This window comes from Glycine soja, chromosome 14, assembly GCF_004193775.1.
Source record: "Glycine soja cultivar W05 chromosome 14, ASM419377v2, whole genome shotgun sequence".
Taxonomy (NCBI): Eukaryota; Viridiplantae; Streptophyta; class Magnoliopsida; order Fabales; family Fabaceae; genus Glycine; species Glycine soja.
In genome coordinates, this window is record NC_041015.1 from 22,657,158 (window position 1) to 22,729,246 (window position 72,089).

The 72,089-nt window shown below is 37.0% G+C and overlaps 2 non-coding genes across 2 annotated transcripts; one reads left to right on the forward strand and one right to left on the reverse strand.

The window, feature by feature from the left end:
* Positions 1–5,513: 5,513 nt before the first annotated feature.
* LOC114385606 lies at positions 5,514–5,620 on the reverse strand. Its single transcript, XR_003660971.1, has one exon. It is a non-coding gene; the product is annotated as a small nucleolar RNA R71 (small nucleolar RNA).
* A 13,088-nt stretch (positions 5,621–18,708) lies between these two features.
* Positions 18,709–18,815, forward strand: LOC114385591. The gene has a single exon (XR_003660958.1). It is a non-coding gene; the product is annotated as a small nucleolar RNA R71 (small nucleolar RNA).
* Positions 18,816–72,089: the final 53,274 nt, after the last annotated feature.

Here is a 72,089-nt window from a genome sequence, read left to right on the forward strand (position 1 = left end):
TTTGTTTTCAATAAAAAAAACTTTTTGCATTTTCATAAAATTTGGTGAGAGCTTCTCTCTGGGTTCCTTGTTGAACCAATCTCAGACTTATCAAGGTAATCCTTGTGGCATCTACCCGACTTATCTTCCTTCACTGAAAATGGCATCATCCAATTTTCTGTAGCCTGTATCAAGCAATCCGCTCCTAGTCAGGATCATATCAAGAGGTCACATTGCCTCTCAATGCCCCACAAAGAAAACAATGATTATGAGGGGTCAAGACATTTATAGTAGTCAAGAGGAGACTAGTTCTTCCTCTTCCTCTAGTGGAAGTGAAGATGAAGTAAGGGGTGAAGAGTCTAGTGAGGAAGTCTACCCCCATAAAGAAGGTGACCTCCTAATGGTTAGAAGGCTCCTTGGAGGTCAATCTTATGATCTATCTCAATCCCAAAGAGAGAACATCTTTCATACAATATGTAAAATTTTAGATAAAACTTGTTCTCTCATTGTGGATAGTGGATCTTGTTGCAATTGTTGTAGCACAAGATTAGTTTCTAAGTTGAATTTCACTCTCATTTCGCACCCAAAACCTTATAAACTTCAATGGATCAATGAACAAGGGGGAATGATAGTTAACTGACAAGTGAAGGTACCTTTCTCCATTGCGACATATAAGGATGAAGTTAATTGTGATATAGTTCCCATGGAGGCAGGGCATATTCTTTTAGGAAGGCCATGACAATTCGACAGGAATATCATTTACAATGGCCTAACTAATGAGGTTACCCTCACCCATCTTGGCACTAAATTTGTATTGCATCCTCAAACACCTTCACAGGTGGCCAAAGATCAACTAACTATGAAAGATAAGAGGGATGAGGAAGAAAAACTAGAAAACCAAAAGAAAAATAAGGATAGTAAGGCCTTGTCTACAAAGGCCAAGGGGAAGGAAAAAGAGGAAAAGGATTCCTCCAAGAAGATTGCAACAAAATGTGATATCAAAAGAGAACTCATTCTTAAACAATCTTTCTATCTTCTCCTATTAAGGGAAACATCCCTTAGCACAACCATACCTCTTGAGCTTGAGATTATTCCTCAAGTAAAGGAGTTGTTTAATGAGGGTTTTGTTCATAAGAGCTTAAATCCTTGCGCTTTGTTGGTGCCCAAAATAGGTATTATGAGGCACTAAATCCCTATGATAGATGGTATGATGAATATGTTGAGTGGTGCAACCCTCTTTTGTAAAATCACTCATGCACCCAACATCTTCATGATTTGTGTACATAGAGACTCATTAGGTAGGTTTGTTCTTATTTTTAGTTTCAATACAAACCTAGGTGCTCATATGGGACACCTTAGGTTTGTCGTAATTTTTTGTAGGAATGATCAACATGAAAATAAAGAAAAAGGTATGTTTTATTCCATTACTTTCCTTAACTTTTTAAATAGTGATCAAGGGCTTCCCATGGACCCTACAAGAATAAAGGTTATTCCTAAGTGGCCTACTCCACCAAGTATAAGGGAAATTTGGGCCTTCAATGACTTAACAAAATTTTACAAAAGGTTTGTCCCATATTTTTCTATACTTGTAGCACCACTCATTGAGTTGGTGAGGAACTATGTTCTCTCATGGGAAGATGGTCAGGAAAGGGATTTTCAGTCCTTACCCTACTCTAACATACCCAACATCACTAATACATATGTTTTAATTCTTGTTATAGGTGTTGAGGAAAGAATCCCTGAGTTTCAAGAACCTCTGGATTTGAGGTCAAATCCTTTTCAAGGGGGAGGGAAACATGATGTAGCTCCATTGGAGCTTGGAGTCCTTGGATCTTCTTCATCAATGGAGTCCTTTGCTTCTTGAATTTTAATGTCAGTGGAATGGAGAAGAAGAAGAGTTGAGAGGAGACACCACTTCACGGAGAAGATGAGTCTAGAAGATATTCACCACGATAGGAAGCCATGGATAAGGGCTTGAAGGTAGGAGAAGATGAATGGAGGGAGAGGGAGAGAAGGAGCACACAATTTTGTGCCTCAAAAGAGGTCTGAAATTTGAAGTTTAATTCTCAAATGATCAATGTTCCCAAAAATGCACACACATGGCCTCTATTTATAGCCTAAGTGTCACACAAAATTGGAGGAAAATTTGAATTTCTATTCAAATTTTACTTGAATTTGAAATTGAATTTATGGAGCCAAAATTTCTCTAATTATGATTAGTGAATTTTAGCTATGGTTTAGCCCACTAATCCAAGATCAAGTCAAAGATTCTCCACTAAGTGTGCTTAGGTGTCATGAGGCATGTAAAGCATGAAGGACATGCACAAAGTGTGACTATATGATGTGACAATGGGGTGTAGCAAGCAAATGCTCACCCCCCCTCTAAAATTTAATTGGATTGGGCTTCTCCCAATTCAATTAAATTTATTTTCCAACGCACACATCAAATATTTACTTAATGCATGCAAAATTACAAAACTACCCCTAATACAAAAACTAGTGTAGGTGCCCTAAAATACAAGGGCTGAAAAATCCTACATTTTTAGGGTACCCTACCTACATTATGGAGCCCTAAATACAAGGTCCAAAAATAATGAAACCTTAATCTAATATGTACAAAGATAAGTGGGCTCATACTTAGTGATCGAGGCCGTACCCGAATAAAATAAACATTAAAATGTAGTAACTAGGAAGAGATCCTAGGTCGTCTCCCAACGAGCAATGATAAACCAAATGTTCATAACAGATAATAGGAAATAGTAACAAATGGGGGGGGGGGGGGGTTGTTTGCTTTTGTAAATTAAACAGCGAGTAAAATTGAATTAGAAAATATCAGAATTAAAATAAGTTACTTCCCCTTGATTCACAAGCAAGTCTCTTATCCTAGGTTGCGAGAATTTATCCTTTATCAGTTTAACCACTTAATCGAACCCTAAATTAAATTACTAAGCGAAATTTAACATAAGGCATTCATTATGTGATTAAGCAACACATACACCAATTTCTTCTATTTTCTAAACCCTTTTTGCACCATTTTAATTACTGATTGGTCTTAATTGTCAATTAATCAGGCAATTTTATTATTTGGGCTCATTTAGCTAATTTGATGTTTTTAATCTAATTTCAGGAATTAATGAAACATTGGGCTTAATCCAGATTTTGGTTATGGACTTGAAGAGGGCAAATAAAGCAACGCTTACCTTAGTTAATTTCTAATTAGGAAATTTCGCAATTTTATTTTATGTTGTTCAGTGTTTATTTCGTTTTGGGCCAGAGTATTGTAAATAGGGCCCAGTGACTTTGAGTGACTCTTTTTAAATAGTAGCCTTGGGATTCGTGCAAGGCATTCTGTTATGGTATTCATTATTCAGAGCTTTGTTTTAGGGTTTTCGTTTTTCTGTTTTGATGCTTCGGAGTTCGTAATGAAATTTTACGTTTTCTGCTTCTAATTACAATTTCGTTCTTGCTTCTTCTTCTACTCTCATTTACGTTTCCATTCATTTACGTTTCTGCTTCATGTTTCAATTGCGTTTTCTGTTTGAATCCATGGAAGGCTAGATTTTCTGGTGTTGTTTCCTTTTGAGGACGAAGCCCAACTCTCTTTGAGGTTTCGCTTGTAATGTGGTTTCCTGGCAGTTCTCCCTTCACCAGTATCCCAAATTCGTGAATATTAATCGGTGCACGCTTCGTGTTCGATTAATTGCCTCTAAGCCTAACTTGCGTTCATGCTTAATGGACGAAGGGCTAACTGGTGTATGTGGTGCCTAATCACGTATTGAAAACCCTAAGTTGATTTTCGCTTAGTAAGTTGAAATAGGGTTGGATTAAGTGGTTGACTGTTAGGGACGAATTCTCCATAACCCAGGATAAGAGAATGGCTTCTGAATCAGAGGAAACAACCTGTTTTTAATATTAGTAGTTTCGTATTCCAGTTTACTTGTTCTGCTCTTTAATCACAAAACAAACAAACCCCCCCAATCGTTACTGTTACTGTTACTGCAAGTATATTATGAACATTTGGTTTGTCACTGCTCGTTGGGAAACGACCTAGGATCACTTCCTAGTTATTGCATTTTCATGTTTATTTGATTCGGGTACGGCCTTGATCAAATTTGGTGCCGTTGCTGGGGAGCAGTGTCCAAAGGTTCATAATAGCTAGCTAGTGTTGTGTGTTTAATCCTTTCGTGTTTTATGTTTAATTGTTAGTATTGTGTTAGTATGTGTGTTAGTGTTGTTTGGTGTCCTGGTATTTTGTTTAATGTGTGTTCTGTTTTAGTTTTCCCATTAAGCGTTTCCCCTGTTTCAGTCTTGGGTGTTTTGCTGTGAAGATTGTGCTTGCGGCAAAAACAGAGTAGTAGTAGAAATCAATTAGAGACGGATTTTAGCGACCACCCATGCTGAATTATTTGAGATTTTTTGTTTTAGTAGCTAGGGTTGTTATTTTTGGCTGAATTTTTTTGTGGTAACTTCTTTTAATCCATATTTTGTGAGAAAAATAGCTAGAGCCTTTAGTTTGGTCAGATTTGAAAGTTCCAAAAAACTAGCAAATTTTGTGTTTGTCAAAACTTCAAACGGCCATAACTTTTGCTCCGGTTATCAGAATCGCAATTATTATATATGCATTTGGTGTAGAAAAAAATTTCCTACACCGTGGCAGCCTGCCGTAGGCTGGCTGAGGTCTCCATCATCCAAAAAAAGCGATTCTGTCAAAAGTTTTTTATTTTTCTAGTTTTATTCACTTATTTTTCTTAACTTACCATTTTTAGCTTTCATAGTTAGACTTTGAATTTTTGTCTGAAATTTTTTGTGCTATCTTCCCATCATTTTATAAGGTTGCTCACAAAATTTCAAGTCATTTGGATATCATTTAAGGGTAGCTGTAGTTCAAACCTACACCTTTATTTACATGATAAGGCAACTAGTTGTGTGCATGCTGAATGTAGTGTATGACTAGAGGCAATCCATCTGACTTACAACCCTTTGATCCTGAGATAGATAGGACATTTCATATATTAGTTAGGCATCATTTTATACCTTTTGATCATTCTGAGCATTCCATTACTGGTGAATATGTGTATTCTGTTATTGGTGATTTTGAACATCCTGATCTTGAGCATTATAATTTTGAGCATTCTGATTTTGCACATTCTAAGAACATGGCACAACCTCCACCCCGTGAGAGGACTCTAAGGGAAATGGCTGCACCTGATTTCACCTACAAAAGCTTGTGCATCCAATACCCCGATGAGGATGTCCCATATGTTCTTAAAACTGGACTGATTCATTTGCTTCCAAAGTTTCATGGCCTTGCAGGTGAAGACCCGCACAAACATTTGAAGGAATTTCATATTGTCTGTTCCACCATAAAACCCCCAGATGTCCAAGAGGATCACATATTTCTGAAGGCTTTTCCTCATTCATTAGAGGGAGTGGCAAATGACTGGTTGTATTACCTTGCTCCAAGGTCCATCACGAGCTGGGATGACCTTAAGAGAGTATTCTTAGAAAAATTTTTCCCTGCTTCCAGGACCACAGCCATCAGGAAGGATATCTCAGGTATTAGACAACTCAGTGGAGAGAGCCTGTATGAGTACTGGGAGAGATTTAAGAAACTATGTGCCAGTTGCCCCCACCATCAGATTTCAGAACAGCTTCTTCTCCAATATTTTTATGAAGGACTCAGTAATATGGAGAGAAGTATGATAGATGCTGCCAGTGGTGGAGCCCTTGGAGACATGACTCCTGTTGAAGCTAGAAATTTAATTGAGAAGATGGCTTCCAACTCCCAGCAGTTTAGCGCTAGAAATGATGCCATAGTCATTAGAGGAGTGCATGAGGTAGCTACAAACCCATCTGCATCATCTGAAACTAAGAAGCTTGAAGGCAAACTGGATGCATTGGTTAACTTGGTAACCCAGCTGGCCTTGAATCAGAAATTTGTACCTGTTGCAAGGGTTTGTGGTTTGTGTTCCTCTGCTGACCACCATACAGACCTTTGCCCCTCCATGCAGCAACCTGGAGCAATTGAGCAGCCTGAAGCTTATGCTGTAAATATTTACAATAGACCTCCTCAACCTCTGCAGCAAAATCAACCACAGCAGAACAATTATGACCTCTCCAGCAACAAATATAACCCTGGATGGAGGAATCACCCTAACCTCAGATGGTCCAGCCCTCAGCAACAACAACAGCAGCCTGCTCCTTCCTTCCAAAATGCTGCTGGCCCAAGCAGACCATACATTCCTCCACCAATCCAACAACAGCAACAACCCCAGAAACAGCCAACAGTTGAGGCCCCTCCACAACCTTCCCTCGAAGAACTTGTGAGGCAAATGACTATGCAGAACATGCAGTTTCAGCAAGAGACCAGAGCCTCCATTCAGAGCTTAACCAATTAGATGGGACAATTGGCTACCCAATTGAATCAACAACAGTCCCAGAATTCTGACAAGCTGCCTTCTCAAGCTGTCCAAAATCCCAAAAATGTCAGTGCCATTTCATTGAGGTCGGGAAAGCAGTGTCAAGGACCTCAACCCGTAGCACCTTCCTCATCTGCAAATGAACCTGCCAAACTTCACTATACTCCAGAAAAAGGTGATGACAAAAATTTACCTAACAATTTCTGTGCAGGTGAATCTTCTTCCACAGGTAATTCTGATTTGCAGAAGCAGCACATTCCCCCTCTTCCATTCCCTCCAAGAGCAATTTCCAACAAAAAAATGGAAGAGGCAGAGAAAGAGATCTTGGAAACGTTTAGAAAAGTAGAGGTAAACATACCTCTGTTGGATGCAATAAAGCAAATTCCAAGATATGCCAAATTCTTGAAGGAGTTGTGCACTAATAAGCGGAAGCTTAAAGGAAGTGAACAAATTAGCATGGGCAGAAATGTCTCCGCACTGATTGGTAAATCTGTTCCTCAAATTCCTGAAAAATGCAAAGATCCAGGTACATTCAGCATACCTTGTATTATAGGGAATAATAAGTTTGACAATGCCATGCTAGATTTAGGAGCCTCTGTGAGTGTTATGCCTCTATCGATTTTAATTCTCTATCTCTAGGTCCCTTGCAGTCAACTGATGTGGTAATTCATTTTGCTAATAGAAGTGTTGCCTATCCTGTTGGTTTCATAGAAGATGTCTTAGTTAGAGTTGGTGAACTGATTTTCCCTGTTGATTTTTATATCTTGAATATGGAAGATGGATTTTCTCAAGGATCAGTTCCCATCATTCTAGGCAGACCCTTTATGAAAACTGCTAGAACTAAGATAGATGTTTATGCAGGCACACTGTCTATGGAATTTGGTGACATAACTGTTCATTTTAATATTCTGGATGCTATGAAATACCCATCTGAAGATCTTTCTGTATTTCGTGCTAAAATAATTGACCATGTTGTTGATGAATACATGACTGATCTTTATTCTAATCTGCATGCCTCTCACTCTTCATGCATTGAGTCTGAAATTGTACTTGATCATATGTCTGAATTTGATGCTGAGAGTGAATCTGAGAGTGATATTGATTGCATGTCTGGTGGTGGTGTTTTACCTCTCGAGATTGATTTTATAGAGTCAGATAGGACTAACCATGTTTCAGGAAGTACACATACCTCTGACTTTCTTTATGAGGTAAAGGCTGAGAAACCATCTCCTTCTACCACTGTCCAGCCGACCACACCAGAATTGAAGCCTCTGCCATCAAATTTAAAATACGCTTACTTGGATGATAGCAAGAGTTTTCCAGTGATTATATCTGCCTCCCTTGCTGATGAGCAAGAGGAAAAGTTGTTGTCAGTTCTCAAGAAGCATAAGAAGGCTATAGGCTGGACCCTGGCGGACATTCCGGGTATTAGCCCATCCACATGTATGCATCGAATAAATTTAGAGGATGGAGCTAAACCAGTAAGACAGCCACAGAGAAGACTCAACCCGGTGATTCTTGATGTAGTGAAGAAGGAAATAACCAAGCTTTTGCAAGCTGGAATCATTTATCCTATCTCCGACAGCCAATGGGTGAGTCCCGTCCAGGTAGTCCCGAAAAAGACTGGCCTCACAGTGATTAGAAATGAGAAGGAGGAGCTGATTCCTACTCGGGTGCAGAACAGTTGGAGAGTCTGCATTGACTATAGGAGGCTGAACCAGGTTACCAAAAAGGACCATTTTCCCCTGCCATTCATTGACCAGATGCTTGAACGCCTAGCAGGTAAATCCCACTACTGTTTCCTTGATGGTTTTTCTGGTTATATGCAAATTACTATTGCTCCTGAGGATCAGGAAAAGACCACATTCACCTGCCCCTTCGGCACTTTTGCCTACAGGAGGATGCCTTTCGGCTTGTGCAATGCCCCTGGTACCTTCCAGCGGTGCATGATTAGTATTTTCAGTGATTTTTTAGAAAATTGCATAGAGGTGTTTATGGATGATTTCACTGTATATGGATCCTCTTTTGATGGTTGTTTGAATAGTTTGGAAAAGGTTTTGAATAGATGCATTGAAACTAACCTTGTTCTAAATTTTGAAAAATGTCATTTTATGGTTGAGCAAGGTATAGTTTTAGGCCACATTATTTTCAATAAGGGTATTGAAGTAGATCCTGCAAAAATTTCTGTTATTTCACAATTGCCTTAACCCCTCTTGTGTGCGAGAGGTGCGATCTTTTCTTGGTCATGCAGGATTCTACAGGCGCTTTATAAGGGATTTTAGCAAAGTAGCCCTTCCACTATCCAACTTGTTGCAAAAGGAGATGGAGTTTGACTTTAATGACAGATGCAAAGAGGCTTTTGATTGCCTCAAAAGAGCGTTGACTACCACCCCCATCATCCAGGCACCCGATTGGACAACCCCTTTTGAGCTTATGTGTGATGCATCAAATTATGCATTGGGGGCTGTCCTTGCTCAGAAAATTGATAAATTGCCCAGGGTGATATATTATGCTTCTAGGACTTTAGATGCTGCCCAAGCGAATTATACTACTACTGAGAAAGAGCTTCTAGCCATAGTTTTTGCTCTTGAAAAATTTCGATCTTATTTGCTTGGTACCCGCATTATTGTTTATACTGACCATGCAGCTCTAAAGTACTTGTTGAAGAAGGCTGATTCTAAGCCTAGGTTGATCCGATGGATGCTCTGGCTCCAAGAGTTTGACTTAGAGATCCGTGATAGGAGCAGAGCACAAAATCTAGTTGTTGATCATTTGAGTCGGATTGAACGTATATCTGATGCAGATTCACCTATTCGGGATGATTTCCCGGATGATCATTTGTATATACTGTACAATATTTCTGACTCCCTTTCTACTCCCTGGTTTGCTAATATTGTCAACTATTTAGTTGCTTCTGTTTTTCCTCCCTTAGCATCTAAGGCCCAAAAAGATAAAATTAAAAGTGATGCTAAGCATTTTATTTTGGATGACCCCTACTTGTGGAAATTATGCAGTGATCAGGTCATTAGACGGTGCATTCCAGATCATGAGACTGACTCAGTCCTGCAGTTCTGTCATTCTTCCGCACCGGGAGGTCATCTGGGTGTTCAAAGGACAGCTCGCAAAGTGCTTGATTGTGGTTTTTATTGGCCCACCATCTTTAAAGATGCGTGGAAGATCTGCAGCACTTGTGAGCAGTGTTAGAGAGCAGGAAATACACTTACATGGCGACAACAAATGCCTCAGCAACCTATGCTATTCTGTGAGGTGTTTGATGTCTGGGGTATAGATTTCATGGGTCCTTTTCCTGTCTCTTTTGGTTATGTTTACATTCTCCTTGCAGTTGACTATGTTTCAAAATGGGTGGAAGCGAAGCCCACTAGAACTAATGATGCTAAAGTTGTCGCAGACTTTGTCAGGTCTAATCTGTTTTGCAGGTTTGGAGTACCTAAAGCAATTGTTAGTGATCAAGGAACCCATTTTTGCAACATGACAATGCATGCCCTGCTTAAAAAGTACGGGGTGGTACACAGGGTATCCACACCATACCACCCCCAGACCAATGGACAGGAAGAAATTTCTAACCGAGAAATCAAGCGAATTTTAGAGAAGATTGTGCAGCCAAGCAGGAAAGATTGGAGTACCAGGCTTGATGATGCTCTCTGGGCACATCGGACTGCCTACAAAGCACCCATAGGAATGTCTCCTTATCGGGTTGTCTTTGGAAAGGCATGTCAACTTCCAGTGGAAATTGAGCACAAAGCTTACTGGGCAGTGAAGACTTGCAACTTCTCTATGGATCAAGCTGGTGAGGAAAGAAAGTTGCAACTGAGTGACTTAGATGAAATCCGCCTAGAAGCCTACGAGAATGCCAAGTTCTACAAAGAAAAGACCAAGAAGTTCCATGATAGCATGATAGTTAAAAAAGACTTCGTGGTTGGGCAAAAAGTGTTATTGTATAATTCTAGGCTTGGACTCATGAGTGGTAAGTTGAGGTCTAAGTGGATTGGTCCTTTTGTTGTTACTAATGTTTTTCCTTATGGTACAGTTGAGATCAAAAGCGACTCCACAAACAAGAGCTTCAAGGTCAACGGACATCGACTTAAGCCATTCCTCACGAACCCTTCTTTAGTGGACGTAGTGGTGGTAGAGACTTCTTTACTCCACCCTACTCTTCCTCCACCATGACTTAGGGAGTTTTTCTTTTCCTATCTCCTTCCTTGCTTTTATTACACTTGTCCGATTCTCTTTGATGATTTAATTGTTTTTAATCTTTTAATTGTGCTACATTGAGGACAATGTGTTGTTTAAGTATGGGGGGGAGTGTTCTTTGGTTTTGCTAGTTTTGTTGGTTTTGTTAATTTGTTAGTCGTGTTAATTTGTTAATGTTGTTAGTTTCGTCGGATTTTTAGTTTAATATTTTGGGTCCATTTTGTGTGCATGTACGACTTTGCATGTTTTTCTTTGAATTATAGGATATGTTCAAGAAATGGGTAATTGTTTTGAAAATAAAAGTTCTTGACATTTTGTGACTTGAAATCCTTGATTCTTCTCTACATGTCATGATAGTTTTGAAAGCTCAATTTGAAAGTGATGAGTTTACCTTTGTGAGAATTTGAGCCATCCATCATCATAATCATTTGGTGTGTTTTGCCCCATTGATTGCTTGCACAATAGCCTTGGCTTGATTCTTGTTGATGCGTCCTAATTCACATGCATATTTGGAAATGATTGAGGCAATTTTGTTCTTATAAGCTTCTAGCCAAATGAACTTACCTTGAATTAATTCCTTTGATAGCCCTTTTGAGCCTTGTTTCCCTTTCCTTGTTTTGAAGCTCACTACAAGCCTTAAGTGAAAAACCATGATATCACCATATCCTTAAGGAATTTTGGAGCTTTGGAATTGTTTTGGGAATAAGTGTGGAGGGGGGGGGGGGGGTTGTTTCATTGGATAACTTGTTTTGTTGGCTATGCTTCATGATGTATTTTGGGCCATACTTGATGTACACTGCATATTGGTTAAATGTTGGACATGCTGAATGAAATGTTGTTTCTCAAAGGCTATAGAGTAAAAAAAAAAAATCGAAAAAAAGAAAAAAAAAAGAGAAAAAGAAAAGCAATAAAGTTGAGTGAATAAGATCTTAAATGGCACAAGAATGATGAAACTCTTGGTTATACTCTTTATGTTCAAATTTTATCTTTACTTCTTTTTATTTTCTTATTTTTCTTAATATGCACTTATTCCCCATTGCTCCTCTATCCCTTTGGGATTTAGCCACTTATTCCATATTTTTCCATACCTTGTCCTTGGCCCCATTACAACCTTAAAAGACCTTTTGATCCTCATGTGCTTGTGTTTATGGGTTGATTGTCAATTTTAGAATCTTGCCAAGTTTATGTGGTGTTTGCTTTCATGGGTGCTTTGAGGGTAAATAGTAGCCTAAACACTTGAGAGATAGAGTGTATATCTTGTGAGGCTTTATCACTTTTCATTCTTGAGCTGATTAACTATTTTGCCATGATTGGGTTGCTTGTAAGATTTTCATGAATGTCTTGACTTTTTGGATCTCCTTATGTTAGATGTTACCCATTCCTTTCATTCCTTGATGTTCATTGAGAAATATGTGAATGTTTTTCTTTGTCTCCCTTTGATATCCTTGGATTTTGTTCTTTGTTTCATTTTGCCCAGGAGTGCAAAAGGCTACGTATGGGGGGTTTTGATGTGCCATCATTTTCTTCTATTTTCTAAACCCTTTTTGCACCATTTTAATTACTGATTGGTCTTAATTGTCAATTAATCAGACAATTTTATTATTTGGGCTCATTTAGCTAATTTGATGTTTTTAATTTAATTTCAGGAATTAATGAAACATTGGGCTTAATCCGGATTTTGGTTATGGACTTGAAGAGGGCAAATAAAGCAACGCTTACCTTAGTTAATTTCTAATTAGGAAATTTCGCAATTTTATTTTATGTTGTTCAGTGTTTATTTCGTTTTGGGCCAGAGTATTGTAAATAGGGCCCAGTGACTTTGAGTGACTCTTTTTAAATAGTAGCCTTGGGATTCGTGCAAGGCATTCTGTTATGCTATTCATTATTCAGAGCTTTGTTTTAGGGTTTTCGTTTTTCTGTTTTGATGCTTCGGAGTTCGTAATGCAATTTTACGTTTTCTGCTTCTAATTACAATTTCGTTCTTGCTTCTTCTTCTACTCTCATTTACGTTTCTGTTCATTTACGTTTCCGTTCATTTACGTTTCTGCTTCATGTTTCAATTGCGTTTTCTGTTTGAATCCATGGAAGGCTAGATTTTCTGGTGTTGTTTCCTTTTGAGGACGAAGCCCAACTCTCTTTGAGGTTTCGCTTGTAATGTGGTTTCCTGGCAGTTCTCCCTTCACCAGTATCCCAAATTCGTGAATATTAATCGGTGCACGCTTCGTGTTCGATTAATTGCCTCTGAGCCTAACTTGCGTTCATGCTTAATGGATGAAGGGCTAACTGGTGTATGTGGTGCCTAATCACGTATTGAAAACCCTAAGTTGATTTTCGCTTAGTAAGTTGAAATAGGGTTGGATTAAGTGGTTGACTGTTAGGGACGAATTCTCCATAACCCAGGATAAGAGAATGGCTTCTGAATCAGAGGAAACAACCCGTTTTTAATATTAGTAGTTTCGTATTCCAGTTTACTTGTTCTGCTCTTTAATCACAAAACAAACAAACCCCCCCAATCGTTACTGTTACTGTTACTGCAAGTATATTATGAACATTTGGTTTGTCACTGCTCGTTGGGAAACGACCTAGGATCACTTCCTAGTTACTGCATTTTCATGTTTATTTGATTCGGGTACGGCCTCGATCACTCATAAACGATCATTAAGCATGAATGTAAATTAAGCGCAGAGACAATTAATCAAGCACTAAGCATGCATGAATTAATAGCAACAAATTCAGAGTAATTAGTGAAGAGGAAAAACTGAACAAAATTTAACAATAATAGTAGAACCTCAAAGAGTATTGTACTTGATCCCCAAGAGAAGACAACGCTGAGGACTTAGCCTTCCATTAATCAATAGAGAACGAAATTATAGATTGAAGAACAAAATTTTATTGCTAAAACGAAAAGTCAGAACCTTGGTGCTGTTATATAGTTTTCCAGCCCCAAAGCTTACAAATCTGTTTTAAATCCAAGCCCATAAATAAATTAAATTCAAATCTAGATAAGATAAGATAAAATCTAGATTAAATAATATCTAGATGAGAACAAATCTGAATAGTATCTAGATAAGATAAAGATAAGATAAGATCTAATTTTGTAGAATAAAATAGTTTGTCCTCTTCAAGTCCAAGCCCAATTATGGATTCAAGCCCAATGCTTCATTAATTCCTGAAATTAGACTAAAAACATCAAATTAGCTAAATGGGCCCAAATAATAAAACTGCCTAATTAATTTGACAATTAAGATTAATCAGTACTTAAAATGGTGCAAAAAGGGTTAAGAAATAGGAGAAAATAATGGCACATCAAAACCCCCCATACTTAGCCTATTGCACTCCTGGGCAAAATGAAATAAAGAACAAAATCCAAGGATATCAAAGAGAGACAAACAAAACATTTACATATTTCTAAATGAACATCAAGGAATGGGTAACATCTAACATGAAGAGATCCAAAGAGTCAAGACATTCGTGAAAATCATCCAAGCAACCCAATCATGGCAAAATAGTTAATTAGCTCAATAATGAAAAGTCATAAAGCCTCACAAGATATACACTCTATCTCTCAAGTGTCTAGGCTACTGTTTACTCACGAAGCACCCATGAAAACAAACACTACATAGACTTGGAAAAATTATAAAATTGACAAACAACTTGACAAACACATGCACATGAGGATCAAAAGGTCTTTAAAGGTTGTAATGGGGACAAGGACAAGGTAGGGAAAAATATGGAATAAGTAGCTAAATCCCAAAGGAATAGAGGAGCAATGGGGAATAAGTGGAAATTAAGCACAAGTAGTAAACCCAAACCCTCTAATATCAACAAAATCAACCAAGGCTCCCAAATCAAGTTCTCATATCAAGACCTTATTTATTCAACTTCACTTCTTTTTTTTTTTTCCTTTTTTTTCTTTTTTTTTTGAATAGTACGAATTTGCAGCAACTTAAATTTTTTTTTGATAATTTTTTTTGATTGAACAGTACGAAATTGAAGATTAAAGCAAGAACCAGACAATATATATATACATCAAGCATGGCCAAAATAAAACATTAAGCATGGCCAAAAAATCATATCTTCCAATGAAACATACCCCCCCCCCCCACACACACACTTATTCCCAAAACAATTCCAAAGCTCCAAAATTCCTTAAGGGTAAGGTGATATCATGGTTTTTCACTTAAGGCTTGTAATGAGCTTCAAAACAAAGAAAGGGGAACATAGGCTCAAAGGGGCTATCAAAGGAATTAATTCAAGGTAAGTCCATTTGGCTACAAGCTTATAAGAACAAAATTGCCTAAATCATTTCCAAATATGCATGTGAATTAGGAAGCATCAACAAGAATCAAGCCAAGGCTATTGTGCAAGCAATCAATGGGGCAAAACACACCAAAAGATTATGATGATGGATGGCTCAAATTCTCACAAAGGTAAACTTATCACTTTCAAATTGAGCTTTCAAAACTATCATGACATGTAGAGGAAAAATAAGGATTTCAAATCACAAAATGTCAAGAGACTTTTATTTTCAGAACAATTACCCATTTCTTGAACATATCCTATAATTCAAAGAAAAATATGCAAAGTTGTACATGCAAACAAAATTGACCTAAAATATTAAATTAGAAACCCAACAAAACTAACAAAACTAATAAATTTAACACAAACAAAACTAACAAAACTAGCGAAACCAAAACCCAAGAACACTTCCCCCCATACTTAAACAACATATTGTCCTCAATGTAGCATAATTAAAAGATTAAAAGCAATTTAAACCATCAAATAGAATCGAACAAATGTAGTAAAAGTAAAGAAGGAGATAGGAAAAGAAAAACTCCCTAAGTCATGGTGAAAAAGAAGTAAGCTGAAGTAAGGAGATCATTTGAGCAAGGACAACCCCCAATGTGTAATTGGATGCATCGCGCATTAGCTCAAATGGGACTATCCAATCAGGTGGCTGAATGATAGACGTGGTAGTCACCGCACACTTGAGGCAATCAAAAGCCTCTTTGCATTTATCATTAAAGTCAAACTCCACCTCCTTTTGCAACAAGTTGGATAGTGGAAGGGCTACTTTGCTAAAATCTCTTATAAAGTGCCTGTAGAATCCTGCATGACCAAGAAAAGATCGCACCTCTCACACGCAAGAGGGGTATGGCAATTGTGAAATAACAGAAATTTTTGCAGGATCTACTTTAATGCCCTTATTGGAAATAATGTGGCCTAAAACTATACCTTGCTTAACCATAGAATGACATTTTTCAAAATTTAGAACAAGGTTAGTTTCAGTGCATCTATTAAAAACTTTTTCCAAACTGTCCAAACAAACATCAAAAGAGGATCCATATACAATGAAATCATCCATAAACACCTCTACGCAATTTTCTAAAAAATCACTGAAAATACTAATCATGCACCGCTGGAAGGTACCAGGGGCATTGCACAGGCCAAAAGGCATCCTTCTATAGGCAAAAGTGCCGAAGGGGCAGGTGAATGTGGTCTTTTCCTGATCCTCAGGAGCAATAGTGATTTGCATATAACCAGGAAAACCATCAAGGAAACAATAGTGAGATTTACCTGCCAGGCGTTCAAGCATCTGGTCAATGAATGGCAGTGGAAAATGGTCCTTTTTGGTAACCTGGTTCAACCTCCTATAGTCGATGCATACTCTCCAACTGTTCTGCACCCGAGTAGGAATCAGCTCCTTCTTCTCATTTTTGATCACGGTGAGGCCGGTTTTCTTTGGAACTACCTGGACGGGACTCACCCATTGGCTATCGGAGATAGGATAAATGATGCCAGCTTGCAAAAGCTTGGTTACCTCTTTCTTCACTACATCAAGAATCACTGGGTTGAGTCTTCTTTGTGGCTGTCTTACTGGTTTAGCCCCATCCTCTAAATTTATTCGATGCATACATGTGGATGGACTAATACCAGGAATGTCCGCCAGGGTCCATCCTATAGCCTTATTATGCTTCTTGAGAACTGATAACAACTTCTCCTCTTGCTCATCAGCAAGGGAGGCAGATATAATTACTGGGAAACTTTTGCTATCATCCAAATAAGCATATTTTAAATTTGATGGCAGAGGCTTCAATTCTGGTGTGGGCAGCTGGATAATGGTAGAAAGAGATGGTTTCTCAGCCTGTACCTCATAAAGAAAGTCAGAGGTATGTGTACTTCCTGAAACATGGTTAGTTCTATCTGACTCTAGAAAATCAATCTCAAGAGGTAAAACATCACCAGACATGTAATCAATATCAAATTCAGATTCATTCTCAGCATCAAATTCAGACATATGATCAAGTACAAATTCAGATTCAATGCATGAAGAGTGACATGCATGCAGATTAGAATGAAGATCAATCATGTATTCATCAACAATATGGTCAATTATTTCAACACGAAATACAGAAAGATCTTCAGATGGGTGTTTCATAGCATCAAGAATATTAAAATGAACAGTTATATCACCAAACTCCATAGATAGTGTGCCTGCATAAACATCTATCTTAGTTCTAGTAGTTTTCATAACAGGTCTGGCTAGAATGATGGGAACTGATCCTTGAGAAAATCCTTCCTCCATATTCAAAATATAAAAATCAACAGGGAAAATCAGCTCACCAACTCTAACTAAGACATCCTCTATGAAACCAGCAGGATAGGCAACACTTCTATTAGCTAAATGAATTACCACATCAGTTGACTGCAAAGGACCTAGAGATAGAGAATTAAAAATAGATAGAGGCATAATGCTAATAGAAGCTCCTAAATCTAGCATGGCATTGTCAAACTTATTGTTCCCTATAATACAAGGTATGCTGAATGTACCTGGATCTTTACATTTTTCAGGGATTTGGGGAACAGATTTACCAATCAATGCGGAGACATTTCTGCCCATACTAATTCTTTCACTTCCTTTAAGCTTCTGCTTATTAGTGCACAAATCCTTCAAGAATTTAGCATATCTTGGAATTTGCTTTATAGCATCCAGTAGAGGTATGTTTACCTCTACTTTCCTAAATGTTTCCAAGATCTCCTTCTCTGCCTCTTCCATTTTTTTGTTGGAAATTGCTCTTGGAGGGAATGGAAGAGGGATATACTGCTTTTCTTTAGATTCACATGCATAGAAATTGTTAGGTAACTTACTCTTTAAATTTTTGTCATCATCTGTTTTTGGAGTAGAGTGAGGTTAGGCAGGTTCATTGGCAGATGAAGAAGATGCTACTGGTTGAGGTCCCTGACACTGCTTTCCTGACCTCAATGTAATGGCACTCACATTTTTGGGATTCTGGATAGATTGAGAAGGTAATCTATCAGAATTCTGGGACTGTTGTTGATTTAACTGAGTAGCCAACTGTCCCATCTGATTAGTTAAGCTCTAAATGGAGGCTCTAGTCTCTTGTTGAAACTGCATGTTTTGCATAGTCATTTGCCTCATAAGTTCTTCATGGGAAGGTTGCCGAGGGGCCTCAACTGTTTGCTATTTCTGGGGCTGTTGTTGCTGCTGTATTGGTGGAGGAACGTATGGTATGCTAGGGCCAGCAACATTTTGAAAATAAGGTTGTTGTTACTGCTGTTGTGAAGGATTCGACCATCTAAGGTTGGGATGATTCCTCCACCCGGGATTGTACTTGTTGTTGGAGAGGTCATAATTATTCTGTTGTGGCTGATTTTGCTGCTGAGGTTGAGGAGGTCTGTTGTAGATGTTTGTAGCATAAGCTTCAGGTTGTTCAATTGCTTCAGATTGTTGCATAGAAGGGCAAAGGTTTGTGTGGTGGTCGGCAGAGGAGCATAAACCACAGAGTCTGGCGAGAGGTGCAGATTTTTGATTCACGGCCAGTTGGGTTACCACGTTAACCAAGGCATCTAGTTTACCTTCAAGCTTCTTAGTCTCAGCTGATGAAGATGAATTCATGGCTACTTCATGCACTCCTCTAATGACAATAGCATCACTTCTGGCACTAAATTGCTGGGAGTTGGAAGCCATCTTCTCAATTAAATTTCTGGCTTCAGCAGGGGTCATGTCTCCAAGTGCTCCACCACTGACAGCATCTATCATACTTCTCTCCAATATTGGAGAAGAAGCTGCTCTGAAATCTGGTGGTGAGGGCAACTGGCACATAATTTTTTAAATCTCTCCCAGTATTCATATAGGCTCTCTCCACTGAGCTGCCTAATGCCTGAAATATCCTTTCTGATGGTCGTGGTCCTGGAAGCAGGGAAAATTTTTTCTAAGAATACTCTCTTGAGGTCATCCCAGCTCGTGATAAACCTTGGAGCAAGGTAATATAGCCAGTCCTTTCCCACTCCCTCTAAAGAATGTGGAAAGGCCTTCAGAAATATATGATCCTCCTGGACATCTGGTGGTTTCATGGTGGAGCAGACAATATGGAATTCTTTCAGATGCTTGTGTGGGTCTTCACCTGCAAGGCCATGAAACTTTGGAAGCAAATGGATCAGTCCAGTTTTAAGAACATATGGGACATCCTCATCAGGGTATTGGATGCACAAGCTTTTGTAGGTGAAATCAGGTGCAGCCATTTCCCTTAGAGTCCTCTCACGGGGTGGAGGTTGTGCCATGTTCTCAGAATGTGCAAAATTTGAATGTTCAAAATTATAATGCTCAAAGTCACCAATAACAGAATGCTCAGGATGCTCAAAAGGTACTAAATGTTGTCTAACTAATCTATGAAATGTCCTATCTATGTCAGGATCAAAGGGTTGTAAGTCAGATGGATTGCCTCTAGTCATACACTACATTCAGCATGCAAAACTAGTTGCCTTCTTATGCAAGTAACAATGTAGGTTTGAACTACAACCACCATTAAATGATATACAAATGACTTGATATTTTGTGAGCAACCTTATAAAATGATGAGAAGATAGCACAAAAAATTTCAAATGAAAATTCGAAGTCTAACTATATAAGCTAAAAATGATAAGTTAAGAAAAATAAGAAAATAATACTTGGAAAATAAAAAACTTTTGACAGAATTGCAATTTTGGGAAGAAGGAGACCTCAGCCGGCCTGTGGTGGATAATCACGGCATGGGAAATTTTTTTCTACCCAAAATACATATATAATAATAGTCATTCTGATACCCGGAGCAAAAGTTATGGCCATTTGAAGTTTTGACAAAAATAAAATTTGCTACTTTTTTGGAACTTTCAAATCTGACGAAACTAAAGGCTCTAGCTATTTTTCCCACAAAATATGGATTAAAAGATGTTACCACAAAAAAATTCAGCCAAAAATAAGAACTCTAGCTACTAAAACAAAAAAATCCCAAATAATTCAGCAAGGGTGGTCGCTAAAATCCGTGGCTACATGATTTCCACTACTACTCTGTTTTTCCGCAAGCAAAAATGGTCGCTAAATCCTTCGCAAAACACTTTTCATAGCAAAACACCCAAAACTGAAACAGGAGAAGCGCTAAACAGAAAAACTAAAACAGAACACACACTAAACAAAATACCAAGACACTAAACAACACTAACACAACACTAACAATTAAACATAAAACACGAAAGAATTAAACACTAACACGACACTAGTTATTATGAACCTTTGGACACTGCTCCCCGGCAACGGCGCCAAATTTGATCGAGGCCGTACCAAAATCAAATAAACATTAAAATGTAGTAACTAGGAAGTGATCCTAGGTCATCTCCCAACGAGCAATGATAAACCAAATGTTCATAACAGATAGTAGAAAATAGTAACAAATTAGGGGGAGGGGGGGTGTTTGCTTTTGTAAATTAAACAGCGAGTAAAATTGAATTAGAAAATATCAGAATTAAAATATGTTGCTTCCCCTTGATTCACAAGCAAGTCTTTTATCCTAGGTTGTGAGAATTTATCCTTTATCAGTTTAACCACTTAATCCAACCCTAAATTAAATTACTAAGCGAAATTTAACATAAGATATTCATTATGTGATTAAGCAACACATACACCAATTACTCATAAACGATCATTAAGCATGAACGTAAATTAAGCGCAGAGACAATTAATCAAGCACTAAGAATGCATGAATTAATAGCAACAAATTCAGAGTAATTAGTGAAGAGGAAAAACTGAACAAAATTTAACAGTAATAATAGAACCTCAAAGAGAACTGTACTTGATCCTCAAGAGAAAACAACACTGGGGACTTAGCCTTCCATTAATCAGTAGAGAACGAAATTATAGATTGAAGAACAAAATTTTATTGCTAAAATGAAAAGTTGGAACTAGAATTGCAAAAACAAAAAAAAAGGAGAAAGAGAAGAGAGGGAGAGAAGAGAGAGAACCTAAACTTGAACCTTGGTGTTGTTATATAGTTTTCCAGCCCCAAAGCTTACAAATCTGTTTTAAATCCAAGCCCATAAATAAATTAAATTCAAATCTAGATAAGATAAGATAAGATCTAGATTAAATAATATCTAGATGAGATCAAATCTGAATAATATCTAGATAAGATAAAGATAAGATAAGATCTAATTTTGTAGAATAAAATAGTCTACCCTCTTCAAGTCCAAGCCCAATTCTGGATTCAAGCCCAATGCTTCATTAATTCTTGAAATTAGATTAAAAACATCAAATTAGCTGAATGGGCCCAAATAATAAAACTGCTTAATTAATTTGACAATTAAGATTAATCAGTACTTAAAATGGTGCAAAAAAGGTTAAGAAATAGGAGAAAATAATGGCACATCACTTAGCCTATGGGCCCGAAATCTACCCTAAGGCTCATGAGAACTCTAAGGCCTTCTCTTGCATCTCCAGCCGAATCTTCTTATAGTCTTCTATCCAATGCCCTTGGGGGGCTAAGATTGCATCACTCATGTTGATCAACATGGGAGGTGGAGGGGGGGGGGGGGGGGGGAGCAGCCTGTGCATGATTTGGTGACCTCAATAGTTGTTGTCAAGTTCTCCTATGTGAGAGTGTCATGGGGACACGCTTAGACTATTTTCTTTCGAATGGTACCACATTGCATTTTAGATTTGAGTCAGGTGCATGCATCATTTCGAGCATAATTGATTTGAATTGTTGAAAAGTTGATGACTAGTTTGTTAAGTGTATGTTGAACTGATAGGTTATTGATAATTGTGATTATTTGTTATTGTTTTATTTCTAGTCATTGTCATCTGATATTCGTTAATCTTTTACAATACACTCACCCTTGCATTTTGTATCGTGTAGTTGGTGTCTGTGATGATCTCGAACTTTTGTTTGTGGGAGCAAATGAGTAGTAGTAGTTGTCTTTGGAGGGAGGTCTTTTGTTGGAGCCTCCAAGCCGATGTGATAACCTTGGATTTTGTCTTGGGAGAGTTGTGTTTTGTTATCAAACTCTTCCTTAGTTGGTTCCTTGATTTTTTGATTGGGCATGTAAATTTCAGGTTTAGATACGTGTAAAAACTAAATTATACCTTGACATGTGAATGAAATATAGTGGTTTAATATATATATATATATATATATATATATATATATATATATATGTATATCTACATAGATGATGTTTTAATCTTTTCCTAAAACATTGACCAACACTTCTAACACATTCAGACTTTCATTCATATCATCAAACAAAATGGTTTGGCAGTCTCCAAATCAAAGATAAATCTTTTCCAAACTTGAATCCGGTTCCTTGGTCATAACATATATCAAGGTACAATCATTCCAATAGAATTTTCCAGCAAATTCCCCAACCAAATCTTAGACAAAACCCAGTTACAAAGATTCCTCAGTTGTCTAAATTATGTAGGAGAGTTTGTCCCTTACTTAAACAACATCGTCAAACCATTACATGATTGGCTGAAGAAAAATCCGCCTTCGTGGTCTGACCTCCATACTCAAACAGTCAAAGATATCAAACTCAAAGTCCAATCAATAAAATGTTTGTATCTCCTTATTCCACAGGCATTCAAAATTGTCGAAATGGATGCATCTGTCATAGGTTATGGTGACATCCTTAAACAAAGAGTCAATAGCCAAGAGCATGTCATTGCATACACATCAAAGCATTGGAATCCAGCACAATTAAATTATTCAAATGTTAAAAAAGAAGTTTTAGCAATTTTTTTGTGCATTTCCAAATTTCAATCAGATTTATTAAATCAAAAGTTTTTAATTAGGGTTGATTGTAAATCAGCCAAAGATATTTCATAAAAAGATGTTAAAAACCTTGCCTCAAAACAATTTTTTGCAAGATGGCAAGCAATTTTAAGCGTTTTTTATTTTGATATAGAGTATATCAAGGGCACCTCAAACTCTCTACCGGACAACCTTACCCATGAATTCTTACAGAAAAGTGGCAATGCCCCCTAAGGCAACGGGGACCTCCCTAAGGGGTGGTTGGAATCCAAGTAGAAGTCTCAAGTTGGCTCTAACAGAGCCAAACACAAAAACAAACTCTTCTGACTCACCAATCCAGCTTAGGTCTTCTACCCAGAAAATTAAAAAAGAAGGGTCGTCGACCCAAATCATCTCAGTCAAACCTGAGTCATTCGCTCAGGAACCTCCCAAATCGGAAACCGCCAAACAAACATCGACTGACTATGCTTGGTCAATCAAAACACTTCAGGCCCTCTAAGAAATAGGTCTGACTAAAATCCCAATGTTGATCAAGAAAACCTGGGCTGATATTGCCTCAGAATCATATGATGATTCTGAAACAAACCTTCAGAACATCATCCAGGATAAAAAATTTCCAAAACCATTCTTAATTCCAATAGGAAACAAACCCTTGTCCAAATCCAAACACCATCCACCAAGCAGACTAATAGTTATGTTTACAAAAATAAATTTTCAACTGTTTTGCAGATGGAACCTGAATTTTGGGACAAAAACCCATTTAAGGCGATTGCCAAGGCAATCCTGTCAAGTCTTCATTTCAAACCAACTGCCGTCAACAAGACCAGAACCTTCTATGAACTTATTTTGATAGACTCAGACTCAGTGTCTATCAAACATTTCAAGTTGGGGTGGGTAAACGGGCCCAGGTCCATGGACTAGCCTGCGGGGCCCGTGGTCCGCACGGGTAACAGACCAATTTTTTTCAACAGTCCATGGTTATGCCATATTTTTGGACCCGTCCTACTTAACTCACAGACTATGTGGGTTTGGCCCGCAGGGTTCGGGGGTTGCTGATGTGTCATTATTTTCTCCTATTTCTTAACCCTTTTTGTCACCATTTTAATTACTGATTAGCCTTAATTGTCAAATTAATTATGCAGTTTTATCATTTGGCCCTACTTGACTAATTTTGTGTTTTTAATTTAATTTCAGGAGAATTATAAATTCAAAATTGGGCTTGGACTTGAAGAGAGCAGACAATTTTATTTTATCAAATCTTATCTTATCCAGATTTTATTTCATCTAGATTTTAATTCATCCAGATTTTATTTCATCCAATCTTATCTTATCTTGTCCAAATTTTATTTTATTTCGTTTATGGGCTTGGACTTAAAATAAATTTGTAAGCTTTGGGGCTGAGGAGAATAATTTTAGGGTTTTGCAATTCCATTTTTTTAGGAGTCTTTTTGGAGAGGAGAATAATTTTAGGGTTTTGCAATTCCAGTTTTTTTTACTGTTCATGCGCAATGTTCACATAGAATAAAATTCATTTTCTACAATTTTGTTTATGCTTCACTCTACAATTTCGTTTTCTACTGATTAATGGAAGGCTAAGTCTCCAGCGTTGTTTTCTCTTGAGGATCAAGCACAACTCTCTTTGAGGTTTTGTTATTACTATTGAATTCTGATCAGTTTTTGCTCTTCACCAATTACTCTGTATTTGTTGCTGTTAATCCATGCATGCTTAGTGCTTGATTAATTGTCTCTGCACTTAATTTACGTTCATGCTTAATGATCAGTTTCGTTCATGATTAATTGGTATATGTGTTGCTTAATCACATAATGACAGATTTATGTTAAGAGACTTGCTTGTGAATCAAGGGGAAACAACATGTTTTAATTCTGTTATTTTCCAATTAAAATTTGCTTGCTGTTTAAATTTCAAAAACAAACAACCCCCCTCCCCCAATTCATTATTGTTTTATCACTATCTATTATGAACGTTGGTTGACCATTGCTTGTTGGGAGACGACCTAGGATCACTTCCTAGGTACTGCATTTTTAATGTTTATTTGATTCGGGTACGACCTCGATCAAATTTGGTTATTAGCGATAGTTTTTGCTCTTGAGAAATTTCGTTCATATTTACTTGGTACTCGTGTTATTGTTTATACTGACCATGCAGCTCTGAAGTACCTGTTGAAGAAGGTTGAATCAAAGCCTAGATTGATAAGGTGGATGCTTTGGCTCCAAGAGTTTGATTTGGAGATCTGTGATCGGAGCGGTGCACAGAACCTTGTGGCTGACCACCTGAGTAGGATGGAGCGTGCGTCTGAGGACTCACCCATTCAGGATGATTTTCCGGATGACCACTTGTACATTCTGTATAGTATTTTTGATTCCTTCCCCACTCCTTGGTTTGCTAATATTGTGAATTATTTGGTTGCTTCTATTTTTCCTCCCTTAGCATATAAAGCTCAAAATGATAAAATTAAGAGCGATGCTAAGCATTATATTTGGGATTACCCCTATTTGTGAAAGTTGTGCAGTGACCAGGTTATTAGGAGATGCATTCTAGACCATGACATCGACTCGGTCCTGCAATTCTGTCATTCTTCCGCACTAGGTGGCCATCATGGCATATAGAGGACAACTCGCAAGGTACTTGACTGCGGTTTCTATTGGCCCACCATCTTCAAGGATGCATGGAGAATTTGTAGCACTTGTGAGCCTTGTCAGAGAGCAGGCGGCTCACTTTCATGGAGACAACAGATGCCTTAACAACCCATGTTATTCTGTGAAGTGTTTGATGTCTGGGGTATAGATTCTATGGGGCCTTTCCCTGTCTCTTTTGGTTTTGTTTATATTCTCCTTGTTGTTGATTATGTTCCAAAATGGGTGGAAGCCAAACCCACCAGAACTAACGATGCTAAGGTTGTTGTGGATTTTGTTAGATCTAATCTGTTTTGCAGATTTGGAGTCCCTAGAGCCATCGTTAGTGATCAAGGCACCCATTTTTGTAACAGATCCATGTATGCCTTGCTCAAAAAGTATGGGGTTGTGCACAGAATTTCCACACCTTACCACCCCCAAACTAATAGGCAGGCTGAGATTTCAAACAGGGAGATAAAAAGGATCTTATAGAAGATTGTGCAGCCGAACAAAAAGGATTGGAGCACTAGGTTGGATGATGCTCTTTGGGCGCATAGGACTGCCTACAAAGCACCCATAGAAATGTCGCCTTATCGGGTTGTCTTTGGCAAGACATGCCATCTTCCTGTAGAGATAGAGCACAAAGCCTACTAGGCTGTAAAGACCTGCAACTTCTCTATTGATTAGGCTGGAGAGGAAAGGAAGTTGCAACTAAGTGAGCTAGACGAGATCCGTTTAAAAGCCTATGAGAATTCCAAATTCTACAAGGACAAGACCAAGAAGTTCCATGACAGCTTGATAGCTAAGAAGGACTTCGTGGTTGGACAGAAAGTTTTATTGTATAACTCTAGGCTCAGACTTATGAGTGGTAAGTTGAGGTCAAAGTGGATTGGTCCTTTTGTGGTGACTAATGTTTTTCCTTATGGTACAGTTGAGATCAAAAGTGAATCCACAGATAAGAGCTTCAAGGTCAATGGACACCGGCTGAAACCATTCCTCACAAATCCCTCCTTAGTGGATGTAGTGGTGGAGGAGACCTCCTTACTTCACCCTACTTCTCTTCCGCCATGACTTAGGGAGTTTTTGTTTTCTGTCTCCTTCTTTACTTTTATTGCACTTGTCCAATTTTATTGATTGTTTTGATTGATCTTGATCTTGTGATTGTGCTACATTGAGGACAATATGGGGGGGGGGGGGGGAGATTGTTCTTTAATTTTGTTGATTTTGTTGGGTATTCTAGATTAATTTTGTTGAGTTTTCTAGTTTAATTTTTGAGGTTTTCTAGGTTAATTTTGTTATTTTGGTTTTATGTTTTATGTACAACATTGCATGTTTCTCTTTGAATTATAGGTTATGTACAGGTAATGGGTAAATTTTTTTGAAATAGGAGTTTCTTGGCATTTTGTGAATTGAAATCCTTGTTTTTCTCTGCATGTCAAGTTAGTTTTGAAAGTTCAAATTGGAAGTGATAGATTTACCCTTGGTGAGAATTTGAGCCATCATCATCTATTTTATTCGGTGTGTTTTGCCCCATTGATTGCTTGCACAATAGCCTTGGCTTGACTTTTGTCAATACTTCTTGCTTCACATGCATGTTGGGAGATGATTTAGGCATTTTGTTTTTATAAGCCTCTAGCCAAATGAGCCTACCTTGAATTAATTCCCTTGATAGCCCCTTTGAGCCTATGTTCCCCTTTCTTTGTTTTGAAGCTCATTACAAGCCTTAAGTGAAAAACCACGATCTCACCCTACCCTTAAGGAATTTTGGAGCTTTGGAATTGTTTTGGGAATAAGTGTGGGGGGGTATGTTTCATTGGATGATATGTTTTTGTTGGCCATGCTTGATGTATATACATATATTGCCTAATTGTTGCTTTATTTTCAAATGCTTTCAAATGCTACTGTTCACGTTCAAAAGAAAGAAAATGAAAAAAAAAACAGAAAAAATGAATGAAGTTGAATAAATGAGGTCTTGGTTTGAAGACTTGGATTGGTTTGAGGACTTGGTTGATTTTGTTTTGGGTTTACTTTTTATGCTTAATTTTTAATTTTGGTTTTGGGGTTTACTACTTTTTCTTACTTCCCACTTATTCCCCATTGCTCCTCTATTCCTTTGGGTTTTAGCTACTTATCCCATACTTTCCTCTACCTTATCCTTGGCCCCATTACAACCTTAAAAGACCTTTTGATCCTCATGTGCATGTGTTTGTGATGTGGTTGTCAATTTTAGAGTCTTGCCAAGTCTATGTGGTGTTTGTTTTCATGGGTTCTTTGAGAGTAAACAGTAGCCTAGACACTTGAGAGATATAGTGCATATCTTGTGAGGCTTTATCACTTTTCATTCAATTATTGAGCTGATTGACTATCTTGCCATGTTTGAGATGCTTGGATGATTTTCATAACTGTCTTGATTCTTTAACTCTCTACGTGTTGGATGTTGCCCATTCCTTTCATTCCTTTCATTCCTTGAGATTCATTGAGAAATATGTAATTAATTTTGTGTTTGTTTGTTTCTCTTTAACGTCTCTAGATTTGTTCCTTGCTTTGCTTTTTGATTTTGCCCAGGAGTGCAAAAGGCTAAGTGTGGGGGGATTTGATGTGTCATTATTTTCTCCTATTTCTTAACCCTTTTTGTCACCATTTTAATTACTGATTAGCCTTAATTGTCAAATTAATTATGCAGTTTTATCATTTGGGCCTACTTGACTAATTTTGTGTTTTTAATTTAATTTCAAGAGAATTATAAGCAATTGGGCTTGAATCCGGAATTGGGCTTGGACTTGAAGAGAGCATACAATTTTATTTTATCAAATCTTATCTTATCCAGATTTTATTTCATCTAGATTTTAATTTGTCTAGATTTTATTTCATCCAATCTTATCTTATCTTGTCCAGATTTTATTTTATTTCGTTTATGGGCTTGGACTTAAAATAGACTTGTAAGCTTTGGGGCTGATGACCTATATAAAAGCACCAGGGTTTTAGTTTAGGAGTCTTTTTGGAGAGGAGATTAATTTTAGGGTTTTGCAATTCCAGTTTTTTTTTACTGTTCATGCGCACTGTTCATGTAGAATAAAATTCATTTTTTGTAATTTTGTTTATGCTTCAATCTACAATTTTGTTTTCTACTAATTAATGGAAGGCTAAGTCTCCAACGTTGTTTTCTCTTGAGGATCAAGCACAACTCTCTTTGAGGTTTTATTATTACTATTGAATTCTGATCAATTTTTCCTCTTCACCAATTACTCTGTATTTGTTGCTATTAATCCATGCATGCTTAGTGCTTGATTAATTGTCTCCGCGCTTAATTTACGTTCATGCTTAATGATCAGTTTCGTTCATGATTAATTGGTGTATGTGTTGCTTAATCACATAATGATAGCCTTATGTTAATTTTTGCTTAGTAATTTAATTTAGGGTTGGATTAAGTGGTTGAACTGGTTAGGGATAAATCCTTGTAACCTAGGATAAGAGACTTGCTTGTGAATCAAGGGGAAACAACATGTTTTAATTCTGTTATTTTCCAATTAAAATTTGCTTGCTGTTTAAATTACAAAAACAAACAACCCCCCCCCCCAAGTCGTTACTATTTTATCACTATCTATTATGAACGTTGGTTGACCATTGCTTGTTGGGAGACGACCTAGGATCACTTCCTAGATACTGCATTTTTAATGTTTATTTGATTTGGGTACGGCCTCGATCAGTTGTCCGCATTAGGATTTTATTGCTTCAAATATGGAATCATTTGTTGTTGGAGATTGTTAAGTTTCATAATTTAGATTTATTGCTTGGATTTTCTTTTGTTAAGACATTATTTATTTTATTGATGTAATTGACTAATTGTAAAGATTTTATTTAGATTTGTATTGAACTTAATTTGATTGTGTTGTATTTTTATTGAAATTGAAATTCTTTTAAAACTAGGCCTGCGAATCGGCTCGTTTGACCTGCGGGGTCCGCGGGGCGAGGGCAGACCAATTTATTTGGTTCGTGTAAGAATGCGGGATGGGCTGGCCCGGTCCGCTGCCAATACGGGCTTAAGCGAGTGGGCCTTATGCGAGACGGGCCAGCCCGCTTACCCACCCCTAATTTCAAGGACCCAAAAGATCAATCGTTGAACACTCACTCAAAAATTCAAATATTAAAAGTTCTTCAGCCAAGACATTTTGGCTCAGACTTAAACAAAGGGAATTATTGGTGCCTTTTGATCCTGTAGGTTATACCTATTGGGATTATGTTGATTCTTGGACCAAAGTATTATGGCATCAGAACACCCTCTATAAGCATTCGTGACTCATATATTTTAAGACCAACACAGTCTATAACTTCCCAAATTGGTTCTTACAATGGTGGGATTTCATTGGTCCAATTCCGGAGATTTTCCCAGAGCAGGTTCAACAAGGATTTGCTCAATTTAAAAAACAATTTAATTCCCAAGAATCACGAATTCCACCAGACCTTAAATATTTTTGATGTTTTGCTTTCTCAAGGATTTTTTTCATGGCAATATCGCTATAGTAAGACTGAAAAAACAAACCAATTCCCATCCCTATAGAGGCATGCCTTTTTGAAGTGGTGGACTCAATTTGATTCATCCAAGGCTGACACAGAACAAGTTAAGCTTTGGTTTCAATCCCATCCAGAATTTCTCAAAGTGGCTGACCCAGAGACTTCAGTCTTCCTCAACCAGAAGTCCTAATTAGCTGCATTTCTAGCCGACTCTAAATCAAAAGAGAGTTTGGCCAAGAGTCTTAAAGAAGTTCTTCAAATGCTACAAAAGGAAGAAGAAGAATGCTCTTCGTCAAAGAAGGAAGAGGCAAGTTCATCTGAAGAAGAGGAAGACCCTTTTCTACCAAAACGAAGATGATTGTTTTGGTATCTCTTTAAATGATGTTTAAAAGTTTTAATTGTATTAGCGGTCACATAACCACTTGTATTTTGTTATTTGTATTATCAGTCAAATAACCGGTTGTTTGTTTTTTGTAATAGTTCCGGTTAAGCAATCAATATTGTAGCAAACAGTAAAATTTTCGGCTATAAAAGGAGTCCTCGTCCATAATGTGAGGCACCCTTTCATATAGCCATTTATGAAGTTTTAGAGAGAGGTGCTCTGCTTAGGACCACTTTGTAAGCCCTTCTTTCATTTTGAATTCAAGTAAATTTGAAGTTTTCTATCATCTCCCTTCTCCCTGTTTTCCAATCTTGTGCGGCTCTGCTGCCGCTTCGGTTTCTTTGTTTATAAAAACCTGGGATTTGTAAGCCTGCAAAGGTGTGTCCTTGATAACTGTTTTTGAAAACTGCATCTTATTTATCCATCATACTGCATCATTCTTACTTCCTATTTGTCTATACATACATACATACATACATATATATATATATATATATATATATATATATATATATATATATATATATATATATTTATGCGTTATTTGGTGAATGTATATCGTGAAAAATTTACTACTATTTTCATAATCAAATTAATAGAACTTTATTTAAAATTGAAATTTCTCATTTTAGAGTAGTGATATTATAATGATGAGGTGAGCGTTACATTGAGCACCATGAGTTTGCAGGATTTCAAAAAAGGAGCTTTTCACTTTCAATGACTTCCAAATCAACACAAATAGGATCCCAAACATCTCAAACATGTTTTCCCACACCAAATATAAGAAACAACAACAATTTACAAGGGTAATCACACCGTATACAAGAAACAACAAGCCTTTTTTAGGAGGTTTCACTTTTGAATTTTTTACTATAAAGGGCTAAAGTAGGATTTAGACATAAAAGGAAAATTTTCTTTTACCTATTGAAGTAAATCTCTAGCTAATGAACATGGGTAATGGTGCTAATTACATAGCTCAAGGGTAATCACAATTAATCACGCACAAAGTAAATCTACACAAAGTGAATTCACACTATCTAATCTTGCATAATGTAATTTTGCACAATGTAATCTACACAAAGTGAATTCACACAAATAGAACTTTCTATAATATGAGTCGTAATTTGCAGGGAATTACATATACACTGTGTCCTTCTATATGCATCCAAAGGACTTGTTCACTTACACAAATCACTTTAAATTAAGCATAAGTGATGTCCAACATTACTACTGTCATACCCTAATTTCGTCCGGGGACCTTTGCTCGATGACGTGCGACCATTCTTTGGTCCTCGTGAGGTGCTTGGCACCCATCATTAGGCAATTTGTGAAATTCCAGGACATGCCGAAAAACCAAAAAAATATTGATGCACAATCTGTAAGTTTCCGTGACACACCGGAAATCAAATGGAAGCATCGTTGCATAATTAAGTGAGGTTCCGTAACATTCCGTAAGTCAAAAAGGGGATGATTATGTAATCCGCAAGGTTCCGTAACATTACGGAAAGAAAACAAGTATCGTTACGAAATTCGTAAGTTTCCGTAACTTTACGAAAAAAGAATCACCAAAAAACAGCAGAGGGGGGTGTACTTAGTAAAAATGGGGGTGCAAATAGCACCCAGGCCCACTTGGGCCCTCCGGAATATTCCTCCAGAAGGCGGTTGCTTCTGGAGGAAGCAACCCTGCTCGCCTGGGCGAGCTGAGCTCGCCTGGGCGAGCTGGGCAGCAACCACCTCCCCTATTTTGCTATAAATAGGGGAGGAAGGCAAGAAGGAAGGGGACAGCCCCTTAGGCACTTCTCTCTCTTTCGAATTTGCTTGGAAAAATTGTTTCCGTGAAGAAAATCTAAGCCAAGGCGCTTCCGAAACGTTTCCGTAACGTTTTCCGTGAGGAATTTCGCAAAGATTTCAACCGTTCTTCGACGTTCTTCATTTCGTTCTTCATCGTTCTTCGATCTTCAACGGGTAAGTACCTCGAACCAAGCTTTTCGATTCATTCTATGTGCCCGTAGTGGTCCACATTGTGTTTCGTGCATTTTTTATTCTCGTTTTGTTTACTTTTTATACCCCCTGTTGACGTGCTTAAGCCATTTTACTTAAGTCATTTCTCGTTTAACTTAAAAATAAAATAAATTTCCACCGAACGTTTGAATTGTATTATCCATTAACTTCGGTTAAAATAAATTCCGACCGTTCGGTCGTGCCGTAACCACGTTGGAAATCAAAAAGAGGTAAAAAATAATATAAAAATCAAAAAGACATCTTTTAGTAAAATAAAGCGGAAAATCAATCGGACGTTTTCTCTTTGGGATTTCTCATTCTTAATCGAATTGATTAATAACTAAAGTGAAACTAAAGGCTAAAATCAATTCGCCTAGTCAAGCTCGTCCACAAAAATAGGCTTTTGAAGTTTGTCATTTCATTTTCTCACTAAGTAAAATGGATCATTTTTAAGGTCCAACGCCTTAAAATGATCACCTCTTAAAGTAAAAAAGAATCACTTGATAAGAAAGAACTACGTAGGTCTGATTTTCTCATCCCAAATTGAGGAATACGTAGGAGCAAAGGGAAACACCCTTGTCGACCACAAAAAGAGAAAATATAAAAAGGGTATAAAGGATATAAGAACATAAAAGGGAACATAAAAATCAAAGTCATGTTTGCACATTCGATTAAAGGCTGCCGTCCCTTGGGACGGGCGTGTGGGGTGCTAATACCTTCCCCGTGCGTAAATACAACTCCCGAACCTTTCACTAAAAAGTTCGTAGATCGCGTCTTTTCCGGTTTTTCCGACGTTTTCCTCAAATAAACGTTGGTGGCGACTCCGCACGTATTCCTTTCGTGGAACACGCATCCCGCGAGTCTCGCGTCGCCCTCCCGCCGAAGGGTAGGTTGCGACAGTTGGCGACTCCGCTGGGGACTGTTTTTTAGAGAGTTAGGCCATTTAATCTTGTGCAATGTTTTATCATGACTTTCTCCTTTGTTGGTTTCCCTTTATTTGTCTTATGTTCTTGTGTATATAAACTTTTTGTTGCTTTTAGTGTGTTTTAGAATGTATGCATGAGGTAAATATTTATTCATTTGATGCACACAAACACTAACACTATTTGCACACACTGTGAGTGAAAAAGGGCCCTATACCCGGGTTCATGGGAACATAAGGAGTGGAGGTGAATCTGTGATCATGCTAGGTCTCCGACTTGCTTGATTACAGTGAACCCTCATCTAGAGCTTTTCTCTTTGAAAACTTATTGTTGCTAGTAGTCCCTACTGCTGCAATATGTTCTTCGAAGGGGATGATACCTCTAGAAACCATCAAGAGAGATATGACTACCTTGGGGATTATTGCTAAAAGCCTAGTTAGTTCTCTCCCTTATAGGTCCCTTAAATAGGGGCACGGAGCAAACACGCTGCGTGCCATTTTTCACACTGCCATGCATAAGTATCATATACCTGTTTGCTTATGTTCAGTGAATATTATCATACTATGTACATCCCCGTATTGTACCTTTCGCATGTGCATCATGTGCGGGTTCCGTCTTAATCCCCTCTCTTGGGCAAACCAACGGAGGGTCCGTGTCACCTTCTTAAATACATACGTTGGGCACTTTGCTACCCCAAGACGTTGTATCTAAGAAGGAGACAATTCCCCGGACCCCCGCTTTCCTAGATTGCATCTGCGTCATATGCATTCCATCATGCATTCATCCATCCCACCCATGAGATACCGGAGTTTTGATTTGCACCAGCTTTTGTTTCACTTTAGTAAAACATGGGATCAAGTCAAAAGCCTTCGTTTAAAAAGAGGTTCTATCAAGTCAAAATCAAGAGCTTAGAGGTCACCAGTTTACGAAAGTTGGGGCAATTAATGGGTCAACTTCAACGGCAAGCCTTCCGCAAAGCCTATGGTAAGCATTTGGGACCTAGCTAGGGTAGAAGTCTCCATGGAACCAATTGCCTCCCTCGCCCAGTATTATGATCAGCCGTTGAGGTGCTTCATCTTTGGAGACTTCCAGCTATCACCAATGGTGGAAGAATTTGAAGAGATCCTAGGATGTCCTCTAGGGGGAAGGAAACCATACCTCTTCTCAGGGTTCTACCCCTCATTGGCCAGAATTTCTAAAAAAGTCCAAATCTCGGCGCAGGAATTAGACCGCCAAAGGCAAGTCGAAAATGGGGTGGTCGGAATACCGAGAAAATGTTTGGAGGTAAAAGCAAGAATCTTGGCAGATAAAGGCGAGTGGACCCCATTCATAGATATTCTCACACTGTTGATTTTCGAGGGAGTCCTCTTTCCAAATGTGGATGGGTTGGTGGACCTGGCAGCGATCGACGTTTTTCTCGCCTATCATAACCACAAGGAAAGTCCGGTTGTCGCTGTGCTAGCCGACCTATATGACACCTTCGACCGAAGATGTGAAGAAAGCAATGCAAGGATTGTTTGCTGTACTCCAGCTCTCTATGTGGGGCTGGTTTCACACCTTTTTCTCCAAGAAGGTAGGCCCTTCTATCCGCTACAAGGTTACCGCTCGTGCGTCGAAAAAGGAAAGGCGAATTGGGACCAACTCTTGGCTAACATGGATGGGCGTCTGTTAATTGGTTCCCTCGCTAGAAGGAAGGAAGAATCAGGATTCTATCTTCATGCGAAGGATGTCCAAATGTTCCCTTGATGGAACAAGGGGTTGTATTAATTATAATCCCGTCCTCGCCATAAGACAGCTTGGCTGTCCCATGAGAGGAGTACCATCAGACGAAAGCATCACGCCTTTCATCGCACGAGGTTTCAGTGACCACAACGCGAGGGTACTCCAAGGAGTTCGCAAGGCATGGGATGCGGCGTGAAGAAAGGATAGAGAGCTTAGGGGAAGCAGTAATGGGATCATCGGCGGCTATCATAAGTGGCTGAGAGTCCGAACACAAGGATTGGATTGGCTCCCAAATCTAAAGACTGTGAGAGACGATGAGGTTAAAGCTTCGGAAGAAAGTGATGAGGTACAAGCCCTAAAGGCAGAGCTTGAAAGAGCCTGGGTAGTCGAAGAGAAGTTCAAGTCCATAGCCATCAAAGTCTGAAAAGAGTATGATGAACTAAGGGATGTCAATATGGCCACCGATGAAGCCTTGGAATGAGAAACCAAGAAGGCCCGAAAGGAAGAACACGACCAAAGCAAAGTTTTGAGGGGCTTTATAGGGCAGCAATAGTGAGCTCAAACTCTGAAGAGGTGAAAGGAATCATCATGGGTCAAAGGTATGATCTAGAAGGACGAGCTAAGGCTTGCCTTAGGTCGAAAAGAAATTTGTCCCAACAGTTAAAGTGAGACTGAAGGGAATATGTGGGCCATCATCGATGAGTGCAAAGAGAAGCTAAATCTAGCGGCGACTCACGAGCAAAGGCTAGAAGATGAGTACGCCAAGATATCAGCAGAAAGGGAAGCAAGGGAGAGGGTAATTGATTCATGGCACCAAGAGGCAACAATGTGGACGGACCGATTTGCTCGTACTTTGAACAGGAGTCAAGAACTTCCCCGATTGCTAGCCAAAGCCAAAGCAATGGCGGACACCTACTCCGCCCCCAAGAAGATCCACAGACTTCTCAGCTATTGTCAACATATGATAGACTTAATGGACCATATGATTAGAAACCGCTAGGAAGTTTGTATTGTCGCTCAGATCTTGACTAGTTATAACTTTTTGAATAAAATGAGTTTATCCCACGTTTTTACTCCAAAAATCAGTGCGAATCAAGTCACTCCCGCATTTTATCTCTAGCATGCATTGTATGTTGGTCTCGTCCTTTGTCACGGGAAGCCGGAAGGTCCATATCACCTTCTTAATTGTACACATGGGGCACTGCGCCCCCAAATGCGCAAGTAAGAAGAGATAATTTTCCGGGCTCTCGTGTCCGTAAAATGCATTCATATCATGCATCGCATAAGCATCTCTTCATAACATCATAATGGACATATCCTGCATTTTTCCGTTATCATATTCCAGCCTCACATTTTGCATGAGTCATGGCATCATCATGCATATGCGTTCAACAAACTTTTTGATCTGCAAAATTGCATACCATTTGTTTTCATGTTTGCTCATCCTTGCGTTTTCCTCTACAAAACAAAAACAAAAAGGGGGAAGCGTGAAACTTCACACTACATTCTTAGTTTCATGTGTTAGGCACCACGAGCCAACCATGTTGGGATCATAAACCCGTTTCACTTAAAAACAAAATAATTGAACATGGTACCTAATGCATGGTTAACTAGGAAATGGTGTTTCTTCGGGCATCTCAATTTCATAATTACATTTTCCGTGCATAAGCTTAAAGTATGCCCGAGTCATTCATCCCTATGAGATGTTGTTGAAGTATTGGCAATCAGAATTTCCATTCCTTGGATTACGGGGTTGAACCAAGCTCAAGCTTTTACAAAAAGGTTCATCAAGTCAAGTTGAAATATGGAAGTAACCATCCTGCAAAATTGGGGCAAAAGATGAATCGAGTCACATCACTGCTTCGTCTACTGCCAAACATATTTAGGATTGTTGATGTCCTTGTTACTTCCAGTTTCACCTTGACAAAGATGTCATGGACCATGTTGAAAATCTAAATTGATTCAACCCCATATCCTGCGTAAAAATTCGCAATACTTCGACTGTACATCATTCGCATGCATCCATGCTTTTCATTGGTTGCATTGCTCATTGCATTCTTTCCTTGAAAAATAAAATAAAATAAAATAAAATGAACTTATCAAAAAGAAAAGGACACACTTTACGGCACCCTTACCGAACTCGTACTAGAGCTAGAGTAATGGGTGAAGCAGAGAAGGTGCAAGAGAAGATGAAGGCCGAAAATGGAGGCCATAAAAGAGCAAATGGCCACAATGATGAAGGCCATGATGAGCATGAAGAAGATAATGGAAGCCAATGCGGTTATAGTTGCCGCTATTAGCGCTGTCGCTAAGGTGAACCCGATGCTCCCATCTGGCCTCAAGCAAATGAATCATCCAACCTCAAATATGGTAGGCAAAGATTTGGGAAGTACGGATGACCCCATGATGTGCAAATTCCAAAACGAGCACGCCTTCCCATCATATGGCTTGCCTCCCAACTATACACCACCCAATGTGGCATACACTCTCAATAAAAATCTCAATAACTCCACTCCGATACTCATTGAGAACAAATAACCTCATCAGGCACATATCTCTCAAACCATGGGGGAGACACATGAAATTCCCCACCACAATCTAGCTGACTTCGAGCCTTGGCTCGGATATGCCACTGAAGGGCAAGCAGTTGGTGGTATACCCTTTGAAAACACTTTGGAGGGCCCTCAGTTTCACCCACAACCACAACCATTGCATTTTGCGGTGGGAAGAGCCCCTCCTGCCATGGCCGAAAAGGGAAAGGCGGATCATCTAAAGGAAAGGCTCAGGGCCATTGAAGGAGGTGAAGATTATGCCTTTGCTAACCTAGGAAAGTTGTTCCTAATACCCAAGCATGGTCATTCCCAAGTTCAAGGTGCTGGACTTTGACAAGTACAAGGGGACTACTTGTCTCAAGAACCATCTAAAGATATATTGTCAGAAGATGGGGAAATACGCAAAAGATGAGGAATTGCTGATACATTCCTTCCAAGAAAGTCTTACTGGGGTAGCTGTTACCTGGTACACTAACTTGGAATCTTCCCGAGTCCATTCTTGGAAGGACCTAATGGTTGCCTTTGTTAGGCAGTATCAGTACAATTTTGATATGGTTCCGGATAGGATGCAACTACAGAACATTTGCAAAAAGGGGGACGGATCTTTCAAAGAACACGCCCAAAAGGTGGAGGGATCTGGCGGCCCAGGTGGTACCCCCAATGATGGAAAGGGAGACGATGATCGTGATGGTAGACACATTATCGATACTCTACTATGAAAAGATGGTGGGCTACGCACCCTCAAAGCTTTGCGGATTTGGTCTTCGCCAATGAAAGGATCGATGTGGGTCCGAAAAGAGGCAAATTTGATCATCCTACTAGGACGACTGAGAAAACTGGGGCAAATGAAGAGGGTGAGAAAGAGGGAGAAACCCATGCTGTGACTACCATTCCTATACGGCCAAGTTTCCCACCAACCCAACAATATCTTTACTCAGCCAATAACAAACCTTCTCCTTACCCACCACCCAGGTATCCACAAAGGCCATCCCTAAATCAACCACAAAGCCTGTCTACCGCACTTCCAATGACGAAGACCACCTTTAGCACAAACCAAAAAAACACCAACAAAAAGGAATTTTGCAGCAAAAAGCTTGTAGGGTTCACCCCAAATTCCGTTGTCATATGCTGACTTGCTCCCATATCTACTTGATAATTCAATGGTAGCCATAACCCTAGCCAAGGTTCATTAACCTCCATTTCTCCGAGAATACGACTCAAACGCAACGTGTGCTTGTCATAGAGAAGCCCCGGGGCGTTCCATTGAGCATGGTAGGGCTCTGAAGCATAAGGTGCAAGGTCTAATTGATGCGGGCTGGCTGAAATTTGAGGAGAATTGCGTGTAAATCCCGACATTGACAAGAGATGCCACACATGGGGCAATTTTGAAAGCTGTTGTTAGGTGTCCCTAATGACTCATCAGGGTTTCCAAGTTTATGCCATTATTGTAAACCACAGCTACAATGTTAAATGAAATGGATAAAGTTGATATCTTTGTCCCTCATCCTCTCACAAACGCATGTTTGCTTATTCAACTTTCACCGGAATGTGGGTGTAAGCCATTGGTCTGTTTGCTCAAGCAACCTGCGCTCCTAAGTGTTGACTTCCAAGACCGTTCAATCAGAGATTACTCATCTTGCACGTTGGTGGGGGTGCTGTGAAACAACGAGCAAAGTTCAAAACAAATAAGTTTCAAAATAAAAAATAAGTTTCAAAATAAAAAATAAAAAGGCATTTGATTGACTGTGTTTTCAATATAGACATTCATGTGACCTCATTTTGTCTTTTTAGAGAGAAGTGAGTTATCAAGAATAGGATGTTGGATAAATGGCCTTAGTTACCTTAAGAAAAGGGGGGGTTGAATTAAGATACGAAGATTATTCCCCAATTAAACTTTCACTCTCTCTTTTCGAATGCACACAGGGATAACCCTTCCCTTGTGTTCAGGAATCCTCTACAACAAGAGACCCACGGTCTCTTAATCCCTTTTCAGAAATAAGAAGAAGAGAAGAATAGGTCTCTCGTAAAAGAGGTAGATTGTAAAATGAAGATCAATCAAAAATTCCTTATTGAATATGCAAGTGGTTGACCAAGGAATCTTTTTGAGAGGATAAGACATTTCAGTTCAGAAATACTCTTGATCTTTCGAGAGGATAAAACTGTTTGGGCAATAAAAACTCTCTTTAAAACATTTGAATGGCCATTCATAAAACATTTGAATAGATATGTCTCTTGGAAATTATTTTCTGAAAATCCCCTCTGGTAATCAATTACAAGACTTATGTAATCGATTACAGGTTTTAAAAAATTTGAATTAAAACATTTTCAAACTGCTAGTAATCGATTACCAGAGAGCAAATCTCAATTTGAAAGGATAGAATTCTTTGGTCAAACCTTTGTTTGTTTCAATTTGGAAACTTCTTCCTAAAGATTCTAAAGAGATCAAACTTGATCATATATCTTGATTTCCTTGGATAGAACTTAGAAGCACTTGATCCTTTAGCATCATCAAGACATCAAAACATTTTGCTTCTACATAGGAGTCATTTGACTTAATCCATCAACTGAAAGATCCTTCAATTATTTCTCGTCCTTGGAAAATTCTTTTTTGCAAGAATCAACTGCTTCTTTCATTCTCCCTTGCTACAAGGTTGTGAAAACAAGACGACGATGGTTACCTCATAGCCCTACACTGGGGCAATGAGGGGCATCGTGCATGAGCCTCAAGTGAACCTAGGGGCAGATTAGAAGTTCTCACTCAATAGGTTCCCAGCTACAAGGTCATGACGAAAGGCAACGATTGGTACCTCAAAGCCTTACACTGGGGCAATGAGGGGCACCGTGCATGAGCCTCAAGTGAACATAGGGGCCGATCAAAAGTTCTCACCCATCGATGTTTTTAACAAAAAAAAGGGGGACAAACCCTAGGATTTCAATGGATTGATCGAACATCAAACGACTCCATTGCCGTCACTCCAAAATGGTCAAGTGACTAAATCAAACAGAACACGCACTCTGAGGGAGTTCCCGGAGAGATTTGCAAAAAAGATAGGATGAGGTTGCATGAATTATCACCTCTTTCAAAAGGACAGTCAATTTGTGTTTTCCAAAAAAAAAAAAAAAAAAAAAAAAATTTAATCAAAATCAAAATCACAAAATAGGGAAAGAATGTCATGAACATTGTACAACTTTCCATTACATCGCATTGTTTCAAATGAAGTCCGCATTTACCAAATTTCACGACAAAGGTTGCATGCATCTGCATCCCTAAAAATCATGTTAACTGCATAGATTTCCTAAATCTAATGTCTAAATCTTGTGGATTTGGGATGACCGGCCCTCTCGATGAGTCGATCTCTTGCTTTCTCATAAGGCTGGACCTTGGGTACTAGTTACCCTCACCGTTGAGAGGACTACACGTCTTCACCTTGAGAGGACTACACGTCCTCACCATCAGAGGGCTGCACGCCCTCACCTCTAGAGGACTACATGTCCTCGCCTTGAGAGGGCTACACGCCCTCACCTTGAGAGGACTACACGTCCTCACCATCAGAGGGCTGCACGCCCTCACCTCTAGAGGACTACATGTCCTCGCCTTGAGAGGGCTACACGCCCTCACCTTGGGTACTAGTTACCCTCACCGTTGAGAGGACTACACGTCCTCGCCTTGAGAGGACTACACGTCCTCACCATCAGAGGGCTGCACGCCCTCACATTTAGAGGACTACACGTCCTCGCCTTGAGAGGGCTACACGCCCTCATCTTGGGTACTAGTTACCCTCACCGTTGAGAGGACTACACGTCCTCGCCTTGAGAGGACTACACGTCCTCACCATCAGAGGGCTGCACGCCCTCACCTCTAGAGGACTACATGTCCTCGCCTTGAGAGGGCTACACGCCCTCACCTTGGGTACTAGTTACCCTCACCGTTGAGAGGACTACACGTCCTCGCCTTGAGAGGACTACACGTCCTCACCATCAGAGGGCTGCACGCCCTTACCTCCAGAGGACTACATGTCCTCGCCTTGAGAGGGCTACACGCCCTCACCTTGGGTACTAGTTACCCTCACCGTCAGAGGACTACACGTCCTCGCCTTGAGAGGACTACACGTCCTCACCACCAGAGGGCTGCACGTCCTCACCTCCAGAGGACTATAAGTCCTCGCCTTGAGAGGGCTACATGCCCTCACCTTGGGTACTAGTTACCCTCACCGTCAGAGGACTACACGTCCTCGCCTTGAGAGGACTACACGTCCTCACCATCAGAGGGCTGCACGCCCTTACCTCCAGAGGACTACATGTCCTCGCCTTGAGAGGGCTACACGCCCTCACCTTGGGTACTAGTTACCCTCACCGTCAGAGGACTACACGTCCTCGCCTTGAGAGGACTACACGTCCTCACCACCAGAGGGCTGCACGCCCTCACCTCCAGAGGACTATAAGTCCTCGCCTTGAGAGGGCTACACGCCCTCACCTTGGGTACTAGTTACCTTCACCTTCAGAGGACTACACGTCCTCGCCTTCAAAGGGTCATGTACCTTCAACTTCAGAGGACTACACGTCCTCGCCGTCAAAGGGTCATGTGCTTTCACCTTTGTAGGGCTACACGCCCTCACATTCAGAGGACTACACGTCCTCACCTTTAGAGGACTACACGTCCTCGCCATCAGAGGACTACATGTTCCCCATTTTCAAAGGGGGGCATGCCCTCACCTTTAGAGGATTGCACGTCCTCACCATCATAGGACTACACTCCCTCGCCTTTGAAAGGCGACACGTCCTGAACTTCAGAGGGCTACACGCCCTCGCCTTTAGAGGACTACGCGTCCTCATTTTCAGTGTGCTCCACATCCACACCTTAAGAGAATTTAAGGTCCTCTGTCCTTAAATGCTTAACCGAGACTTGCACTCCCGGTTAAGGGACCAGTAGTTTCCTTTTAACGGTTCCTGGGCCACCCCCTGATATTGGAGGAGGACCAACTGTGCGAGCACAACCAGAGAGGGAGGCTATCACACAGCTACTATGCATACCGGGGCAAGATTTCACCCGTGCCGCTGCAAAGAGACGAGTGCGGATCATGCGCACCAACATGACCACTCTTACACAGACATAGATGACATTGCTACTTAGCAACATTCTGCCCAGCGACCGCAATGCCAATCTCCCCTTGCAAAAGTATCAGTTGGTCTGTGTCGTCCCGACATGGGTAAGTATGCATATAGTTCAACTGATTTCTGATACCATCTATTGTTTGCAGGGATCGCACCCACAAGACACCCAGTGGACCCGGAAAAGTCCAACAGGGCCCTGGGGTTTCCAGCTCTGGTTACGGGCCTCTATCAGTCCTACATGGTGCCCGTACCCCCCCGGCAAGGTTATGTCATCATAGGTAAGTATGCACATCGCTCAACTGATTTCTGATTTCATCAATTGTTTGCAGGGATCGCACCTGCAAGACACCCAGTGGACCCGAAGAAGTCCAACAGGGTCTTGGAGTTGTCAAGCTCTAATTACGGGTCTCTGTCAGTTCTACAGAGCACCTGTAACCTCCAGCAAGGGCATCAGGCCCCCTACTGATCGAGCTTTCATCAAGAAGTACTGTGTCCCTAGGCAGGCGCAGGGCGAAACACCACAGCAGCATTGGGATGGCCGGTAGCGGGCAATAGACACACCGCCACCACCTCTAGAGTTCACCTCAGCTCATCCGCAAAAAGGTTAGAGCGTTGCCTACGACACATGGCCGACCAGCAGGCTACCAAGTCCAAAGCCAAAGGTAAGCAAAGTACTAGGTCAGTGACTGACAAGTCATAACGCGTCCAGCTCAAGACGTTAAAGAAGCGCTACTAGGAGGCAACCTAGTACCTTTTGAATCTATGCTTGTTATTTGATCACTTTTTATAGTAGGACGCACCTAGTTGCTCATGATCCTGGGAATTTAAATAAAACAAGCGCAAGCTCGGAAGGTAGTCATACCTCACAAAATATATATATGTATGTTTAGGTAGTGAAAATACCTTAGATATGCATGTATGTGACAAAAAAAATACTTCACAAAATATATATATGTATGTTTAGGTAGAAAGATACCTTAGATATGCATGTATATAAACAAAAACACACTTCACAAAATATATATATGTATGTTTAGGTAGCAAGATACCTTAGATATGCATGTATGTAGCAAAAAGATACCTCACAAAATATATATATGTATGTTTAGGTAGCAAGATACCTTGGATATGCATGTATGTAGCAAAAAGATACCTCACAAAATATATATATATATATGTATGTTTAGGTAGCAAGATACCTTGGATATGCATGTATACAACAAAAATACCTTACAAAACATATATATGTATGTTTAGGTAGCAAGATACCTTGGAGATGCATGTATATAGCAAAAATACCTCGCAAAAATATCCACATGTTTAGGTAGCAAAATACCTCATGAAAAAAAAAGGGAAAAAAAATAAACAAGAAAAAGAAATAAACAAATGATAATGATAAAAAAAAGAAGGAAAAAAAGAAAAAAATAAGTTGTCTAGCTAAAAACCGACATGCTTTTGAAAAGAGATGACTTCCAACTTTTCTTCGAAAAAAATTCACTGATCATAACTAGTTTTTGAAAAAATGTGTGTACACCTGAAGGGTGAATGCTGTGAAATTTTCTCAGACGCCCGAAATGGACTTGGATGAATGCACAAATGGATAAAAGAACATATTTTGGAAACATTGGGTTGACTAAAATAGAGGAAATGAATCCTGAGCCCTAGCATCACATGACCATAAAAATTTGACACTTGAGTGTCCGCATAGGTGCATGCATGACCAGTTTTGCATAAAGTTTCCAAATCATCATTTTTGCATTTGTGTCATGGAAATAATGTGGGGCACCCCTTTTATCCTTGAGCCAAACCAAACCCCGACATGTATCATGTCTAGCCATTCTACAAACCTTGAGCCAAAATCATGACTCACTATAATTCTTACCCTCGGAAGCAAAAAAGGAAAGAAGGAAAATTCCCAATCAAAGAGTGGGAGAAAGCAAAAAGAAAAGAAAGGAAATTCCCAATCAAAGAGTGGGAGAAAGAGAAAAAAGAAAAGAAAGGAAATTCCCAATCAAAGAGTGGGAGAAAGAAAAAAGAAAAGAAAGAAAATTCCCAACCAAAGAATGGGAGAAAGTAAAAAAGAAGGAAGCTCCTGGTCAAAGAAACCAGAAGAAATGTGCAGAGAGGTCTTTGGACCAGACAATATCTGAACAGTACAGAATTGTCACCAAATGAACAAGAAGAAGGAAAGGAAACCACGACCTAAAATGGTCTTCTCCCTTTGATTACCAACCAAAATCCCGTGCGCTAGCGACTTTTTCGCCCCGCACTAAACAAAAACAGAAAAAGAAAAAGCCAACAAAAAAAAATCAAAAGCCAAAAACACACAAAAGCCGAAAAAAAAAACCACCAAAAGAACCCATTCCCAAGGGAAGCCCTATTGATCCATGATCACGCATGTAATTTTTGATTTGATAGGAAATAATTTGCAAAGTCAAGTCATGACATATCTATGGTTCGGAATTAGGATGAAACACTTACCTGTGCGAGATTGATACACTTTGAGTAATTTTCTTCTATTTTTGTCGAACCCGGTGTTTCCTCTAAATGGTCATTTAGAAACGAAATGCTAACATCCAAAATCTCATTTATGGTTATGGGGGATCCCATCGGCAGACTCTCCTTCCCCGGTAGACGCATTGTTTTTCACTAAAAAAAAAAAAAGCATATGCTGCTCTAAATCAATTGGAATATTTGTCTCTTTGCCAAAGCATGTTTGCATTTTAGTGGAGAAAACAACGAGACTTTTTCAAGTCTCACAAGTTATCCAGAACTACGTAGGTCTGAGTTCCTCATTGGAGGATACGTAGGAGCAAGAGCCTCGCTTTTGTCGACCACACCGCCTTTTGTTGCCATGACTCAAGAGCTGGTAGCCCGCGGAGACACCTTACGGTTATCCGCACCTCGTCATTCAGTGACCCCAAGTGTGATTCACGAGCAGAGACCAATATGGTCATCTGCGCCCTTTTCGGAGATGTCAGCATTTTCCGATGGAGACTTTTCAAGTCTCACAAGTTATCAAGAACTACGTAGGTTTGAATTCCTCATTGGAGGATATGTAGGAGCAAGAGCCTTGCTTTTGTCGGCCGCCCCATAATCTTTGTCATACTGACCCTGAGGTCATGTGACATGCACCCTTGTATCATCCAGAGGCGGCGGGCCCGATGATACGCGGAGATACCTTACGGTTATCCGCACCCTTTTGTCATCCAGAGGCGGCGGGCCCGATGACAAGCAGAGACCAAGTTTGGTCATTCTGCACCCTTGTATCATCCAGAGGCGGCGGGCCCGATGATACGCGGAGATACCTTACGGTTATCCGCACCCTTTTTGTCATCCAGAGGCGGCGGGCCCGATGACAAGCAGAGACCAAGTTTGGTCATTCTGCACCCTTGTATCATCCAGAGGCGGCGGGCCCGATGATACGCGGAGATACCTTACGGTTATCCGCACCCTTTTTGTCATCCAGAGGCGGCGGGCCCGATGACAAGCAGAGACCAAGTTTGGTCATTCTGCACCCTTGTATCATCCAGAGGCGGCGGGCCCGATGATACGCGGAGATACCTTACGGTTATCCGCACCCTTTTGTCATCCAGAGGCGGCGGGCCCGATGATACGCGGAGATACCTTACGGTTATCCGCACCCTTTTGTCATCCAGAGGCGGCGGGCCCGATGACAAGCAGAGACCAAGTTTGGTCATTCTGCACCCTTGTATCATCCAGAGGCGGCGGGCCCAATGATACGCGGAGATACCTTACGGTTATCCGCACCCTTTTGTCATCCAGAGGCGGCGGGCCCGATGACAAGCAGAGACCAAGTTTGGTCATTCTGCACCCTTGTATCATCCAGAGGTGGCGGGCCCGATGATACGCGGAGATACCTTACGGTTATCCGCACCCTTTTGTCATCCAGAGGCGGCGGGCCCGATGACAAGCAGAGACCAAGTTTGGTCATTCTGCACCCTTGTATCATCCAGAGGCGGCGGGCCCGATGATACGCGGAAATACCCGAGTGGTTATCCGTATAAACATTCTTTGCTATCTGTAAGACAGAACGCTTGATAGCATGCAGAGGCTGACATAGTCTTCTGCACCTTTTGTTCCTCCGGGAACAACAAGTCATTTACATGCGGAAATTTCATGGTCGCCCGCGACTCTCGTCAACCGAGAGGAGCGAAATTAGTGTCATACACTGATTTTCGGGGACCTTTGCTTGATGACATGCGACCATTCTTTGGTCCTTGTGAGGTGCTTGGCATCCATCATTAGGCAATTTGTGAAATTCTAGGAGCGACAAGTCATGGTCACCCGCGACTCTCGTCAACCGAGAGGAACGAAATTAGTGTCATACACTGATTTTCGGGGACCTTTGCTTGATGACAAGCGACCATTCTTTGGTCCTTGTGAGGTGCTTGGCACCCATCATTAGGCAATTTGTGAAATTTTGGGAACAACAAGTCATTTGCATGTGGAGATTTTATGGTCACCTGCAACTCTCGTCAAATCGAGAGGAACGAAATTAGTGTCTTATCTTTACTTTCCTTTTATCTCCAATAAAAGACAAGTAAAGAGGGGCAACTGTCATACCCTAATTTCGTCCGGGGACCTTTGCTCGATGACGTGCGACCATTCTTTGGTCCTCGTGAGGTGCTTGGCACCCATCATTAGGCAATTTGTGAAATTCCAGGACATGCCGAAAAACCAAAAAAATATTGATGCACAATCCGTAAGTTTCCGTGACACACCGGAAATCAAATGGAAGCATCGTTGCATAATTAAGTGAGGTTCCGTAACATTCCGTAAGTCAAAAAGGGGATGATTATCTAATCCGCAAGGTTCCGTAACATTACGGAAAGAAAACAAGTATCGTTACGAAATTCGTAAGTTTCCGTAACTTTACGAAAAAAGAATCACCAAAAAACAGCAGAGGGGGGTGTACTTAGTAAAAATGGGGGTGCAAATAGCACCCAGGCCCACTTGGGCCCTCCGGAATATTCCTCCAGAAGGCGGTTGCTTCTGGAGGAAGCAACCCTGCTCGCCTGGGCGAGCTGAGCTCGCCTGGGCGAGCTGGGCAGCAACCACCTCCCCTATTTTGCTATAAATAGGGGAGGAAGGCAAGAAGGAAGGGGACAGCCCCTTAGGCACTTCTCTCTCTTTCGAATTTGCTTGGAAAAATTGTTTCCGTGAAGAAAATCTAAGCCAAGGCGCTTCCGAAACGTTTCCGTAACGTTTTCCGTGAGGAATTTCGCAAAGATTTCAACCGTTCTTCGACGTTCTTCATTTCGTTCTTCATCGTTCTTCGATCTTCAACGGGTAAGTACCTCGAACCAAGCTTTTCGATTCATTCTATGTGCCCGTAGTGGTCCACATTGTGTTTCGTGCATTTTTTATTCTCGTTTTGTTTACTTTTTATACCCCCTGTTGACGTGCTTAAGCCATTTTACTTAAGTCATTTCTCGTTTAACTTAAAAATAAAATAAATTTCCACCGAACGTTTGAATTGTATTATCCATTAACTTCGGTTAAAATAAATTCCGACCGTTCGGTCGTGCCGTAACCACGTTGGAAATCAAAAAGAGGTAAAAAATAATATAAAAATCAAAAAGACATCTTTTAGTAAAATAAAGCGGAAAATCAATCGGACGTTTTCTCTTTGGGATTTCTCATTCTTAATCGAATTGATTAATAACTAAAGTGAAACTAAAGGCTAAAATCAATTCGCCTAGTCAAGCTCGTCCACAAAAATAGGCTTTTGAAGTTTGTCATTTCATTTTCTCACTAAGTAAAATGGATCATTTTTAAGGTCCAACGCCTTAAAATGATCACCTCTTAAAGTAAAAAAGAATCACTTGATAAGAAAGAACTACGTAGGTCTGATTTTCTCATCCCAAATTGAGGAATACGTAGGAGCAAAGGGAAACACCCTTGTCGACCACAAAAAGAGAAAATATAAAAAGGGTATAAAGGATATAAGAACATAAAAGGGAACATAAAAATCAAAGTCATGTTTGCACATTCGATTAAAGGCTGCCGTCCCTTGGGACGGGCGTGTGGGGTGCTAATACCTTCCCCGTGCGTAAATACAACTCCCGAACCTTTCACTAAAAAGTTCGTAGATCGCGTCTTTTCCGGTTTTTCCGACGTTTTCCTCAAATAAACGTTGGTGGCGACTCCGCACGTATTCCTTTCGTGGAACACGCATCCCGCGAGTCTCGCGTCGCCCTCCCGCCGAAGGGTAGGTTGCGACAACTACAAATTCACTCTCCTATTTGAATTTATAACATGTGAATTTTAAGTATGCAAGGTTAGAATAAAAGAGAATATTCTTCAAAACGGTTATAGTACAAACTGCAGAATGCATTTGTTTGTACTATTTCTCTCTTCTCAAGAAGCAACACAATGCAACCAGCTGTAAGATAATGGTCACTTCAAGGTAGGCTCAAATCCCGTAACAGGTCTCTTCACTAAAGTCTATAAAAGGAAACTCAAGCTCTTCAATCATGACGAGAAGAGAAAACAAGCAAAAGATACATTGAAGTTCTGAAACTCTGCCAATACATTGGATGATATATTCTTGTGCCTAAGAGTGTCATTCTTTGCTTAGCAAAGTCATTTGATTGTATTCGCACTTAAGTGTCTATCAATTATTTGAGAGTTTTTGAATTTATGTATTCATTATCAAACCTATGTTGTTTGTGAAAGTCATAAATGATTTAGTGTTAAACAATAGTTGGGTGTTCTTAAATTCAGGAGGAGTTTAAGGACACGCCAAAAGTGGCCTTGAAAATACTGTTGTAGCCAAGAGTGACATGATAGAATACTTGTTTGTAATCAAGTTTTAGTTAGTAGAATCCTTCACTGGATTGTGAAAGAGAGCTAAATGTAACTCAAATTGAGTGAACCAGTGTAAACTTAAAGTGTTTCTACTTTGCTTCTAAGCTTATCAACTTGTATTCTCTTGTGCGTGTATTGACACACTTAAACACACAAGTTTGCTTTCAGAAAACTTTCACTACTAAAAAAAAGCCTTTGTACAGGGAACCGCTTTAGAAAGTAGTATGGTGGAAATTTTGTAATTATTGTGAAAGAAATTGCATTTTACGATGCACTTTCTAAACCGCCTTAGAATGTTATGTGTTATAAAATTTACGCGGGTTTTTAGTAAAAAAACCGTCGTAATTGTAAAAAAAGCAAATTAAACCGCGCGTGTTCACCTTCTTGTTCTTTTCTTTGGTTATGAACCCTAGCTAGCCTCTTTCACATATTTGCACCCCTAGCCTGTTCATTGTTATGAACCCTAGCCTCTTTGACATTCAAGTGCCCCGTACACCTTCCATTTAACCTCTTTGACAGTAACACCCTACCCTGTTCTTCTTCCATTTAAGTGGAGGAGGTCGACTCCACGGCTCCAACTTCCTGGCTCGAACTGGCTTCGTGAAGAAAGAGATTGGTCTCATTTGGAAGAAACGAGGTTAGTGAGTTACTAACTTTGTTAGGTTAAGCTTATTTTAAGCTTCTTTTAGGTTAAGCTTCTTAGAAACCCAGTGAATAAGGTTTGTGTACTGTTGAAGAGAGGTCACGGGTTTCATAAAAGTTTTTTTACTGTTGATGTTTGCTATTGGTGGTTGCAGGGAAGACGTGCGTACGTCATTAATGAGTTGTTGGTGAACAAGCTGATACCTTGTTGACTAGGCTGCAAACGGGTCAGTGGCTATTTCTTATTTTTGTCTGGTTCATGTCGGTTCTATATGCTTAAGTCGTTTGGCACTGCATATAGATATTCTTAGTTGACCATTTTACTTCATAACATGTATCTATATGAAGGGATTCAGAACGGTGAGATTAAAATAGCTTACCAATATAGAAAAGTTTGTAGTCTTGGATTAATATCCGTTCCAACAACCTGCAGAGAAATTAGTTAAAAAATTTGAGGAACAAACACTAAATTCTAAATGCATTCATCCTGAAACCTTAAACAACCTTGTTATGCTTCCATTTTTATAGACATTTGTTCTCTACAAGCTATTCAAATGAAAATTTCATGTTTATGAGGAAAATTAACAAAATATCATATTAAGCAGAAAAGAAAGTTTTGACATGAGATAATATTTTGGACAGGTTTATTACATTTATGGACAAGTTATGCATTCATAGGAAAATATATTATAATGTTAAGATTTCCTATTTGATTTTACATTTTTTTAGGAATATTATATTTGATTAGGATTATCTAGGGTTTTCATTATTTTTGGGTTATAGCTTAATAATACCTCTTAGATGTCTTACGTTATTCAAAACTTTCTGCATAATAACAATACTGAGATTTTGTTTTTCCTCATAGAGTATTTGAAATCTGATCCAAGGAATACTCTACCCTAGGGGAGTACTGTAGGCCTATCATTCTACATCACATTTCAAGAAGCCACTGAAATTGATTGGAATTGGCATTCTATATGAGAAACCATGTGTTTTCAAAGCTTCTATCCACAACTCTAGTTTACCATTTAATCTCTGTAGGATAGTCTAGAACCAAGGTCAAAGGATAAGTAACAAAAATATTATTCTTGCTGTGACTCTATATAATGTGATAAGAGAGCTAGATGAACAAGCTTTAACAGCTAAAAAGTTTGTACAGAAAAAGAAAATTAAAAGATTTTTTTTGTCATTATGATATGGAATATCCACCAATTTTGCTGATGATTAATTTCCATCAAGTAATCCAATTGGTCTCCTTTAATTGAATTTCTCTTCCCAATCATGTTTTTTCATTCACAAGACTCGAATATAAAATCTTGTTTAAGGAGACCACAGGACTAACGTATGTTGCTGGTAAAAGTACATGGCCTCACTTTTGGTTTATTAGTAAACCCGAAAAATGAGAAATTGCGGGTTGATATGGTTTCTCAAATAGGAAGGGTTGTGTTAAAGGGGTATGAAAAGTTGCAGCATATGTATGTGACTTTCTGTTAGTAGAGTGTTACATTAGTAATATGTTCCTATGCATATTTTCTGGCATTTAGTGTTTTCATGTTCAAGTGTTACTACTTGACAATTTGTTATGTACTCTTTTGGTTGTTGGCTGGGAATACTCACTAACAATGTTGTGGGATTAACCCTTAAGCCAAGGGTGGGGGTTAGGTGTCTTCCCTGTAGTGGTGAGTCTAGGATTTGAACCCCTAACAGTGCAACTAAAGTTTGCCTGGATTATCCACTGCTACTGTGATTAACCACTGTTGGGGTGATGATTGTTGTATATGCTAATGTCATTTGTTTCCTTTGCTGATTTATAGTTGTATGTTAGTTGAGAATTGAGATGATATGCATTTCTGACGAGTAACTCAAACTTCTTGTTCACCAGTATAATTACATATAGTTTATTAGAAATTTGAAGACATATTATAAGGTATATTTTTTCACCAGATTTCAATTGTATTGTATCATGTGAAGTGAAAACTGAAGGTCTAGTTTTAATTATCTTTTTTTCTTTGGATAAAACGAAGAGGAGCTAAATTGAGTTCCCAAAGATCCTGATTTTATTTCTCTATAAATTGATTAAAAGTGTCACTTCTTTATTTTTCTTTTTAAAATGGAAAATAAGTCTTTTGCTTTTTGCTCTCTTGTTTCTGAATATTATTTGAGAAAATAGATGGTATATTGCTATTTTTGCTGGGGGGAAAAAGCCGCAAGTTCTATTTTTTTTTTTCCTTCTAGAGGCTGTGAAGTGTGAACATAAATGTGGATGTTTTAACGGATAAAAAAATGGTGGATGTTTAAGATTTATAGGAGATGAAGCTAGTGATGAATAGAAGATGTTGTCTTGTTGAACTTGTGGAGTAGCACCCAAAACTAAAAGCTTACCTAAAAATCTTAAATTTTTATGAAGTCTGATAAAATCCATAGTTTACCAAAAAAAGTCATTGTTCCTGATTTTAATCAATGTGGTTCCTGATAATAGAGGTTAGTAAAAGACTTTAGCCCAAGGCTAAACAAGTTTAGGATAGTGTTGTTTCTGCACCAAAAATGTATAATCAATTTTGCACTTAGTTTAAGGGGGCAAAAAAAGGAGATGGTGTGTATGAATATGTATCTTTTAATCCTTTTTTTGTTTCATATTTTTCCTTTTCTTTTAAAGTTTGTTTACCATGATTGGTCCGACAGTACCCAACTCAATTATTTGATCTTTAATTAATGTGATCCAAAAAATGGTCCTTGTTATGCCATTTGTCTCTTTATCTCCCTGTCCTCAAGTTTGCTATATGAGATCTCTAAATCCAATAGTTTATTGCAATGTTCATTTCAGATTTGGAAAGAATAAAAAAACTAGCATTGTAAGTAAGAAACTCGTCTTGTGAAAAACTAATCAATGATCTAAAAAAAATTCGAATCATATATAGATGTCAATGGATATGCATGTCAATATATATATTTTAGTTTTGTTACATACCTTCCTAAAACATTTTAATTGATATTCCCTTAATATATTTAGTAAAAAATATTAAATAAAAAACTACATATTTATCATGGTAAAGTAACACAATTTCCTCACTTTGTAAACTATAAACAATTTATCAGTTTGTTCATTGAGCTTAATGACGTCCTTGTATGCCTTTCTCAACCATGCATATTTGTGTAATTGATATAACAAAACAGAGAACAAAAATCCATTTTTTAAATTCATGCAGCAGTTGTGGGTTAGTTGCTGAAAAGGCTTTAAACCGTGGCAAAAATCCAAATATCAAATTCTATTTTTTTTATAATAAATATCCAATTCTAGTAATTTCACTGATGTGAATAAACACTTATCTTTTTCTGTTGCAAAGCTGAACTATGTAGTAGTGTTAAATGGACATGTACATTGTCATTATAAAATTGGTAAGAAACATACTTTCCAGTGTCCTTTATGTTATTATCTCATAAAATTCCAAAACTTTTGCTCTCACAATTCACTCGTTATTTCCCCCTTGCTTGTATGATTTTAACAATTTTGTACAATTCAAAAAGCAAAAACCACTAGCAAACCAATTTGGTAATGAAACATTATCATCTTTACAATAGAAGATGGTTAACATAGTGATTTGATCTACTTGGAGGATTTGCAACAATATTGTGTTCTAAAATGTTTCTTTTGATTTCATTGGAGTTTTAGATTTGATCAAGGTCATATTTAGGACTAGGTTTAAGAGTAAATAGGATAGTATTCATTATTCCTTTTCTAATTGGTGTATTGACCATGTAATTTATATCTTGGACAAATAATTATTTTGATAATGTGTAAATGGATAACATTTTAGTCTCTTAAAAAATAAAAATTCTAATTTAACCCTTAAATGTATAAAAAATGTGATAATTACATTCCGCATACAACTTAATAAAAAATTAGTCCTTAAACTTTACAACTTAAAATTAAATTAGTTCTCGAAAAAATACAAGTTAATGTTAAATTGGTATTTGAACATTATAGTTTAATGACAAAACAGTCCCACAAATCAGAATCTTTATTTAAAGAATGATTGGAGCATGGTATGTTTGCTTCAACAACTTTAAATTACTATTTAAGTAATATTTTGATTGATTTTACATGTACGTTAAATACACCATTTGTATTCTTCCTATTTTGTAGTGGTTTGTTGATGGAACGTCATTAGACATGGAAACAATTACAACGGTTCGCGAGAAATGGGCAACATATTTTCTTATAGTTCAAAGCAATCAATGTAGAAAGCCGTAGTTGACATAGGACATTGCATTTTTATGAATTTGTTGGTTATTGTGAACATTACAGAGACAAATGTATAAAGATTGGCTTGTATTTATTTGGGAATATATTTATGAAATTCTGTCTTTCCTTGTCCCTACACCAAATGTGTTAAAAAATTCCATTGTACTTGCAATACAAACTTCCATTATGAGCATGTTTTGCTTTTTTGTGGGTCCAATCTTCTTTTTGCAGGAAATTTGAAGTTACATGGAAAAACATGTGAAGCTTCATGCATTTTGAGACCCATGTAAGTTGATATTTATGTTACATGGACCAATGTTGTTCTCACCTTTTATAACCATTTTGTGTTTGTTGTTTAGGAAACTGAAGTCAAGTGGGGAATGGAACTGGGTGGTCCAAAATATCACATGGCACTTGCTACAAGAGCAACAAAAGATAACTACAATTTAGGTCCTTAGCTACAATGATCTTCCTCCTATATTTGGTTGGCATCAAGCAAATTATACCAGATCAAGAGCTTCCTTTCATTAAGATAAAAACAAAGGTTTGATACTCTTATCGTCACTTATTAGCGACAATAGGTTTATATGCAAATGCCATAAATTTTTTACCACCTACATTTCTTAAGTGATTGCCATCTATGACTCTATTGCTTTCCATTGGTATTAGCTTTTGGACACTAGAGGCTACAACATATCTTCCAACCATTATATATGCCATGTATATAAGTTGGATTTATCTTAAAAATAGGAAGAGGAAACCAGAAACTAAACATAGAGGTGACATGGGTTAAGATTTTGATTTCTCCACATTTTTCCTAGAATTTTTAAGGTAATTTCAGCTTTTAATTTGCATAAAAAATAAGTGACTAGTTGTAGTATTGTCTTTCTACATTTTAACAAACTATTTTTTTTATCTTTTTGCTACCTTGTAGAACGATCATTGACCCTATCGCTTCAATATTTCATTGAATGCTCTATGGAAGATATGATGCTTCTAATGATGATGGATACAGTCTGGAAAGTGAGCCTTTACCAGGTTCAGACTCAATTGAGGCATCCAGGAAAAGGTAATTGTACATAGCCGTTGTTAATTTTAATTGGGTCACCTGTATATTATTGTCAAGTACAAATTGTGTCGCCTTTCTTGATATTGCAGACACCTGTGACCACCATTGCAGTGGCATTGCAGTTGTAGACACCCTAAAAAACTTGATGCTGTGGCAAAAATCATTGTCGCAGACTATTTTTTAAAACTCTGTTTCCTACCTTTATAATCATCCTACACTCTAGTATGTCCAATGAGTTCAAAATTGATGATTGATCTGGCTTTGTGGTTGAGTTGGTAGTATGTTTAGTATCATTTAAACTTTGAAGAACTTTTCCTTTGTAATACTTTTACCTAGGAACCCATAAAGACTACAAAATCCTCAGGGTTCATTTAACATTGTTTTTTTCTATCTTTAAAAGTGTTGTGCATATACATTAAGAGGAAACAAATAAATATAGACTGAATTACTCTTTTGTTGTTCAAATATGTTTGTATTCCTAAGATTTTCCAACAATATTTTAGTTGTTGTTTTCAGGTGTTGCGGATTCGAAATCATATATTCTCATAAGTCAACTTCCTCCTAATGTATATGAAAAATATGTTGTGGATGTTAATACTGCGCATCTATCTTGATTCACTTTTGTGACAATTAGTATTGTATATCTTGCTGGTGGCAAAATTCTAGAAGATATGATTGCTAATTTAGTGTCATGATGCTAAAATTATATATGTACATATATGCATATGTACCTAGTAAACTTATGGAAGTCAATGGTACTTCTTTAAGGTCTCTTGACAAATGTCATAAATAAAAAGCTTTAGCATTTTACATTTTGCTTGTTATTGGCTTAAAACTTCACTGAAAGTTTCAAGTGCAATTCTAATCCTGTCTTTTTAACACAATGGAAATCCTGGTGAGACTATTGTAGAAAATCTATGGAGTCAAATGAGGAGGATGGGTTTGGGTGAAACTGAGGCAAGTCATCTTGTCCTTGGAAATGTTAAGCAAGCATTGGAACTTCTTGTTCAGCAAAGGTAAGAGTTTTTTAATGTGATGGATTTAAAATTACAAAATTGTTTGCATTTTGTGGCACCTCCAATTGCTAGTGAGAAGCAATGAAGTGATTCTTCGTTCATATTTTTCTTTATAGGTATTTACAGAAAGACAAAGTTAATGGTCCTTAAGGCAATACTATATATTATGAGCTTGCCGAGAGAGCTTTAGATGGACCCATGAGCGACAGGGTTAAGGAATATATCTCTCAGGTAGTGTTTTGGGAAAGCAAATTCTTTCTTTCTTTTTTTATTCATTTATGTTAAATTCAATTTAATCCATGTTGCTAAAGTTGCAATTGAATATACACTTCAATTAAGCTCTTATCAGACAAGGGTTTATGCCATAAATTTGATTTGAAACCTTATGGGAATAAGTTAAATTATTTTTTTATAAGCTACACTAACAAGCTTACTTGAAATAAGTTAAAAAGCTCTTATGGAAGTTATAAGCTATTTTTATAATAAGTTCAAACAAGTTCTTCATAAGCTCCTTCAAATGTTGATCCATGTTGCTATTTATATTATTAAATTGTCCTGTCTCCAATGTAGCACTGCAGTTCTACGTATAGGCAAACAGAGAACAAGTGATAACGCAAATATTCAATTTATTCAAAATAAAACTAAGGAAATATAGTTTTGTTTTGTTTCAAGTAATGTAGGGATTGTTGTTTCTGATAACTCAAATATTGTTTGAAGTGATAACAAACATTGCTCTTTGTCAAAGAAATATCATCTAATGTGGTTGGTTTTGAAAAATCCTATTATTTTACTTGTGCCTTTCTAAAACATCGTTCCTCTTGCTGATTGTGCAGAACAACACTTCAGTAGGTGCTGCCTAAGAGTTGCTAGCTTGTTATTGACCTGGTTCCAATTGATTACTGAATTTACGCCCTAGATTCTTCAAGAATCTCAATCTAAATTTTGTCTTCAGCGAATTCTGCTGATTGGATGTATGAATGTTTTCAAAGGTTTGTTCAGATTTGCCAAAGTTATGTAAATTTGAATTTGAGTTGTTCAAACTTTGTTTTCATTAGGAAATTTCATGTTACATTCTTGTGATTTTGGATTAGGGGTGCCTGTAAATAGGACGACCTGATTTTGCGCTTCAATTACATAATGAGATGGTGTAGAGGGCGTGTGAACTAGATTTAATAACTTATATTGAACTTGTTAGGGGGTTCTGTATTAGAGGTAAGATGAAAGAGGTAGAAGAGCTCTATGCCAAAATACTAAAATCTGGTTTGTTGAATGATCATGTTCTAGTTCAGATTCTTTTTAATAAGTACTGCAAATTGGAGGAACCAGTTAGAGCATTTAACTTTTATCAACACTGGTTGGAAAGTAAAAAAGGGTAGTCTTCCTTAATAAATTCCACATTGTGCCTATGGCATTAGACATCATGATGTTCTAGAAAAAGAAAGCGGCATTTGCTCGATTGAAATGTTGGTAGAAGCTCATACAAGTAATGAACAGTCCAAGTGTGTGTTGACATTTTATCCATCACAATGTAGTTTCAATTATATAGTTGTCTCAGTCAAAGCCATCCAAACTGGTGCTACATGTTGTACCTAAAAATTTAAGTAGATTTTGGCTTGATAAGTGGAGCAATTTTATATACAGACTGCTGATTTGTGTTATATAATTATATGCTGTAATTTTGTTAAAATGAAAATGGGCTACTACATTTAACATTATGTGTGTGCTATTTGGAACTTATAATTGCTATATTTTTATAAAATGCGCTGCTTAACTTGTAGGAAACTTGCTATAAACCTGTCCTACTCAAAAAATGGATGAATTCTCATTGCATCCGTGTTTATGCTTGTCATGTTTGGAGGATACTATGTCTTTTTGGCTTGGTATGACCTACTATAGATGCTAATTTCTTGTGACCGTTTAGAAGTTGGTCTATGAATGCTATATGTGGATATTATACTGGTCATATGTGTATGCTTATCACCTCTTTCTTTAGTGTTCTTGTAATTTAGGTTATATGTTATTCCTTTTCATAATTTTTACCAATTTATATTACTAGGTCCACAGAAAAGGATAGAAGATCTTATTCATAATTTTTACCAATTTATACATGCATTTATTTTATTTTGTAAACATGCTTTAATGTCATTTTGTAACATGAATAAAATATCCAATCCAATATTTCTTATTTATATTATTTTTTTGATATTTAAGTGCATATAACATAAAGGAAAAAAGTAGGGATTAATAATTAATATTAATACATGCAGTCCATATAAATTTGCTTTCTAACGCGTTTGAAGACGGTAAATAACAAATAACCGTCTTAAAAAACTTTGGCAGACATGACTTTCAAAGACGGTTAATACCAAATAGCCGTCTTTAAAAGCTTTGGTAGACATGACATTCAAAGACAGTTAGTAGCAAATAATCGTCTTTGAAAGTTTTCTTGGACATAACTTTTAAAGACGGTTATTTCCTATTAACTGTCTTTGAATGTTTCAACCTTTAAAGACGCTTATTATAATAATCGTCATTAAAAGTCTTTTTAACCGTCATGAAAAACCCCTTTTTTTTTAGTAATTTTGTGAAAATATCATTTTATAAAGTTGGGCGTGAATTTATTTTAACAAAGTTGTTTTTTCTGTCGATTGCACAATACATTTGAAACCTTTTTTTATATATATAATTGCTTTAGAAAATCATATCATTTATGATTCTTTTAATATTTATCTAATATACTATTTAGCCATCTTCTAGTGTGATATTTATTATTTCAACTATGATATGAAAATTAGGTTTTGTTTTATTTTGGATCTTATTCTTATGATAATTTTATATTAACCCGTAAACTCATAAAATATACAAATTTGTTTCCAAAGATAAAGTAATTAATTGTTGACAAGAAAATTAATGATTTTTTAAAAGTTTAATTAGATAATGATAACATACAATATGTCAAATTTATTAAAGATTTCACAATAAATTTTTGAATGATATATAATACACATATTTTAAATATTAATAATATATATGAATTAAATTTAAATATATTTTTAATTTAATTACCATGCAAAAACAATTTTATAAATATCATATACCCCCCTCTCTCAAAATAAGCATCGTATTTGAAAAAAAAAAGTCCAAAAATAAGTGTCATGTTAGCTTTTCAATGTAATATTAATTGTTTTCCCTTCACTAATACCCCCAATAAGTTTCACTTTAGTTTTCAATGTAATATTAAAAATATTCTCTTTCATCTATTTAATAAGGTTAATTTTATAAAATTATCATTCTCTTTCATATATTTATTAACTTTTGTTGGTCTATATAAAATAATCTAAGACCATGTTTATTTTGAAATAAAAAGAGTTTAATGTATTACTATATATTATTTTTTTGTTTTATTAATTAAGACAAATATTGGTAATATATTCTTTAAAACACTTCCTATTATTAATTAAAATTTATAGACAATAATGTTACAAATGAAGAGTGTAGCTCATTAAATGGGAATGAGACTTACAAATTTTCATGGTTTCTAATAAATTAAAACAATACTAATAAAGAGTGTGTTAGAATATGTGTGTGTATGTGTAGTAGTAACGGTGGAAATACAAATAAACACATTTTTACATAACAAATAACACTTATAATATATAAGTAATAAATTTCTTAACTTATTTTTCTTTTTCTTGCAAGGTGTTATTGAAGTCCTACTTTATTGTGAAACAAGTAGAGTATAAATAATGTGAAGTTTTTTTCAGTTTTATGAAGTTATATAATTAATTATCGAACTCTAACCTAACACGCACTACTAAAAAAAGATGTTTTAACATCATCAAATTTAAGTCGGTTGTTAAAAAACGATGTAGAAAAATAAGCGGTGACATTTTTGAAATTAAATCCAACTTTTTAAAAGCGGTTATATGAAAATCCGTCGTTGATAGAAGATATTTACAGTTAGAACGACGTTTTTTACTTGTAACCATCTTTGATTTCAAATTAAATAATAAATTAATTTTTTTTTCGGGCCTACAATTCCACTTTTTCGTGCTTCTAACCTCCGTCCATTGAGCTTCTCTTAGGGAAAAACCAAAAGCCCCAAACTCATTTGGTGGTTGGAGAAGGCTGGAGACGCAGCTGCAGGAGAGGATCTGCGTCTAGTATTTGGTGGTTGTGGTATGAATTTGAATGCTGAAACTAATGTCTAGTGGCTGTCAATAACTTGGTTTAATATTTTGAGTTTTCTTTTTATGAATGTAGATGGATCAATAGAGTGGATTGAGCTCTAAAGATAAATTAATGAGGGGATCAGGCAAAACCAAAGGATAAGATTAGATAAAAGAAAATTTTAATAACAATTGTGTGAGATAGAAGATAATTTAGAGATCAGATATTTTTATTATTATTAAAAGGGAATTGACTAAAGTTTGGGGTTAGCCCCTGTCTTAATTAAGTGTGGGAAAGATAATAATTCTAGTTTAGTTGTTGAATATTATTTTATTTTTTTAATGTGAATTAGGTATCTCACATCATCAAGAGCTAGAAATTAATGTCTTGGTGTAATTAACTAATCATTTTTACACCGGATCGACTATTTTAATTAGGATAAATGGTACTTTTAATTGTAATTTCATGTTCAAGATGACAATTAAATCTTAAACTTTTGATTAAGAGACTTATGTGATGGAAGAAAACTTGTTAGAAGAACTATCACATGTTTTTCCTTTAAAAACTATATTTAATACGTTGTCTTCTTCCCCGTGTTCTTGCCATCTAATCATTCACTTTGCACCATCTCCTTAATTGCCATCCACCACAAGCCCTTTTCCATTCTGATAGGAAGTAGGAACTACCAAATAATGGACTAATTAACCCAAACTGCTGTCCTAATGCGTAACATTTCCCAACCATCATGCATGAACCACTTTTCACTACAACAAACCTAGTTATGTCTTTCCTCTCTCCGTAAATAGTCTTCACACAAATGGCTAGCTTCTCGAAAAGATGAAAATAGACCTGTGGCCATTGGAGCACATGTGAATGGAACCTAGAACCGTTGAATTTAGAATGATTGACTTAGATTGGGGAAAAGTGTATGGAATGGATTGTGTGGTTTGAAATTTTAAAGTTTGTGCTTCTGATCCAGATTGGGGAGTAGAGGAATTCTAAATGACTTCCATGATAGAGGTTACGTGTACAACTGCTACTAAAGAGTAGGGCTTTAACTAATAGGCGGTTTTTTTTTTTTTTTTAAGTTACTATTTTATTTTGGTAAAGTATAGCCGGTTACTTTTATCATATATAGGAAGTGAATTATTTATTTAGTTTTATTTTTTATTAGTATTGTTTTTTTTATCATGTTATTAATATAAAATAGTAGATCTATAAAAATTAATAATTATTAACATGAAAGGCGGAAAAAATTAGGAACAAGGAATTCAAATATGTAAAACTGAGAAAAATAAAATATACATATTCAAGATATTTATATGTAATATTTTAAAAATGAGGGGTGCATACCCCTTCAAGTAACTGTATATTCCCTTATGGAGGATTTTCTTAATTATTGAAAAATCTAATGGATCATTTTTAATTGAATTTTTTTTATAATTTTTTTATCTATAAGACTTAAACTTGAATTCCACTTCATTTATGGCATTATAAGAATTAGTCAACTTAGTTTTAGGAATTCATAAAATGAAAAAGTTGCTTCAGAGATCCTAAATTTTTTTATTCTTATAATTGATGTCATCCAATACCCTTCAAAATTCGAGTCACCTTGTTTACTTATATATATATATATATATATATATATAATGGGTAGATGAAGAACAAAACAAGCAACGGGAAAATTTTACTATTTCACCAATGTTTTAGTTAGTTTTGTCCTTGTGAGATAACCATGTATGTGTGTTTGGTTGTTACTTAGACGCTTTTATTGATGAAAATTGTTTTTTCTTCACTAATCCTTGGGTCACAAATTTTAGTGACAATTTTTTTAAGAAATTACATGTAGATTGTTTCATCATTAATTTTTTTTTAGTACGTACCAATTCAACCCTTTTTGTGGTGTGGTAGATGTTACCAATTAAAAATGGAGGGTCTAAGTTAATTTTTTTTTAGGGAGGGTCTAGGTTAACTGATGGCTTAAAATTTCATGGACAATTTTATCATTTTATTAATTTCATAAACCAATTAAAGCGATCATAATAATTTTAGGTTACTATTCACTTTACTAATCGTTAGAATAATAACGTAAAGAAAGTAAAATTACACTCCTGATCTTGAATATACGAAAAAATAATCTTGAGTATTGTTTTAAATATAATTAAATCTCAACTAATTTCATTTTATTCAATGAGACATTCCTAAAATACCATTTAATTGATATTTTATTTTCAATGTCTTTCTATTATTCTTGATATCAAATTTCAAATGGTAGTTTAAGAAAAAAAAAATTAAATGAGAATGTTACATTTAAATGAGACTAACTAACTTTGTTAATAAACGTTAGGGTTTTTTCTTCTTATAATCAAAATTGGAAAAATTAATATTATACTATTTCTTATAATAAATTTTAAAAAAGGGATTCATGGGTTAATTCTGATCTAAACTATTAAAAATTTACTAATTTGTAATTAAATTAGTTTGAACAAATTCAATCCAAAAATATATGAAAATTATGAAACCAAATTAATGTTCAAACCAAAAAGGAACATAAAAGGTGAAAGTTCCCCCAAAATGAATCACACAAGCAACCGAAAAAAAATGATATTAGATTTTTTAATTTTTAAGTTGTTTGGTGAATTCACTTTTTAGATGATTTTTATCTTATTCATGACTTTTTTTTATTTAAAAATTAGTTGAGTTCTATAAAATTTATGTATGTAAATTTAAAGAAATAATTTTTATATCTTGAATTAGTAAAAAAAAAGTTTAAAATCACATCTCAATCCAAAATGATCATTGTTTCATAACAATTAATTGACATAAAGTTAAAAGATAAATGATTAAATTAAATTTTTGATAAAAAATAAAAGATGAAATTGAAGTTAAATGAAAAAAATAAAGGAGTAACATTAAATTTGAAACTTTTACTACTTTTTCATCTTAATTAAATATGTCAATTTTTTTTTATCTTTCATATCTTTTTATTTCCTATCACTTTTATTTCTACCCATTTCACCTATACTACACAATGTAATAGAATTCAAAGATAATTTGAATTGTTAGAGTAATAGGCCAAGTTTCTAGGAACTTGGCTATAAATGCTGAATTAAAGAAATTTTGGAAGCAATGGTGTAATGACCATGGCCTGTATTTATAGCAGTCACGTCAAACGAATGGGGCAAAGAGTGCACATGGTACAGTTTTAGTTGGCTTGATGCCAAATTTGCAACTACTATTGGATCAGGTACCGTGCAATGCCATTATGTCAGGAGTTAAGAGGGCACCGCACTTATAGCTAGGTGTGAAGTGACGAAGGACCTTTTCAACTTCAAGTTCATGAAACAAACTAGGATGACGTTTTATACACACCAAAATACACAATAATAAGAATAGCATACAACAAATACATAAATTATAGGATAATTTTTTATTCACTATATCATTTAATGAATAATGGATAATATAAATAAAATAATGTTAAATTTATTAAAATACTTAATACTTTTTCTGACTTGAATATAAGAAATTTTTTTATGATTAAAAAAATTATTTAATCACATTTAATTATATCAATTTTGATTAAAAATTAATTTTTTTAACTTATTTTTCATTAGAAGTTTGTATTAGGAATAAAAATGAATTATTTGAACTAAAATCTCAAATAAATAAATGTCATTTTAGATACAATAGCATTAAATGAGATAAAATTAGTTAATTTTTTTATATTTGAGAAAAAATATTTTTCCTTATATTTAAGATTGAGTAGTATTAATTAGGCTTAATTATAATTTTTATTCCTAATTTTTAAATTTTTGATAAATTTTACACTTAATTTTTTAGAAATTTGTGAATTTTACCACCAATTATTTATCCATTAATAGACACAAAAATTGGAGGTAAATTTTCCCAAAAATAAAAAAGTTATGGGTAAAATTTTCTAAATAAATAAAAAGTTGGAGGTAAAAATGTAATTATGTTAGGAGTAAAATGACAGAGTATAAAATTAGTAAGTTTCTTAAAAGTTTGGGTAAAATCCGCCTAATTAATTTATTGGGGTAAAATTCATCAAAATTTAAAAGGTTAGGGTAAAAAATGCAATTAAGTCTATTAATTGTCTTAATACAATTTAGGGTTTTGTTAACTAGTGCCCTTCCAGCATTGGTTAAGAAACTAAAATGAGAAAATTAATTCTAGAGATCACATGAAGGCATAAAAATAGTCATGATAGTCCAATTTTGCTCATCACAATAAAAAACATTTCTCCATTTAGTTCCTTAATTTATGCCTTAAGGGCACTGGTTAGCATTTGCTTACAATTTATATAAAAATATAAATTTAATATGTTTACCGAAACAAAAAAGAGAGGGAGATTATAATAAAAAAATCCAATGTTTCCTTTTTAAAATGACTGCATTAGTTAGTTATTATTTTATAGGAATTAAAGAGATAGAAGCAAGGACATGTGTATCTTTTTAATACCTTGTATCTAAGACAAAAAATTGTTTCATGATTTACTAAGTAATAGAAATTAGAGATTTTGTCATGCCCCATTTGTTTGATTTGGGTTGTCTCTTAATTCCTTTTCAAAACAAAAAAAAATTGTCGTATCCAATACCATAATTTTAACAAATCAAATGGACCTCTACAGGTGTTCAAAACCGAAGTAAATAATCAAATTAATCTAAAAAAAATAAAAATTCATTAAACCAAAAACCATAGAAACTAAAAACCTAAAAAATCGCATACTGTTTTCATTTTGATTCGATTTTTGAATCTTGTTATAAAAGCCAAATGAAATCGAACCAAACCGGATGTATAATTATATAAATTTTATTTAATAGATATCTAACATATTGTAGATAGTATCATTTAAAATTTTTAATGATTATAGTATGTGATTTAGTATATTCCTTTTTATAATAAGTTTGTAATATGTTATTTTTGTTGTGTTAATTAATAATAAATATTAAATAATTTATGACATTTCTTTTGTTGAATCAAGATATATATTTTACTTTCTTATATTAAAAAATGATGTATCAATATTGTTAAGAAATAGTATTTTCTTTTACATATCAAGTGTTGCACAATTTACTATTATGTTACAATAAGTGTTGGTAATATTATTTTATAATAATGCTAAGTAGAAGTAAAAATAATAATTTTTAACTAAAATATGTTAATAAAAATTTAATAAAAATATATAACAATTATTTTTAAAATAATATAGCTTAATAATTATGTAAGTTTAGTTAATATATTTTAGTTTATGATAAAATAAAATAAAAAACCGCAATTGAAAGTAAATCAAAATGTGAATTTTGATTCATGCTCAACTCAAAATTGCTTATGTGTAATATAACACATATAACAAAAACGTAAAACCATGAATTCTTTGTAGTTATTCGTATTCGAGTGTGGACATTTTTTTACATGCACCCAATACTAATTTTGTAAATTTTATCTCTATTCTTGTGTACCAAACCAACAAAGTTCATCTAGGTCTTGGAGGGGATGATTGATTAGAGACAAGGTGTATTTTTGGGGGAAGAAACTTACTTGATAGCTTGATAATGGAAAGTGAGACGATGAATGAAGGTATAAGGAAAATTAAGACATGTATGCTATTTATAGTGGATTATGAAAAAGCATATGCTTATAATCCATGATGGAAGTATGGTGGAAATGCTTTTCCTCACGAAAGTGCAGTGGTGGAATAAAGCATCCTGGTGATTAATTTGTGGAGGATATGATGTGATGGGGAGGTTTGGAAAATGTATAGAATTAAATAGGAAACACTTGAAATTTTGTAATCTTTGGTGACTTTGTGATGGAAGCTTGCTTGTTAGCTTCTATTGAGGCTGGATCTTTGAGCATCAACAATGTCCTTCAATGATGATTTTTAGTCATGGAGTTGCAGCGAAAGATAAAGGAGAAGAGGTGAGAGGAGGTGTCATCCACTAGAGAATAAGCCATGGAAGGAGAAACTTCATCACTAAGAGAGTGCCTTTGATAAGAAGCTTAGAGAGGAAACTTCAATGGAGGAAGAGAATGAGAGAGAGGAGGGGGGGGGGGGGGGGCTAGGAATTGAAGGAGATTAGGGAGAGAAGTTGAACTTTGAAGTATATCTCACAAGTTTCACATTCATCAAATTTATAAAAAGTGTTACACATGTTTCTATTTATCGCCTAGCACATAGGAAGCTTCCTTGAGAAACAAGGAGGTAGCTTCCTTGAGAAGCTAGAGCCACTACTCACACCTGATGCAATCCTACCCCCCAAGGGCATTGGATAGAAGACTCCAAGAAGATTGGGCCAAAGATGCAAGAGAAGGCCCTAGGGTTCTCATGAGCCTTAGGGCTGATAAATATAGGAGGCTATGGATAAGAGCTTGGAGGAAGAAGGAGATGAATGAAGGGAGAGGGAGAGAAGAGCACGAAATTTTGTGCTCTAAAAGAGCTCTGAAATCTGAAGTTAATATTCAAACGATCAAAGTTGAAAAAATGCACACACATGACCTCTATTTATAGCCTAAGTGTCACACAAAATTGGAGGGAAATTTGAATTTCAATTCAAATTTCACTTGAATTTGAAATTGAATTTGTGGAGCTAAACTTTGGAGCCAAAATTTCACTAATTATGATTAGTGAATTTTAGTTATGGTTCAACCCACTAATCCAAGATCAATTCCAAGATTCTCCACTAAGTGTGCTTAGGTGTCATGAGGCATGTAAAGCATGAAGGACATGCACAAAGTGTGACTATATGATGTGGCAATGGGGTGTAGTAAGCAAATGCTCACCTCCCCCTCTAAAACTTAATTGTATTGGGCTTCTACCAATTCAATTAAATTTATTTCCAACCACACACATCAAATATTCACTTAATGCATGTGAAATTACAAAACTACCCCTGATACAAAAACTAGTCTAGGTGCCCTAAAATACAAGGGCTGAAAAATCCTATATTTCTAGGGTACCCTCCCTACAATATGGAGCCCTAAATACAAGGATCAAATATAATGACATCCTAGTCTAATATGTACAAAGATAAGTGGGCTCATACTTAGCCCATGGATAAAAGCTTGGAGGAAGAAGGAGATGAATGAAGGGAGAGAGAGAGAAGAGCACGGAATTTTGTGCTTTAAAAGAGCTCTGAAATCTGAAGTTAATATTAAAATGATCAAAGTTGAAAAAAATGCACACACATGACCTCTATTTATAGCCTAAGTGTTACACAAAATTGGAGGGAAATTTGAATTTCAATTCAAATTTTACTTGAATTTGAAATTGAATTTGTGGAGCCAAACTTTGGAGCCAAAATTTCACTAATTATGATTAGTGAATTTTAGTTATGGTTCAGCCCACTAATCCAAGATCAATTCCAAGATTCTCCACTAAGTGTGTTTAGGTGTCATGAGGTATGTAAAGCATGAAGGACATGCACAAAGTGTGACTATATGATGTGACAATGGGGTGTAGTAAGCAAATGCTCACCTCCCCCTCTAAAATTTAATTGGATCGGGCTTCTACCAATTCAATTAAATTTATTTCCAACCACACACATCAAATATTCACTTAGTGCATGTGAAATTACAAAACTACCCCTGATACAAAACTAGTCTAGGTGCCCTAAAATACAAGGGCTGAAAAATCCTATATTTCTAGGGTACCCTACCTACAATATGGAGCCCTAAATACAAGGATCAAATATAATGACATCCTAGTCTAATATGTACAAAGATAAGTTGGCTCATAATTAGCCCATGGGCCCAAAATCTACCCTAAGGCTCATGAGAACCCTAGGGCCTTCTCTTGCATCTTTGGCCCAATCTTCTTGGAGTTTTCTATCCAATGCCCTTGGGGGGTAGGATTGAATCAACACCCCTCCAATAGCTAAACTCACCTTATGCCAAAATACATGAAAATACAATGGAAGCTTCCTTGGGAAACAAGGAAGAAAACTTCCTTAAGAAGCTAGAGGGGGGCTACTCACACCTATCTAGTAGCTAAGCTCACCCCTATGCCAAAATATATGAAAATATAAAAAAGTCCCTACTACAAAGATTACTCAAAATGCCATGATATACAAGGCTAAAACCCTATACTACTAGCGTATCCTTAACTTGTAGGATAGGGTGCCCTTAATTTGTAGGATACCCTACAAATCTAAAAATGGCCAAAATACAAGGCCCAAAAGAAGGAAAACCTATTCAAACATTTACAAAGATAATTAAGCTCATACTTAGCCCATGAGCCCAAATTCTACCCTAAGGCTCATGAGAATCCTAGGACCTTCTCCTGCATCTCTAGCCCAATCTTCTTGGAGTTCTATCCAATGCCCTGGGGGGGGGGGGTAGGATTGCATCATCCCCTCCCATGGAAAAGGATTTGACCTCAAATCCAGAGGTTCTTGAAACTCTAGGCTTCTTCCCTCAACACTTGTGAAAAGAATAAAAACATATATATTGGTGATGTTGGGTGTGTTAGAGTAGGGTGAGGTCTGAAATCCCTTTTCCTGGGCATCTTCCTATGAGAGAACATGGTTCCTCACCAACTCAAAGAGTAGTGCTACAAGTATAGAAAAATATGGGACAAACCTTTTGTAAAAGTTTGTTAAGTCATGAAAGCCCCAAATTTCCCTTATACTTGGTGGAGTGGGCCACTCAGGAATGACCTTTATTCTCTTAGGGTCCGTGAGAACCCCTTGATCACTATTTAAACAATTAAGGAAAGTAATGCAATAAAACATACCTTTTTTGTATTTTCATGTTGATTACTCCTACCAAAAAGTACGATAAACCTAAGGTGTCCCATGTGAGCACCTAGGTTTGTATTGAAACTAAAAATAAGAACAAACTTACCTAATGAGTCCCTATGTATACGTATCATGAAGATGTTGGATGCATGAGTGATTTTACAAAAGAGGGTTGCACCACTCAACAAATTCATCATACCACCTATCATAGGGATTTGGTGCCTCATAATACCTATTTTGGGCACCAACAAAGCACAAGGATTTAAGCTCTTATGACCCAAACTCTCATCCAACAACTCCTTTACTTGAGGAATAACCTTAAGCCTAAGAGGTATGGTAGTGCTAACAAGTGTTCTTCTACAAAGGAGAAGATGTGGAGGTTGTCTAAGAAGGGAAGTTTCTTTAATGTTTGTCTTTATTGCAAAATGACTTTCCTTCTTAGCTAACCTCTTGGAGGAGACACTTACCTCCTTTTCTTCACTAGATTCTTCCCCTTTTGCTTCTTCACTTTCACTAGAGGAAGGTGAAGTAGTAGCCTCATCTTCGCTATTATAAATGTCTTGGCCTGTCATAATCATGGTTTTCTTGGTGAGACATTGAGAAGCAATGTGTCCTCTTCCAAGACATTTAAAGCACTTTATAGAGCTAGTCTTCTCTTGCATACTAGCCTTAGGGTGTTGCTTTTCTATTGTCTTCCCCTTATCATCTTTGGGCCTAGAAGGTGTAGCCCCTAAGATTTCTTGACCTTGGTCTTTCTTTGGATAAGAGTTAGAGCCATAAGATTTTGAAGTAGGCTTCCTTTTAAGTTGTTGCTCTACCCTTATGCAAAGTTGGACTAGGTCCTAGGTCCCTATATGGAAGGAGCTCAACCTTGTCCCTCACTTCCATATTAAGCCCATTAAGGAACCTAGCAATACTTGTTCTTTCCTCCTCCCTAAGCCCAGCTCTTAAAAGGAGTGATTCCATTTATTGCCTATACTCTTCAACACTCATACTCCCTTATCTAAGCCTTTGGAGCTTGTCCAAAAGCTCCCTTTCATAGTAGGAGGGGATGTGCCTCTTCCTAAGGGCACTTTTCAAGTCATTCCAATGCTCTACTAGAGGATCCCCATGAATCCTACTTTCCCTAACAAGGGAAGTCCACCAATAGGGGGCATAACCTTGGAAGCTATGGGCAGCCAAAGGAACCTTCCTTTCCTTACTTGTATGATGGCAAGCAAAGAGTTGCTCAACATTCATTTCCCAATCTAAATTAGCCTATATATTTTCCTTCCCATGAAAGTATGAGAGGTTAATGTTAGCCTCTTGAGGCTTTCTTTCCTTTTCTCTCCTATGGGAGTGAGGTCTAGGATGTGACCTATGCCTTCCTCTATAATAGTCACTAATTTCTTCCCTTAACTATTGCAGGAGTCATGACTACTATAGGTGACATGTTTTTTTTTCCTAAAATCTTTTAGTATTTTCCTTCTTTCTTCTTCCCTTATTTGTTCCCTCTCATCTTGACTTATTTCTACCTTTCTTTTCCTTTATCTTTTCTTTCTAGTTTTTCTTTCCATAACTTGAGGGAACTCAACTCATTTAATATTCTAGATAGAGGGTCCTTATGACTAGTACCCTCACCATTAACACTAGATGAATGATGACTCATGTTGGTTCTTAAGTTGTGCTTCTTTCTTGTTGGGGGTTTGCAAAAGGTAAAAGCTAGGGTTCAAAAGAACTCAAGATAAGCGTGATAAGCAAGAAGAAAGCATTATGCAATAACAAGATAAACTAGGCGTGACTAGTAAAGAAAATAAGCTATGAAAGTAAGCAAGAAATTATAGTGCACGAAATATAGACTAGGCGGATCCTAAGAGTATTCAGATGACCACATTTAAGGTTACCAACAAAACACTCACTATACTAAGGGAAAATTGCCTTAAATTATTACACACAAATGGAAGTAGGGTAATCTATTAGAGGATCCTAACACACTTCTAGTGAAATACCTTTTTGTTTCAAAATTTGAAAGCAATGAAGGTAAACGTACAAGTGTCCAATTACGAAAATAGTTCTCAATTTGGTGGTTGTTCTCTCTTTGGTAATTCACTCAATTTGGAGTGATTCTTAGTCCAATAACTCTTAAGGTGGTTGGCCCCTTGCTTCTTGACTCAAATTCTTCAATTGATGGCACAAATCCTCCTTTCCAATTCCCTATATGGAAACTCACAAACAAGGAAACAAAGAGACAAGCAATAACCAAAGACCAAAAAAATGAAATGAAAGCTAAACTGATAGATTTTTAGCAAGACAAATTTTCAAGGATTATTCAACAATTAAAGCAATGAAAAACACATAAAAGCAAGCTATGACTCAAAGAGGAACCTAGAATGGCTCTAGAATAAAGTAAAAAAACAAAAAAAAAAACTCAAGAAACCTCTAGTTTTGGCACTTCTTTTCACACTACTTTTCAATTTAAATTTCAGAACTAAGATTGGTCTAAAATAGACACTAATTATAGAACAAATTTTGAGCCAAAACAACAAGCACACTTCCATTTTCACTTTTTTATTTTATTTTTCCTGGACATTGATTTTCCTGCCAACTTGTATGATTTTTATTATTTTTTCCTTTTATCCAAATCACTTGTTTCTTTTTTCTAATTTTTTCCAGATGTCTAGAAAATTCAGTAAAAATGTCAGCTCAAAATTCGCAGTGATCAATTCACAGTAATGTTTACTAGTTTGTATGTTCAAGCTGCCAGCACCAACGATTTCAGACTTTGAATTTTTTGAGCATGGTATATTGATTGCCTTAGGTTTACTTTCAACTTTCCTTTGTATGTT